The sequence below is a fragment of the Malania oleifera genome, chromosome 13 (genome assembly GCF_029873635.1).
Source record: "Malania oleifera isolate guangnan ecotype guangnan chromosome 13, ASM2987363v1, whole genome shotgun sequence".
NCBI classification, from domain to species: domain Eukaryota; kingdom Viridiplantae; phylum Streptophyta; class Magnoliopsida; order Santalales; family Ximeniaceae; genus Malania; species Malania oleifera.
In genome coordinates this window covers 11,823,973-11,895,870 of record NC_080429.1, presented here as the reverse complement: position 1 = coordinate 11,895,870, position 71,898 = coordinate 11,823,973, and the positions used below count along the sequence as shown (strand labels likewise).

General features: G+C 38.4%; 4 protein-coding genes across 10 annotated transcripts; 2 read left to right on the top strand and 2 right to left on the bottom strand.

Annotated features, from left to right (window-relative positions):
* Window positions 1-17,067: 17,067 nt before the first annotated feature.
* Window positions 17,068-23,038, top strand: LOC131146703 (uncharacterized). 2 transcript variants are annotated; one of them, XM_058096456.1, is made up of 10 exons: window positions 17,068-17,415; window positions 17,748-17,948; window positions 18,154-18,354; window positions 18,433-18,555; window positions 18,942-18,979; window positions 19,071-19,140; window positions 19,214-21,367; window positions 21,648-21,800; window positions 22,256-22,383; window positions 22,578-23,038. In XM_058096456.1, the coding sequence occupies exons 2-10, from the start codon at window positions 17,874-17,876 to the stop codon at window positions 22,813-22,815; spliced, it is 3,180 nt and encodes a 1,059-aa protein (XP_057952439.1). In that variant the 5' UTR covers window positions 17,068-17,415; window positions 17,748-17,873; the 3' UTR covers window positions 22,816-23,038. The 2 variants fall into 2 exon arrangements, with proteins under 2 accessions (XP_057952439.1, XP_057952440.1); XM_058096457.1 differs by having other exon boundaries at window positions 17,083-17,415; window positions 21,654-21,800.
* A 194-nt stretch (window positions 23,039-23,232) lies between these two features.
* LOC131146701 (protein SHORTAGE IN CHIASMATA 1) lies at window positions 23,233-52,840 on the bottom strand. Of its 6 annotated transcripts, none has more exons than XR_009134437.1 (10): window positions 52,347-52,783; window positions 50,277-50,345; window positions 50,108-50,185; window positions 49,930-50,001; window positions 46,972-48,971; window positions 42,348-42,555; window positions 40,617-41,135; window positions 24,238-26,103; window positions 24,001-24,153; window positions 23,233-23,923 (listed from the first exon to the last, which is right to left on the bottom strand). XR_009134437.1 is itself a non-coding variant. In XM_058096451.1 (10 exons), exons 1-9 carry the CDS (start codon window positions 52,695-52,697, stop codon window positions 24,052-24,054), a joined length of 5,265 nt encoding a protein of 1,754 aa, XP_057952434.1. In that variant the 5' UTR covers window positions 52,698-52,840; the 3' UTR covers window positions 23,233-23,923; window positions 24,015-24,051. The 6 variants fall into 6 exon arrangements, 5 of the variants coding, with proteins under 5 accessions (XP_057952434.1, XP_057952436.1, XP_057952435.1 ...); XM_058096451.1 differs by having other exon boundaries at window positions 24,015-24,153; window positions 52,347-52,840; XM_058096453.1 differs by having other exon boundaries at window positions 24,015-24,153; window positions 50,277-50,336; window positions 52,347-52,840.
* Window positions 52,841-58,080: 5,240 nt separating this feature from the next.
* Window positions 58,081-62,554, bottom strand: LOC131145689 (uncharacterized). The gene is made up of 2 exons (XM_058094887.1): window positions 62,063-62,554; window positions 58,081-58,410 (listed from the first exon to the last, which is right to left on the bottom strand). Exons 1-2 carry the CDS (start codon window positions 62,552-62,554, stop codon window positions 58,081-58,083), a joined length of 822 nt encoding a protein of 273 aa, XP_057950870.1.
* Window positions 62,555-63,718: 1,164 nt separating this feature from the next.
* LOC131146700 (low-temperature-induced 65 kDa protein) lies at window positions 63,719-66,483 on the top strand. Its single transcript, XM_058096450.1, has 5 exons — window positions 63,719-63,894; window positions 64,017-64,214; window positions 64,350-64,640; window positions 65,426-66,118; window positions 66,219-66,483. The coding sequence occupies exons 1-5, from the start codon at window positions 63,825-63,827 to the stop codon at window positions 66,311-66,313; spliced, it is 1,347 nt and encodes a 448-aa protein (XP_057952433.1). The 5' UTR covers window positions 63,719-63,824; the 3' UTR covers window positions 66,314-66,483.
* The last annotated feature ends 5,415 nt before the right edge of the window (window positions 66,484-71,898 follow it).

Sequence of the window (71,898 nt, the reverse complement as noted above, 5' to 3'; positions counted from 1 at the left end):
TTACTGTGTGTGCTGTGTGTGTGTGTGCAGTGTGTGTGTTGTGTGTGTGTGTGTAGTGTGTGTGTGCTCTGTGTGTGTGTTGCTGTGTGTGTGTGTTGTGTGTGTGCGTTTCTGTGTGTGTGCAGTGTGTGTGTGTGCTGTGTGTGTGCAGTGTGTGTGCGTTTCTGTGTGTGTGTGCTGTGTGTGTGTGTGCAGTGTGTGTGCTGTGTGTGTGTGTGCAGTGTGATACTGGTTGGAGCAAGGGCGGCTACTTGCTGCGGTTTTGCCGGATTGCTGGAGTGCCACCGCGGAAGATGGTTGGAGCTTCAATTGCTACAAGGGCTTGCCGGTGAGGTCGTGGTAGGCTGGATGTTTGGGTGGCTCTGTTTCGTGCCGGCGTGATAGTGGTTGCAGCTGTGAGCAGGTGAAGGCTGGGGGTAGCCGGAGATGGCAGCATGGTTCAAGGCCGTGCTGGTGTGGCGTTACAGCGACGACGGCGAGTGGGGAGCTACAGAGGGTCTCCGGGGATTCTTCGGGTGGCTGGTCGTGGGAGGTTGAGGGAGAGGATGGTGAGGTTGGTGCGGGGTCTGGAAGGTGGCCGGAAGGAGGAGAGAACGGCTAGAGAAGAAGAAGATGTTTTTTTTTTTTTTTGGTGTGTTCGGTGTGTCCCCCATTGGCTGTGTGAATAAGAGCCTATAAATAGGCTCTCCCACTTAAAACCCTAATACCAACATTTCATAATAATAATAATAATAATAATGAACTAAATATAATAATAATAATAATAATAATAATAATAATATTTGAGAATAAATAATAATAATAATAATAAAATAATAATAGAAACAATAATAATAGTAAAATAATATCTAAAAGTAATATTAATAATAGAGAAAATAATAATAATAATAGATAGATAAATAAGAATAAAAATAATAATAGTAATACTAATAATGGTAAAGTAATAATAATAATAATAATAATAATAATAATAATAAAGTAAGATAATAAAAATAATAATAATAATAGTAAAACTAATAATAAAGATAATAGAAATAATAATAATAATAATAATAATAATAATAATAATAATAATAATAATGATACTAAAAATAATAACGATAACAAAATAATAATAATGATAATAATAATAATAATAATAATAATAATAATAATAACAAAAATAAATAATAATAATAGTAATAATGATAATAAAAATGCTAAAAATAATGATAACAAAATAATAATAATAATAATAATAATAATAATAATAATAATAGTAATAACAAAAATAAATAATAATAATAATAATAATAATAATAATAATAATGAAAATAATAAGAGGGGACCCTTTGTTCTATTTGGTTAGGACAAAAATAGGGTGTCTACAGCTGCCCCTCTTTGTAAGTTTCGTTGCTTCAATGGAACAGTAGGAACTCTCCTACGTTTTTTGTAGCAACAAGCCTGCAAAGATAAAAGACACCTATTTTAGCCAAACCATTCAACTCCCAATAGCTTTTCAGGTTAATCAAGAATTGTTTATTTCTACCAACCAGGGATGATCACTCAAGTGTAAGATTCTGAGTATTCAGGTGTAGAATCCTGAGTCTTTCAAAAATGGTTACTACATTGGAGAATGATCAATCGGGTGTAAGATCCCGATTATTCAGGTGTAGGGTTACTTCGCTGGAGATGATCAATCAGGTGTATGATCCTGATCTATAGTTTATGGAGGGTGACTCGCACTGGGTATAGGAACCCGTGCTATAGTATGAGCGCCGAAAGATGTGCATCAAGTGTAGGATCTCAAGGGCTGCCCAGATGTAGGATTCTGAGAGTTTGATGGTTGCTTGAGTATAGGATCTCGAAGACTTCTCAGATGTAGGATTCTGAGAGTCTGTTGATTGTTCGAGTGTAAGATCTCGAGGACTTCTCAGATGTAGGATTCTGAGAGTCTCCTGATTGCTCGAGTGTAGGATCTCGAGGACTTTCTCAAATGTAGGATTCTGAGAGTTTTTTGATTGCTCGAGTGTAGGATCTCGAGGGCTTCTCAGATGTAGGATTCCGAGAGTATAATGATTGCTCAAGTGTAGGATCTCGAGGCCTTCTTAGATGTAGGATTCTAAGAGTTTGTTGATTGCTCGAGTGTAGGATCTCGAGGGCTTCTCAGATGTAGGATTCTGAGAGTCTGTTGATTGCTCGAGTGTAGGATCTCGAGGACTTCTCAGATGTAGGATTCTGAGAGTTTGATGATCGCTCGAGTGTAGGATCTCGAGGACTTCTCAGATGTAGGATTCCGAGAGTTTTCTAGTTGCTCGAGTGTAGGATCTCGAGGACTTCTCAGATGTAGGATTCGGAGAGTCTGTGGACTGCTCGAGTGTAGGATCTCGAGAACTTCTCAGATGTAGGATTCTGAGAGTTTTCTGATTGCTCGAGTGTAGGATCTCGAGGACTTCTCAGATGTTGGATTCTGAGAGTTTGCTAATTGCTCGAGTGTAGGATCTCGAGGACTTCTCAGATGTAGGATTCTGAGAGTTTTCTGATTGCTCGAGTGTAAGATCTCGAGGACTTCTTAGATATAGGATTCTGAGAGTTTGCTAATTGTTCGAGTGTAGGATCTCGAGGACTTCTCAGATGTAGGATTATGAGAGTTTTCTGATTGCTCAAGTGTAGGGTCTCGAGGACTTCTCAGATGTAGGATTCTGAGAGTTTGCTAATTGCTCGAGTGTAGGATCTCGAGGACTTCTTAGATGTAGGATTCTAAGAGTCTGATGACTATTCGATGGGAATTTCGGACCGATGGTTAATGATGACTCGGCTGTAGAATCCCGACTCGCAAGATAAATTTTCGAATTGATGATGAATACTTGGGTGTAGGATACCAAGAGCCAGATGAATTGTCAATTTGATGATGAATGCTCAGGTATAGGATCCCGAGAGCAAGATGAATTTTGAATTGATGATGAATGCTCGGGTATAGGATCCCGAGAGCTAGATGAATTTTTGAATTGATGATGAATACTCGGGTATAGGATCCCAAGAGCAAGATGAATTTTGAATTGATGATGATTGCTCGGGTATAGGATCCCGAGAGCCAGATGAATTTTTGAATTGATGATGAATACTCGGGTATAAGATCCGGAGATCTTTTGGAAGGTCAGTATTTTGGAAAATGGTTACTCTGCTGAGGGTGACCAATCGAGTGCGAGACCATGAGATTTTTCTAGAAAATGTCCTCAAGTGTAGGGTTCAGAATTATTTCACCGGGGATTATCGATCAGGAACAAAATCTTGAGTTTCTTTGGCTGTCTTTAGATTACCCTCTTTAAGACCCAACAACCAATGCATCAATTGCTTCCTTAGGTCAACTGCCACAGTTTCAAAGTATGTCAATCTATGCATGGGAGCTAGCTGCCCCAGTTTTAAAATATGTCTAGACAAGAATGGCTTAGTTAAGGATGCAAAAGAATTATTCAGAAGTTTATTCAACCAGGAAAGTATGAATGAATGGTGCTCTATTGCTATATGTATGCATGTTGCATGATATAATATGTACGCACTTTTTCTGTGTAATGCATGAAATGCATGATGATGCATGAACTTTCTTTTTCCAATGTGCCTATAATCAACCGATCAATCTCTAATCTTAACTATGTTGCCTCTGACCTGGTTCCCTCGAAACTTGCCTCAGCTGAATGGATTCATAACTGATCTTGGCCCAATTTTCTTAATGGAGGTGGTCAACTCGGCTCAAATGAAATTTCATCACAGAATCTACCCAGTTGAATGGATTTATAACTGCTCTTGGCCCTGTTTTCCTATTCATCCAATCTGATAAGAAGGTGCATGAATAAGTCCCACTGAAACTGAAACTTGCCCCAGATGAGTTTATCTGCCACTAATCTTGGCCTGGTTGTTAGATTCTTCTTGAATAAGCAGATCTCTAAAGCTCGACATGACATTTGCCCCAGTTAAATTGACTGATTCTCTGTGCATCGTATTTCCTCGATGGGGGCCTCCTCTATAAGAAGCACACTAGTGGTTCCGAAACTCTTTGACTATCCATCCCCTTTTTTTTTTTTTTGGAAATGAGGAATGATTATGCAATTATGACATCAACTTGTGAAACCAAAAGGTCACCTACCCAAAAATAGATGTTTTACCATGTTCCAATGCTATTACAAGAAAAATTCATACCAATATTCAAAAGTCATATGATATTGATGTTAATTTACGAAACTGAATAGCTGATCTTTTCTTCGACTGTCCCAGCTTTATCGATGGCCACCTCTTCTTCTTTTGTTTCATCCTGCTGTGAAACCATTAAAAACTTCTCATTTTTAAACGTTGCCTTTAGTTTAGTCAAGTTCAACTCATGTTTTGATCTCAAGATGGTCTTTAAGACTCAGGACGAAATGTAGGCTGAGGGATACAGGTTTTTAGAATAAAATGGAAACTAAGACTCAAAAATACCACCCCAAATAATGTTTTACGCCCCCAGTTTGAGTTGAGACGTTTTGCAAGATGTTGACCGAACTTGTTATTTAAACAAGCTGCCTACGTACCTTTTCAGGATCAGGTGATTACGTAGTTCAGACTCGTCATTAAGTCTGACAAATCATTAGAGACAACAATGTATACCAATCTGGTCAGGACTTCATTTGAACCGTAATGTAGGCTGGGGGGTTATAGGTTAAAGAAGAAAAAGGTTAAATAAGGCTCAAAATTGTCAATTTCATCAAGGGTAATTTGGTCGAAGATCACATATGTAATATGTCCTTATTTCTTTCTTTCCTTTTTTCTTCTTCTTTCTCTTCCCTACATATTCTTTTTTTACTGCACTTTTGCTCTTCCTTTTGTGAAGGACTTTTTTAGCATTTTATTTGGACATCCTTTGGGACTGATTTCTTTTAAACTGCCCCAGTGTGGGGTGTGATCCTTTGACGGGTTAATCAATAAATGAATTTTTCAAGCTCAAAAGGGCTTGCAAGAGATTTCTTCTTTGAATTTCTTTTGGGTAGCAGAAAAATAGCCTGCCATCATTTCGATAGCCCATTGTTGTCTCATATGACTCGCCAAATGCTAGGAAACCCAACCCCGGTTAAATTTTTGGTGAACTGGCTTTTAAGAAAAGACTAGTTTAACATTCAGGCTCAACTTGGTTAACAATTGTTAAATCAATATTTGGTTCTTTTTAGGGATAACTGATCGGCCAAAGATGGCCATCTATCATTTGATCAAAACATGAATAGTGAATTGACTTGAAATTCTTGACACAGCACATATATTTTACTGAATTCCTTCGAGATTCTTTATTTCTTCACAACATCTGTCTTCATAGGGTGAGGAAAATTGTTTTATCTTCTTCTGATTCCACCTCTCGTGTTTGGTTTTCAAAATTAACATCACTTTCTAGCTTATGAATATTGGTATTATTATTTTCCTTATCTCTACACGAAACATCAGCAAACAAATTTTTGGTCAACTTGAACTCAGGACACAAGTGATATGAGAAAATGCATAACTCAACTTATTGATGAAAGGGAAATTGTCTGAGATAATAGTGTCGACAGACTGCCGGGAATTAAAATGATATCATCACATGAAACAAACTGGATAATCAAAAACTTGCCCTTTGTGTACTTTTTCTCCCTTTGGGCTCCTTACGAGAACTCCAGGATCCATAACTTGACATATTCTTTTGCCTGACCTCGGCTCACAGTCTTTCGTACAACATATTAACCATTTCCTTCCCCGTGATTGGGTAGGGGATCACTATGGACTCCTGGCTGCTTATCATTGAAGACCAACCAACTGGCATCCCTCAACGACTGTACCTTGTATTTAAATGTCCAACAACGGTCAACGATGTGACCCGGCGAATTGGAGTGATACGCGCACTTAGCATCCGGGTCATACCATTGTGGTAAGGGGTGTCGTACGGCTACTCTAGGGATTGTTAAAATGAGTCTTCTTTCGAGCAATTGTGGGAGCAATTCCGAATAGGACATGGGAATTGGTTGCACCCTATTAGGACCATATCTCTGTGTTTGAACATTTTTCTGTGTAAGCGTAGGCCCATAGGGAACAGACTGAGACCCTGTGCCTGTATGCGCTATCTAGTTAACAATATTTCTTCTAAACCCTTGGTTATGACCTCTTTGGTATTGTCGCCCTTGAATCATATGAGTTTCATCATCCTTCTTCCTATTTGCCCATTTCTTGTCTGAACTAGTTTCTTCGCCACTACTTCTGGCTTTTCCGACTTTGATGGCTGTTTCTATTCTCTCTCCTGTAGAAACAATGTCCATGAAGTCATGGGGGGTTGCCCCTAAGAGATGCCCAAAGTAGGGATCTTTCAATGTATTCACGAATAGGGAGATAGCCTCCCTATCTTCCACCGGAGGGCTCACTTGGATGGACATGTCCCTCCATCTATATGCATATTCTCTGAATGTTTCATTAGGTTTCATTTGCATACTTTGCAGGGTCATACGATCAGGTGCGATCTCTATCACATGGCGGTACTGAACTATAAATGAATTTGCCAAATCTTTCCAAGTACGGATTCGAGCTCGATCCTGCTGAATGTACCATCTAATAGCTGCTCCAGTCAAACTATCTTGAAAGCAATGCATCATCAACCTCTCATCATCGGTGTGTGCATCCATTTTCTGGCAATAAAGGCGCAAGTGAGTTCGAGGACAATGAGTTCCATCAAATTTTTCAAAATCTGGTATTTTGAATTTTGGTGGCAGGGTGACCTTTGGCACGAGGCACAGGTCATTGGGATCTACAGAGTCAAATGTATTGAATCCCTCAATAGCTTTCAGGTGTTCCTCTAGTATGTCGTAACGACGTTCAGTTTCAGATATGTTCATCCTCATATCAAGAGTTGCTAACGGGGAAGTCCCTGCCATTGAAAATCCCTGTGTTGGCACAGTTGGGATGAATGGAGGTATATTTGGCATTGGATCCTCCATGACGCCCGGCGGTGGAGCTGATGTTTGTCCATGATTTAGGGTGAACCCTGGAAGATGAGTAGGGTCTATATCTGTTTCAGAATCATTTTGTACCGCTTTTCCTTTGTTCATCAACAATTCCATAATTTTACTCATTTTTTCAATCAATTCTTCCTGTCCTTGTTCTATGCCCAGGACTCTACCTTCCAATTGTTCACTCATTTCTTTTGCCCTTCTCCTGGTATTGTATTGATGCGTGACAGTCTCAATGTTGCTTGCTCAAACGAATTCTGTGGCTAGGCACTGCAAACCAAAACTTTCCCTTTTTAGAACTGAATGCATGATTATGTAAGGCATGAATGTGTGAGTATCTAATACATGACCATGAGATGTAATAAATGTTTGTGCATGGATGTAACTAGTGCAATTACACATACAAATAGAGATATGAATATGCATGTGACCTATCGTGCATGATTATGTGTGAAATTACGCATGAATGCATGGATGCAATGAATGTTTGTGCATGAATGTACCTAGTGCAATTATACATACAAATAGAGATATGACCATGCATGTGACCTATCGTGCATGATTATGTGTGAAATTATGCATGAATGCATGGATGCAATGAATTTTTGTGCATGAATGTAACTAATGTACTTATATATACAAACAAAGATATGAGCGTGCATGCAACCTATCGTGCATGACTATGTATGCAATGAAGTGCATGAATACTATGTAACCTAAATGACTACTTTGTCAATATTTTAGAAAAATTCCATTAATGAGAAATTTCAAGATTAACATGACCACTGATGGACCACAATTTCAATTCAAATCTTTCCTTAACCATTCCTTTCTTAATTAACCGTCCATGTACCTGAGGTTCTATGAAAGGTCAGATTATGTTCTGAGGTTGGGGTCGACCCAGGCTAGTCAACCCGTTGGATTCATTCAATGTGGACTTGTGGACTTTAATGTGCACTTGGGCCTCAAGTATTTTAAAATATGGGCTTTGAGCTACTTTATGATGGGTTAAGGCCCTAGTTGAAAAGGAATTGGGCTTGAATTATTTGAAAATGTCGGCCCGAATTTTTAGATAATAGGGCCGAAGCCCATTTTTGAAATTTGGGTTTGACCCCTTTAGAAAATAAGGCATGGGCCAAGTTTTTGCTTAGAAAAAGGTCGGGCCCAAGTTTGTTTTTAAAGAATTGGGCCCAAGTTATTTGAAAAGGGTTGGGCCGACCCATATTTTAAAATGCTTAGGCTAAGTGCTTCATTTTTTAAAAGGATGGGCCATGGTCTCATTATTGAGCTTTTTCAGAATACTGGCAAAGTAGTATGTAAGTCTAAAATGGATGCAGAATGCATGGTATAATACAAGGTATCTCACAACATATATACAATAGACAGTATGGGGATAAGAATGTCCCAACCCAGGGTAGGTATGTATATACAGGGTTTGTCATGGCACTATTCTAGTTAAGGAAAACTATATACAAGTATGTGTGGGTAGGCTCTAAGCCTATTGACAAAAGGTCCCCAGTTTGAAATTTCATCCTCCCCCATTGGGGTTCGGATAAAATCCGTACTGAGTGGAGTGGTTCGCGGGTCCCATCAAGCTCTGCCACGAAGGGACTGACGCTATTACACTCCTATCTAATCCTAGTAAGGAAAGCTCGGGTATAGAACGTGAAAGTGTGTGAATTTAAATTTAACCTAATCCCGCTATCCCCACATTTCTTCACATGCTATAAACAATATGGAAATAAGATATCTACCATTAATATATATATATATATATATATATATTCAAAAGATAAGGAAACACAATATATGCAATTAATATGTTTATTCACTAAAAATTTGGAAACAAAAGAATAAGGAAACAAAGTATTTACGATTAGTATACAAAATATCGGTAATTAATATACTTATTCAAAATATCTACAATTAATATGCTTATTCAGAATATTTGAAAATAAAATATCTACAATTAGTATTCAAAAAATTAGGAAACAAGATATTTTCAATTAATTAAGGTTATTTACAAATTATGGAAGTAAAATATCTACAATTCATCAAAGTTACTTACAAATTACAATATTCACAAAATAAGGAGTAATTAAAAGATTTATTAAATTAGAACATGGGATAATTTCTAATTAATTAATGGCTCAACTCTCTAAGTCCCCAGCGGAGTCGCCAAGCTGTCGGGACGTCCCGGGAGCGCGTGTGCCCCGAGCGGCGAAACTATCATAACTATGTCAATAACTCCTCGTGGCAAGGGTTGTGCGATAAATAAGCACTGATCAAGCCCTATTCGTGCAAGCATTGTCACGCATCATAACATACTACAGTATGATTTGGCCATCACCACCCTGATCCTTTTTGACCAGTGACACTTCTTAACAAGCCTACTACTAGGTACCCACACTGAAAAATAACTGCGTATAGTTGCAGTGTACCTCTATTTTGGCAACGGTACCAAGCCTACATAATATAAGCTTTTTAAGGCTTCATATCCTATTGAGACAAGCTACGGTCCCAATATCATATATATATATATATATATATATATATATATATATATATATATATATATACATATATATAAAATTTACATTAAAACATAATAAACTGTGCAATTCCAGTATTTTCACAATCTCATTCATGCATTCATACTGTAGTAAAAACCGGCTCGTAACCTCTCGATTTTACTGTTTTCCCATACTTGGTACGATATCTACCCAACACCTGTTTTCTGTAATTTATGATAACTACTTGGAACCTTAATCCCCATAGTTCATATACATGCATCTCAAATCAGTATAGAATCAATTCATATCATACGTCACACTTATTTGGTCAAATATACATTTCATATAAACTGGTTCGTAAAATATCATTTCTGCTGCTATTAAGAGTTTCAAGCATCTCCTACTTTAGTTTTAGTACAAAAAAAGTGTTTAAGAAATTTGGAGATCATATGTCAAAAACCTCATTTTTGCCAAAAACGTAAAATCATGAAAACCGTAAGAATCGACATTTATACCCGATAAAACTTTGCAAATAAGTAGTCAATAAGTACATATAAACATAAGCTACATATCCTATGGTTTTTTTTTTTTTTTTCCTAAAAATATTGATGCAAACAAATCCCTTTACCTTAATCCCGAAAACTGAAACACGAACGCATCGATCCAAAACAATGACACGGGATCCCCGAAACCTAATAATCGAAGAACAATAATTCACTATAATCTCAACTACTACATAACTAGCAAGCCAAAAATGAAATCAGATCCTTACCTCGATTTTAGGGAAAAACTCGAATATCCTCAAATCGAAAATTTGATTCGCTATAACTGTAGAGATTCTCCTCCTAACCCACGTAGTGATGTCAGATTGTTGAATCTGACAACAGACGACACATAATCTTAGAGAGAGAGAGAGAGAGTTGGTTCGTGTCCTAGAGAGAGAGAGGATTGAGTTTTCTTACCATGAAACAATGAATAGATATTTATAATTTAGTTGACCCAGCCATACTTGTTGACGAGTCGGAGTTCTCGTCGATGAGCCAAAGAAGGTCGCTCGTGGCCGAGAAGGTGACCTCATCGAGGAGCCATCCCTCGGTATCTTCTCATCGACAAGCCTATGCGTCTTGTCGCCGAGCAACAGAAGAGACTTTGTTGACAAGAAAAGGGGCCTTGTCAACAAGTTCTGCTGTTTTATCCTTTTTTATTTCCTTCCTCTTTTCTTTATTTATTTTCCAGATTCAGGTCCCTACATCCTTCTCCTAAGTTGTGTACTTCTACTCCGCTTCACTAAGCTTATGTTCTAGTACACAACAAAATGTCCCTTTTGTAACAAGACTCCTCCAAGGGTATAATCTGATGCATTTGTTTATACCTTGAAGGGTTTCATGATGTCCGAAAGAGCAAGTACTGGATCTCTCATAATGGCATCCTTCAAGTCATTAAAGGCTCCCTAGCACTTCTCTATCCAATTCCGCCCTTGATCCTTCTTTAATAGTTTTGTGAAAGGGGCAGTTCTCCTCGAGTACCCCTTTATGAACTTTCTGTAATAATTGGCAAGACCAAAAAAGGAACGCAGCTCATTCATTGTCGTTATGATCTTCCATTCTGGAATCACTCTCACCTTCTCCATATCCATCCTGATATAACCTTGCTCCATCACATAACCAAGGAATTTGATACTTTGCTGAGCAAAAGAGCACTTCTTTTTATTCACGTACAAACTGTTCTCCTTCAGCCTATCGAACACCTTCTATAGATGCTCTTATGTTCTTCCAGAGTAGAACTATAGACAACAATATTATCCTGGTACACCACGACAAACTTTTCAAAGTACTCACAAATACTTGGTTCTTCAAGGTACAAAATGTCATAGGCGCATTCATCAACCCTAATGGCATCACCAAGAATTTGTATACCCCATACTATGTTACACAAGGTACCTTCGGCTCATCCCCCTCAGAAATTATCACTTGATCGTAGTGATTACATGCCAAAGTTGCGTAATTAGGTATTTAAAATCATGAATTAAATATTGTAATTTGACTTAAATGCCTAATTATATCCAATATTTCAATATTGAGCTCAATTTATAATATTTGAATTTTTTATCCTATACTTGCCTTAAATTTATGAGTTTTTGTATTTAATTATTGTAAGGTATTTTTGAAATTAAAGAAGTGAAGTAGGCCATGCAAAATGATGCAAATGGAGGTGTTAAGTGCATAACGAAGCTAATTGGGCGATTATGGATAGTTTCAACATCGTTTTGTAATCTAAGAATAACTCTCTCATCCGAGCTCCGATTGAGATAATTCAAGATGCTATGGAATGTCAAGAAAAAACTCTACAACTTTCATGTTTTGAGTTTTTAGAGATACTTGTTGCATCAAGGTCGAAATCGGGCTTGAAGTTGCTCCACCTCCTATGGCAGCCAGGCCATGAAGCAAAAGGGGAGTCTTGGGCCACCAAAAGTTAGGCCTATGCGCCTAACTCAAGCACCACACCGGCTAGGGAAAAAAGGAGAGAGGAGAATAGGGTTTTTTTATTGGGGGAAGAGGGCAGCCGCACAGGGGAGTTGGAGCAGCAGCTGGGTCTCTCTCTCTCTCTCTCCCTTCCTCTGTTTATTTATTTATTTTTTTTCATTACTTTATTGCTACTTTAATATTTTGTTTGAGTTCATCTTTTTTTAAGCTTTTGTTTAAGTTTAGTTTATTTTATTTTGAGCTCTCGTTGGATTTGTTTTTTATTCAAGTTAACGATTGGATTGGAAATTTCATGGTTGAATATTTATTAAATGAATGTTTCTTTTATGCTTTATTTTAAGGTTATTTGAATATCTTGTTAGATTAGTGAAATTGGATTGAGTTATTTTTTTTTATTTAAGATATTGCTAGACTTTTTTTAAAGTTATTTTTATTGTGTTGGGTTTATTTTAGTATTGAATGGTTTTTGTTAGATGAACGAAATTCTTATTTTTGGTTCATTGTTTAAATATTTAAAGCTTTGGTTGTTTTTGTCGTTTACTTGCCATTGTTTATTTATCGTTATCCTTTTCTTGTCATTTACTTTATGCATGTTAGGTTCGTAGTTTATGTTTTCCATTGTTTCAATTTAGTTACAAACTCTCAAAAATCCAGGAATTTGAATCTGAACTATGTTCAGTAAATGTTTTATCTTCTCCTTTTTTTTTTTAACGTGAGTTTGAAATTAAGCTACATTCCCTAAGGAAACGATCTAGCATTTTGGGCTAATTATTACACGAAAGAACTCCTATACTTAGGATAGCTTTTGCGCTACTCATTTTAGAGTGAGCCAAGTAGCCCAACCTCAAGTTGAGTTTAGTGAACTACTTGGCATGACTCAAATGATCAAATAAATCAACAATCAACGGAATAGGATACTTGTTCCGCACTATCACCTTGTTGTGCTTGCGATAGTCTACACACATCGGTATGCTCCCATCATGTATCCTTTGAAACAACACCGGTGCTTCAAACGGTGCTTTGGAAGGGCGAATATATCCCACTTCCAACAAATCATCAAATTGTTTTCTCAACTTTACTAGCTCTGGAGGCGTCATCCAATATGGCCCCTTAGCAAGTGGTTTCACTCCTAGAAACAATTCGATCTCATGCTTCACACCCCATTGTGGAGGCAAGTTGTGAGGCAACTTATTTGGCATCATCTCCTTGTACTCATCCAACATAGCTTGGATGGTCATAGGCACCAACTCTTAGCATACTACTTCCTCTACCACCATTATGGCTAGATATGTTGCTTACCCCTTCTTAATCCCTTCTTGAGTTTCATGGTTGAAAGGCACTTCTCATCGTCTCCTTTCTTTGCAACGGCTTGCACCATGCAAAGATAATCTCCCATCAAACATAGGGAACCAACAAAAGGCACTGGTTCTGCCTTAGTCTCCCTCTGGAATTCCATTCCCCAAATGACTTGGAAGTCATCCAATGGAACCGCTGTGAAATTCTCATGACTTACTATCCAAGCTTCATAGTCACTTGTTTGGCTACTCTTAGAGTAGGCTAGGCTACAAAATCACCACTTTCATGTGTCTTGAATCCTTCTCCAAGGATAAGTTGAGTCGTCTTGCTTCTCCTTATGAAACAAAATTATTGGTAGCCTCGGTATCCACCATAGCACAAGTACTCTTCTCATTGATCCTCAAGTCCACAAACATCAATCCTTTCCCTTGTGTAACTTTTGGTGCTTTCACATGCTTTTCCAATGCATTCACCAGCCGCATTGCACCCATCCTCGGGGTATGCTCCTCTTCCTCATCACTTTCCTATGTCTACTCCGCGGTGAAAGTTTGTAAGGCATTGAATGATGCCTTATGAGGGCACTTAACAACTCTATGAGGGACTCGACACAAGTAGCATGAAATTCTAACCTTTCTAGTGGGTGTGTTGAACCCTCGAGACGATGGAGCTTCTTTTGAAGTTGATGTCTTATAGTCAGCTCACCCACTTTTGGATTTGCCCTTCTTAAAAGACTTTCCGTTGTTTCCACATGCGCCACTCTCTTTGGACAAAGCAATATTATCACCAGCATAGTTAGTCAAGTGTTCCACGACAGCTTGTGTGGTAGACAAGTATTGAACTCTTTGCCTATGAAGTTATGTCATTGCCCATAGTTTCAACCCCTCAAGAAAATATAATAGCTTGTCCTTTTCCATCATATCCCTAATATCCAACATCAAAGGAGAAAATTGTTTGACATATTCCCTGATTGATCTAGTATGCTTGAGATCTCTCAACTTCCTCTTAACATTGTACTCAACATTCTCAAGAAAAAATTGGTCCATGAGCTTTCTCTTCAGGTCTACCTAAAAATCCATTACACAACTTCCATTCTTTATTTCATTGTACTTAGTACGCCGCCACAATTTGGCATCACTAGCCAAGTACATAATCGCAGTATCCACTTTCACCTATTTTGAGTCCATCCTCAAAGCGTGAAAGTATTGCTTCATATCAAATAAGAAATTATCCAACTCGTTGGCATCATGAGCACCCACATGTCTTGGGTTTTGGTACATTAGCCTTGCTAAACCCCAAAGTGTAGAGATTCCCATAGCAAGAACCATCACATTCGTCTTTGGAGTCAGATAAGCTATCTGAGCTTGCAAGGTATCGACAGTGTGGTGAAAGTCCTCTAACATTTCCACCATTGAACTTTGTTGATGCTTTTGTGATCCCTTCAATTCATCAACACGTTCCGTCAGTCGAGGCATCTTTATGGCCACATTGTTGGCTGCCATTTCAACCTGTGCTTCTAGCACATCAATTCTTTGGGCATTAGTCGACATGGTCATTTATCCGCGTTTTACCAATCCCATAACGAAGGCAACTGAATTCATGTAACAACTAACCAAACTCTGATACCAGGTGTGACGAGCCAAATATTACACACCTTTGTGAAAGGACCGTGCGGCACTAGTTAAAGCCCTCTTATTTAACCAACCTACCTAACGTTTACCACAATTCACCAACAAAATAATTTCGTTGTCATTCAAGCATATATAAGTGGAAGCAATAAGCAACTTATGAAAGTAATGACACTTAAGTAGTAGACATTGAAGTCATGTAATTCATTATCAACATCTCCATTAATAATGTGTGTCTAGCGAGGGAGGCAAGTAAGCTAAACAAATTGACAATAGCTAGTGAGTTTTATAAATTGATGAACACTCACCCTCCCCTAAAGAAATTTCTATGCTATTCTCACTCTAACACTAGGAAACATCAATATAATCGAGAAGTCATACTCCCCTTTTTACCCAAGGGAAAAGCTATCTCTAAAAAATAACCCTACACTAGTATTTACATGATAGAAACTCATCTCAAATGCACAAGACAAGCAGTCACAGACAAGTACAATGTCCTGAATAAGCTCAATTTATGACGGCAATCACCACCACAATGATTTGATGTGCATATCCATATCAAGCAAACTCAATTCGCCATCTTGTTAATAGAAAATTCTAAGAAAAAAAAACACTCAAAATCAAATAGTCCAAACAATCTATTTTACAAATTATTGAACTCAATTTCTTCACCCCCAATTTAGTGTATCAAATTTTCACATTATTTAGAATATAAAGAAGTTATGAAGCATCAACTTTCTTTTTATATTTGTAGAGATTAATTTCATGATTCAAGTTCACTAACTTTTAATGTTAGAGATAGCACACATGCTATTGAATCTACATTCGGGGCTCTTCACTACATTTTCTTTCTTAGAGCCCAGTTTTTTTTTTTTTGTGTGAGAGAATTCTTGGTAGGCCAATGTTTCTAGTTTAATTAAGATTTTTACCAAGGACAGTACGGTAATTAATAATTTGGTCAACTAGAGAGAGAAACCAAGCTGAATGAATTATGAATGTAGAAATTAGAATGTATCTATTTTCAAAAAGTCAAGACTTAGCTTTTGTAAGGCTGGAGCCTACTCAAAAGGCTCCACCCTCTCCATGTGCCATGCCTATTGTCTGCGTCCCCATGTGTTTCCACGCAGTTATAGAGCAACTTGGGGGGCGGGGTTGATTGACCATCGTTCACCATTTCGCCATCAAGCCATCAATCCTGCACTTGCCGGGATGATGATACATCATTACTTTTTGCTTGCTTTGTAGGGACAGCTTTGTAGAACTCAAAATGTCGTCTTCTTCTTACAGTTTGAGGCTTGAAAAAAAATAACAGTCGCTTCTTGGAATTGTACTCAAAATTAAGTGTGCAAATTCTAAGCTTTCGATTGGAATGCGGCCAATCCAAATACTTTTTATCATTGTTGATTTAGATTCATAAGAGCAGACATTTATGGCTGATTGTTCCTTAATTACTGATTGGTTATGGATTTGATCCCAAGAAAATACTTTTTTTTTTATTACATAGAAACTTCAGCCACCAATGAACCCTTGGGACCCCCTGGTGCGGCACCAAACCTGCGGATCAGCGTCTTCCGCCCCAAGTCTCGTTGATCAAAATAAAATTCAGAATACGAACATGACTTATGTGCATCAGTTGTTCCATTGTAAGAATCAATGGTTCAATCCCATATGACTTGTTAATCTCTAAATAAATTAATAAAAATATGTTTTTTATCACTGCCAACTAGTATCATATACCTTAAAATGCATACTATCATGAATTAAAAATAAAAAAATTAATTAGACCAATTTGTGACAGTTTCTAATAAAAAAAACATGTAACTAATTTATGTGTTAACTACACATTGAATTAATGCCTTTCCTTTTACAAAAAGAGCTACAAAAGTGTATCATAACTATGTGTCATTATAATAAATATATTATTCATTGAATCATAAATTTTTTTTTGTTGGATCTTATAGTTTTGTTTTCTTTTTTGAATTCAAAGACTAGAATTCAAGAGCATAGAAGCCCCCATGTTATGGTTTTCTAAGTATAGATGAGAATAAGTTTTCATTCCTAATAATATTTTATATAAATATATATATAATTAAATATATATTTTTTCCTTTTTCTCAAACAAAATTCAAACAGAATCTAAGAATGTAGTCTTAAAACTTTGTTTGGCTGTCAAGACTTTAGAGAAACGGTAAAAAGTTCTGGGTTTAAAACTCATCATGAATTGGCAGCGAGGATTCCAAAACCCCCACCTAAGTAAGTACAACCATTCAGCTTAGTAGACGGCAACACGGATCTCATAGGAAGCAAAGTAAACCATCTAACAAAAAATTCAACTTGGGCACTTGATTTTTCCTGCGGTGTCACAGCAAACTAGCGCAGGGCAAAGGGAAAATCTGAAAGAGTTGACCTCTTCTATTGGTTGAAATGGTATGGCGGTGCCATTTAGAGCCACACATCACCTGCCTGCCGCAGGCAACTAGGATATAAGACAAGGGTGACTCAGAGCTCTTCCTCCCAGCATATGGTTTGTACTAAACTGCTCCACTGAAGCTTCTTAAGTTGTGTTTGGCTGTCTGGATTTCAGACCCTGATTTGGATTTGTGTGGATAGGGACAAAACCTTATATAATTTTACATTTCATCCAATTCTAATCTATATAAATCCAAATCAAGAATCAAAATCCAAGCTCCCAAACATGGGTTATCATATTTTGTACCACATTTTTTTTTTATTTCTTCAGTTTTGACTTGAGAGTGTCTTCAGATCTCATTCAGAACTCTGAGCAGCATTTGAGTGTTCCATACGTATAGCTACGATGGAATCTTAACAATGAAAGCCTTTTTTTGTTTCTTTCAGATAATTTTTGTACCAAGCAGTAGATGAGAAGCTGACCTATGTTGGTTTCTGACTAGCACAGCGTTATCGAAAACTCAAAACTGAGTTTCTGGCATTGTTCACAGAGATCACTGATTTGGGCAGACGATGTTCAAGCCAGTGAGATGGAGAAGCGAAAAGAAGATCAAAGTTGTATTCAAATTGCAGTTTCAGGCAACTCAGGTACCTATCTGAGGCAAGCTAACATTGTTTGTTAAATTCAACAATTAGTTTAGTCTCAGGATGGCTTGATAAAGAATTGCAGGTCTGAAAAAATTCACCCTAGAAATACAAGATAAATTGTAGAAAATGTTCGCAGAGTAGTTAAGTAATTGGAGATGCAGAGTGATATGATTTCACCTGGTTTGGTATCTTGCGTTGTCTTTAGGTGCCAGAGTCGGGCAGAACCACTTTGATGATGTCTTTAGTTCCAGAGGATGTTGGAAAGCCGACGGTGAGATTACAGAAAGCTGCAGTCCAGAATGGAACCTGTTCATGGGAGAATCCTGTCTATGAAACAGTGAAACTCATCAAGGAGCTGAAAACAGGAAGAATTCAGAAGAAAATCTACCATTTCATCATTTCAACTGTACGGGATAACAACATTTTTGGATTTTTCTTGAGTGGGTTACTGTTGGGTGTGTTCTAATCTCTTGGACTATCACAGGGATCATCAAAATCAGGTTTTCTGGGAGAAGTCTCGGTTAATTTTGCTGATTATGCTGAGGCAACCAAGTGTTTTACTCTGTCACTGCCCCTTGAGAATTCAAGATCCAGTGCAATTTTGCATGTTAGCTCTCTCTCTCTCTCTCTCTCTCTCTCTCCACACACACACCACACATCTTCAACTTGCTGCCAAAGCTTGACTTGATCACCCACACTGCTGTTTTGTACAAGCCATATCAAATTTCAAACCCAAGCTTTAATTGACAGGAATCAAGCTATAAGCTTGCAAGCAAGTTTTTGAAAATAAGCTTCATTTGGTTGCGCTTGGTTGATTCATTTCAACCAAGCTCGGGCCAAGCCCTGGCAGTCCAAGAGCAGTTTGTCTTATTTATAGCCCTGTTCTCAATTTCAAAAGTTCCCAGTTGTAGGTCTGAATTTTTTATTTATTTTTTAAATACTGATTAAACTTAAAATTAGAAATAATCTTACATGAAGTTATCAATGAGACAGGTGACTATTCAGAGAATGCAGGGAGCTTTTGATGAAAGGTGATGATGAATGTCAACATCCAGATTGAGTTGCTCAATTTTTTTGCATTTGCTAATTGATCATACCTCTTTCTTTACATAAACTTTGCAGAGAGGTTGAGGAAAATCGAGCTGTGACCATCAATTCCAACAATATGAACAAAAAATATAATTCCACTGAGGTAAGTTTTCATCCTTTAAGCTCCAAGCACTATAACTGCAAGATTGTCACATTGAAATTGAGCTGTTTCACAGGATGGGCACTCAGACAGAGCATCCCCAAATCCTGAACAAAATTGCAGCTTCACAGCATCTAATGGTTTTATTGCTGCAGTAACATCAACCTCAGATACCATTTCTAAACAAAATAGCCCACAAAAATTTGAATTGAAGAAAACTACTCTCATACAAAGCTCCATGCCTCAAAATGGAATGGTCAATGCCATAACAACAGAGGATTATGCACATCAACGATCAAACACGGATTGGTCTGTCGATTTAGATTCAGATGGAAGTTTAGTTGACTCAGCAAACAGCTTTGAAGAATCAAGAGAAAATTTGCAAGAGGTTTCAGAACGTTCAATCCAAAAGCTTAAAAATGAAATTTCTATTTTGTCAAGGCAGGCAGAGATAACAGATCTGGAATTACAATCACTTCGGAAGCAAATTGTAAGGGAGAGTAAAAGGGGGCAGGATCTATCGAGGCAAATGAGCAAGCTTAAGCAGGAGAGAGATGAACTTAAAACAGAATGCAAGCAGCTACAATCCTTGCAAAAAAGCACTGATGAGACAGAAGTTTTGAACAAGTTACCTGAAAGCAAGAACTCGCGAGCCCTGTTGGATGAGATTAGTCAAGACCTCAATCATGAAAAAGAATTAAATGCCAATCTTCGGTTGCAACTCCAAAGGACAGAAGACTCGAAATATGAATTGATTCTTGCAGTAAGAGGGCTCGATGAAATCCTGGAGCAAAGAAATAGGGAAGTAGCTCAACTACTAAGCAAAATAGAAACCAGTAAGAATGCTGAAAAGGCTGTGGAAAGAATTCCTATACAGAAATTGAATGATGATGACCAAGACACACAAGAACAGGTTGAGGAGGATAGCAATGCTAAGGAAAAAGACCTGTTAAAGCAGAAGATCACAGAGTTGTACAGTGAATTAGAGGTCAGCAGGAGAGATAGGGAAGAGTTACAGATGCACACAAAACAACTTGCACTGGACCATGAGATTTTGAAGCAGGAAAACCATAATTTTTGTGCAAAGTTGGAGCAAAACGAGCTACAACAGATAAAAATGCAAAATTATTTCTCAAATTCTGTGACTATAATAAAACAGTTTGAAAGCCGGGTAGAAATATTAGAGACCGAACACATGAAGAAGACACGGGAATTATTGGAATCTCTGGATAAGATTAACAAACTTGAAAACCAGGTTAAGAGCTTGGAGGAAGAATTGAAAAGGCAAGCACAGGGATTTGAAGATGACCTAGAAGCCATGGCACATGCCAAAATTGAGCAGGAACAGAGGGCAGTCCAGGCAGAGGAAGCCTTGAGAAAGACAAGGTGGAATAATGCTAATGCAACTGAACAGCTACAAGAGGAATTGAGAAGGATATCTGTGGAAATGGAGTCAAAGTTTGATGAGAATGAAAAGCTAACCAAGAAAGCAGTGGAAGAAACTAATGAGCTGCGTCTGCAAAAAACAAATCTTGAAGAAATGCTACAGAAAGTAAACAAAGAGCTTGAGTTAAATAAAGACCGGTATGAGGTGAAAGTGCAAGAGCTTTCTGCCCAACTAGATATGAAGACAAAACATATAGAGCAGATGTCATTGGAACTTGATGACAAATCCAGGCAACTTCAATATGCAAAAAGGATTGAGGAAGAAAAGCAGGGGGCTTTCTTATCAGAGATCCAAACCCTCAGAGACAAGATAGACATGCTCACAGAGGAGAAGTATGACTTAATTAAACAAGCAGAACAGAATGAAAAACTGGGATGTGAAGTGGAACAAATGAAGACACTGGTTGCGGAAACTGAGATGCTATTACAAGGATGGAACAAAGAAACGGTGTTAGGGAGAAAATTTGCTACAGTAAAGCAGGAAGCTGAAAAAACACAAGAGGAATTGAATACTATAAAGTGTATGAAGGATGAAAACAAGATAATATCTGGGATTCTACGGTCTGAAGTAGAAAACCTTATAGCTCAGTATAATGAGTTGAAACATAACATTTACGAAGAAAAGTTGGAGAAGGAAAACCTCAGGAAACAAGTGGTTAAGCTAAAGAGTGAGCTACAGAAGAAGGAAGACACGATCATTAGTGTAGAGAAGAATAAAAAAGCTCCCCAACCTCCTGACTCAAAGGAGGCTTTTAGTTTGATGACAAACCTATGGTCACACGAGGTAATTGTGCGACTCCAACTATTGCATCAGAAATTAAGTAGACCACTTGCCCCACATACGAGAAAGATTAGGAATAGGTTGCACGTCTCACTTTATGACAACAAAATAGGCATATGTTAGGATCATAAAAAGGCATAGAAAATCCTTTTCTCCTCTTTGAAAATATTTCATGGTTGAACACACCTTACATGCATTTAGACAACTTATTCAGCTTTGCTGCAAACATTTTTGTGCTTGTTCATCATGGACATGATACAAACACTATTACAATGTCATGCAGGAGCAGGTTAAACTGAAGAAAGCTGCTCTCGAAAACTCTGCCAATTCATTTCTGGCGAAGGAAAAGGATCTCAGCAACAAGCTCGAAGAACTGGATAGCAGAGTTGAACAAGTCCACCATAGTAAAAGACTATATGAGCATCAATTCCAAAAGGTAAATAACTGTTTTTATCATAAACATACAGAAGGTAGCATTAATTTTCTAAGCAAGACCAGTGGCCGTTAAACAGGATAAAGACCAGCTCATCAAGCCTTTTTTATGGCAACTTGGACCAGACACAGGTGTGACAACATAGTTCAATAATTACTAATGCATTTATCAAGGAGGGATCCTCTCAACCTTCTTGATGCAATATTCATAAAATATATAAAAACCAACATCCCTTCCAAAAGTGTTTCTATACACTGGTTTGAGGAATTTCCCAACCATCAAATTTTACTCAGTGTTGTACCAGTTTTTTTTTATTAGATGTCTAAAGAAAGCCACAAATTTGAGCTTCTAAAAGACAGCCTTGATCTTTGATGATTCTATCTTCTAGAATTTACTTTCCATACAAACCAACCATGTATAAATGATGTCTCATGCAAAAGTTAATTTTTGAGGTACAGGAGGCTGGACAAGCTGGATATGTTTCTGCCAATGCTTGTAAGCCTGGAGGAAACATAAGAGAGAACTTACAGCATTTCGAGAGTAACATTACCATGGGCAATGGAGTTGGCTTCGCACCAGCCCAAAGGTACAAGTACTATTCTGCATAAACTTCAAGCTTCATTTTTCTATCTCATAAGTTTTGGCCGCTTTTGAAGATGATTAGCATTTATATATTAAAAAAAATTGTGTAGTTAAGGATTTAGACACATTTCTCATTGCTGTACTCTCTCTCTCTCTCTCTCTCTCTCTCTCTCTCTCTCTCTCTCCTGGTTTTCACAGTGAAGTAGAAATTTGTTCAAAGAAAGAGATGAAAGTTTCCAGCACTTCCAATACCAGCGACAAGAATAATTTAAGTGAGACCACATTACTAAAGGAAAGAAATAAATTTATGGAAAGCGAGCTGAAAGAAATGCAAGAGAGATATTCAGAAATAAGTCTCAAGTTCGCAGAGGTAGAAGGTGAAAGGCAACAGCTCGTAATGACTCTCCGTAATCTTAAGAATGCTAAGAAGAACTAATTCACTCAAACACTGGATCCAGAAAGTAGGAACTACACATACATGAAGCAACTGATTCGAATCAAGGCATGGACATTTATATCAAAATTTGATCAGGAAAGAAAAAAGTAAAAAAAAGCATGTACATCAATAGAACAATCATATTTTGTATGGATTGATGTTCATCTCCCACTTTAGGGATGATATAAAATAAGAGGTCAACCAATTTAGCTGTTGTGCTCAAGTTGTAGTAGTATTTTTCTCATGTTTTTCTTCTTCCTAATTTTTCCTTTCTTTTTTTTTCCCCTGCCGCACGTGGTGTGGTGGTGGTTGGGGTTTATTATGGTGGTGCTCAAAAAACAGAAATTTCTGTCACAATATTGCTACTGGCAAATGTCAGAATCCATTGAGCTGACAAAAAATGAAAATTTTAAAACAGCAAGGAATAAAGAGGAATTTTTTTATCTTCTGAAAGTTTTTTACAGAAAGTCTGCAATAGTAGCTCATACTCAAAGTTACACACAGCTTTGTTCCCATCCTCGTTAACTATTGAACTTCAATCACCTTCAGGTTGTGAATGATTATATACAGATCCAAGATCTGAGGACAGAATTCTAGTGGCTCCCTGATGGATTTCTTTTACAATAATAAAGGTGGATATGGTACAAGGATCTGAAGATAAAGCCATGAACTAAAATACCATCCATCTGGTCCTTAACATTTGGCACTGTCTGCAGTGCTTTCATTGGCCAGAATCAAATTCAGTGATCAGTATGGTGAAAGGAGTTCACTTGATCAAAACAGCAAGAGGCAGAGAGAGAGATGCAGTGCATTGCCAAATCAGGATATAAAATTCAAGCTCCATCATGTCATTTTATGGTGTCCAGAAAATGTCCATATGGGCATCATACAAAATGAACATATCACATTAAGCTTTTGCATAAATGCTCAACCTAGGCCAAGTCAATATAATCTTTGTAGCAAATTAGAATGTTTATTACCGAACCTTGGAACAACTCTGGTGTGTGATGAAGGAGCTTACTTGTAATAGTGCAGTTATGTATGTACTTTAAGCAAATCTGCATTGCCCAAAATATGCACCAACACTGCAGGTTTGGGGGCCAATGAGCTGCACACAGTAACCTTAAATTAACAAAGGATCATGCTCCTTCAACACAATTACCATTTACAGAATCAAATACTGACTCTAATTTCATTACCAACATCCATACGTATGGCACCAATAATTCAGCTGCATCATGTTTGATTTCGAAATCTTTTTCTCAGGCCCTGTGCATTTTCATTGCTCCAGACCAACCTAGTTTGGCTTCCACTTCCATTCATTGCAAAAGACAGAGTCTGCAGTTGATTAGGCATAGAAGTTCAATACAACAGAAAATGAATTATATAAAATTAGCAGTCATGATTTAAATTTACAAGCACCTGTCTTGCTCTCTTATCAATGGGAGTCCACATTGGAAGAAGAGTGCCCGTACGGCCCTGATTGTTAGATGAACTTGAAGCTGGTATAGATTGCTTCTGCCTCTTTCGCTCTGTAATTTTCTTGGGTAAGGCGCTTCTGCCCCCTTGATACCTATAATAATCAAGAATAGATGGACTTTTTCTCTTAGCAACATTTGATACTTTTCCAGAATGCCCAAAACGAGGGGTGGATGTGTCACATGGAAGGGACTCCAGACGCAACCTCCTCTTTTCCCTGATTCTGTTGAGGAACTCTATTGTCCAGGGTGATTCTTCTTGTGGTTGACCTGAATGAATGGCATTGGAGAAAGGTGTTCTGCCATAATGGGATTTTTTTTTGTCTCGTCTTAACGACCCAGGGAAATCTCCTGCAGATTTCTGAGTGTAACTATCTTGTATGATTTTTTCCTGGAGCTTTAAAGGCATGTTTTCATTGTTGAAATCTGTATCAACATATCCTCTGATGCCTTCCCTCAGATTATGATTTTGAACTTTTATGGTATCCCACATATCCAAATCAGGGTTGATCTCTGCAGCTGAGGGAAAAGTAGGATGACTGCTTTTATCATCAACATAGCCACTAATACCTTCCCTCAAGTTATGTTTGAGATCTTTTACGGTATCCCATGCACCAGAGTTGAACTCTGTAGTCAAGGGAAAAGTAGGACAACTGCTTTTATCATCAACATATCCTCTAACAACTTCCCTCAAATTATGTTTGCGATCTTTAATGGTATCCCTGATATCTGAATCAGAGTTGATCTCTGCAGCCATGGGAAAAGTGAGACAACTGCTTTTATCATCAACATATCCACTAATACCTTCCATCATATTATGTTTGGGATCGTTTATAGTACTCCAGATATTTGAATCAGAGTTTATCTCAGAGGCCAAGGGAAAAGGGGGATGATTGGTTTTACCAAATGACAATCTTCTTGCAGCTTTAGAACTTCTTGCCACAGGTTGTTTTTCCACCCCAGGAACTAAACTCAAAAGTTTTGCAGAGTTTGCAATAGCAGAAAAGTCATCGTCTAACAAAGACCTCTCACTGAAGTCAATAACTTCACCTGTGAAGTCCTCATGCAGATCCTCAGAATTATTGATTTTAAGGTGGTCCAAATTTTTCATCATTGGCATATCCAATCCCTGATTTTGTCTTAAAAGTTTGTTATTCAGAGAGAAATTGGGCTTCTTGAAAATCTGAGGACTTTTTAATATGGCAGAATCAACTGGTTTGGATGCCTTAGAAGGATTGAGTTTAAATTCATTCAGAGGCGCAAAATGCATTAAGTCATCCCTTGGTATGTCAATTTCAGTAGGACCATCTATATGTTTCCTTTCCTTTCTTTCAGAACCAACTTTGCAGTGGGATTTTTCTGAGTCAGGAGCAGAAGATGCAGAACAACAATCAGTCATTCCAGATTTAGAATCCTCCCGCTCTCCATATCTGCATAGAGCATTTAATAGAGCAACACTTCCATTAGGAACATGATATTTCTGGATTGCCTGGATCCTGTGCTCATGAGGCCATTCAAGAAACTCGAGCATTGTTCCAACAGAGGAAATTATTGTGTGAGCCGTAAGTGCATTAATTGAAGGAAAGTTTGTAAGGAAAGATTCCGCAAGAGTCTCTGATTCGGGCATTTTAGGGAGTCCTCTAGTTAACTTAGTAGCATATCCAATGCAGCTTAACACAATTTCCTCAGTCAAATCAGATGAATGGGAGCAAAACAGCTGCAAATTGATTCCTAGACTAGCTGCAGCGGCATATAGTCCATCTGATGATTCCATTACAGCAGAAAGGAAACTGATTTCTCCTTCGAAAACCTGGAATATAACATGTAAAGAGAAATAGTTCAAAAAAAATTCCTGAATACAAACCAAATAACATAAGACAGCCTGACATGTTTTTCGCAAACTTATAAACCTAAGGATCCCATTTCTTAGACCTTTTCAATTCCATGCACCCATGCTTGTACCAAAATGTCACAACGTCCCAGAGGGGTCAACTCTCAAAATACAGGAGTCGAATCTCCATGTTGCCTCGACCGAATGATGATCTCAAGGTTATATAAAGAGATAATGCATGTGATGAGAAATGAGTCAAAATATAGTCCAAGGGAGTCGCCACTAACCTATTTAACTCTTGTTGAGGTTAGAACACTTATTTAATATGCTACCAATTCATTGTTCTCTAATTCCTAGGTCTAAGAAACCGATAGTCCATAGTCTACGTTACCAGGTCGGATCGAGAGTAAGGTTATGTAAAGGGAAGGAATTAGCACCCCTTCACTCTCATCCACAGGAAGGTACCTGATTAGCTTAGGATCACCTTCAAAATTAACCGATCAAGATTTTAGATTCTTCCTCTTTATTTCAATTACCAGTCCATAATGTTTTGGGCAGCCCTGTGAAAGACAGAAACTACTCTCACCTTGAGATGCCCGGAGGTGTGCGAAGACACAACCTCCAATGATTCCTACGAGGATTAATTGTTTATTAAATTTATTTCAAGTTAGACGTTTCCTTTACCGGACCTTTAAATATTGAGAGGCTTTGCGAAAGGCAAAAGCCACCTGCCTCCGATTTCTCAAGGGCATGCAAAGACATAGCCCCTAAGTTCAGAGGAAGATTTATTATGAAATTTCAATTCAAAAACACATGCAATCGATAAAGCAAGTATTTATTCCAAAGAATGTAAACCACAAGGTCCACAAGGCATACAAGAGAAATATGCACATAAATCGAGGGGTTTAACGGAATCTCTGTCAAGCAAGCCTGAAGGGATTTTGCTAGACTCCTCGCCACTCAGGTGATGACCCAGGATTACATAACCTCAATTCATCATGCTCCTCCTCATGGGGGTGTCCATACACACATAATCATGCAAACACACGCACACATAGAAGAAAAGACAAAACATGCATTCATGTGACAAACAAGGCACATTATAAGCAAACCACACAAGGGAAACTACGCAAAACTAAGCAAAAACTATCCCAAAACTTTTCTAGAATTTTTATCTATTTGTTTAGAAATTTTATGCAATTTTTCAAGATTTTTAAGAAATTTTCTCAATCATTATTTATTTTTGGGATTTTAACATATTTTTTATTTTTTTTTTTAGTCCTTTGAGTAAAAAATGAATCTCAGAATTTTTTATTATTTTTCTAGATTTTTTCCTAGTTTTCCCTGATTTTTTTCTAATTTTTTTTCTATTTTTCCTAACTTTTATAAATTAAAAATGAATTTAAAATGCATTTTTAAAGTTATTATTAATTTTAAAAAAACAGGGTTGTTCATGATGTCAAACAAGTTCAGTCGGTTTGAACCAGGTCAACGGGTCCGCTCGTGTTGACCCGGGTCAAACTAGGTTGACCCGGTTCAAGGAAGAGTAGAGGCAGGAAAACGCAGGGGCTGCCACATGTCAGCCATCGTGGCGACATGTGGCAGCACACAGGTGGCTGTGATTTTCTATATTATTTTTAGAATTTGGATGACACGTGGCCAGGTGACATCAGCGTGACATCACTGCCATGTGGCAGGAGGGGATTTACTAAAATAAAAAGGGTGGATCACTAATGTGATAGCGACCCAGCCGTTCAAAGAAAACACAAAAAGGATAGCCAAGATCATGCCACATTGCCCCCCAAATACCCGGACATGGTGGTGCCACATGTCACCAGCCATATGGTGACACGTATCCCACTTTGAGTTTTTTCAAAAAATTTAATATATATTTTTTTGTTTTTTTTCTCTTTTCCCTTTTCTTCATCCCCCAAATCCCCCTCTCTGAATTTCTCTCTCTCTACCCAATCTCTCTTATCCTCTCACTCTCTGCCACCGGCTACTAGGGCCAGCAGCCACAGCTACTCCTTCGGCGACCTCCGTCATCCACGATAGAGCCAGCATAATCTCTCCCCTCTCTCTCATGTTTTCATTTCTCTGTCTTTCTCCTCTCTCTCTTCTCTCTAACTCTTGGATCTCCCCACTCACCCTCTGTCTCTCTTTCCTCTCATTCTCATTCTCATTCTCCTCTCATCTCTCTAACTTTCCCCTTCATCTCTCTTTTTGCAGGTTTTGAATCAGAACAAAGAGTAGAGAGCCTCGAACTCTCTGCCATTTGACCCCAACCCCAAAGCCAAAATCCGAACCCCAAAGGTGAATCTTCTTCCTCTCTCTCTCTTATTTTGATTTTTATTTCCTATATTTTTTTGGAGATTTTGTTGTGATTTTCTTTGGGATTTTTTTAGGCTTTCTTGGGTTTTATAGGGAACCAAACAGGCTTAGGGGGCTTAGGTTAGGTTGCTAACTAGAGTTAGGTTAGGTTAGGGTGTTGGGCTCGAGTGAATTGGTCTTAGGGTAATTAGGCTTAAGTTTTTTAGATTGGATTGAGGGAAGTTTTGTTTTAGTTGGGTTGGGCTTGGGTTAAGCAGGTTTAGGTGGGTTTGGGCCAGGTTAGGCCCTATTGGGCCTAAAGGGTTTGGGTCGTAGGTTTGTTTGGGCTTAATTCAAGTTTTTAGGTTGGGCTTTAGTTATAGGGTGTCAACCGAACAGCAAACAGCAAAGCAAAAGATTTCTTTCCTTACATCAGCCCACAATTATTTCCTTTTTCAATTCATTATTTTGTACAGTTAGCATATATTTAGCTTACATGTATAGGGCTTGACAGATTATAGTTTACATGTATAGAGCTAGAATCATGCTAGAACTTATTTACTTTACTTTCCATGTATAGCATTCTTGTAAAGTTTATATATAATATACAGAACTCAAGGCCAAACCATTCGGCCATTCACACAATACTTTGACATGGTATCAGAACCAGCCGACTACTAAGTTTCTTTTTTTCCCCTTCGACATTTTTTTTTCTTCTCGGTTTCGGAAGTGTCACTCGTTTCTGTGGCTGTTGTGGTTTTTTTTCTCTTCTGGAACTTTTTTGTTCTCTGTTCTTTCAGTACTTCTGTGGCTAAGTGGCTGTCGGCACAGCAGGTTTTCTAGTTTGCCGTTTATTTAAGTGCAGGCAACAGCTTTCTGTTGCTGTTCCTGGTGCTTCTCTGTCTCGGCACAGCAGGTTTCTGTCCCTGTGATTCTCGGCAAGCAGGAAACAGCTTTCTGTTGCTGTTTCTGGTATTTCTATGTCTCGGCACAGCAGGTTTCTTGGTTCAAGATTTATTTTTTAGTGCAGGAAGGTTGGTCTTGGTTCTCTCTGTTGCTGTTTCTGGTGCTTCTCTGTCCTTGTGATTCTCGGCACAGCAAATTTTCTGGGGGTCTTTTTCTTTCGGCACAGTCTGTTTGTTTTTTTTTTTGGGCTTCTCAATTTTCTCCTTTATTTAGCATAGACTCTGCACCTATGTGCCAAGTTTACGGGCAACAATTATTCTACATGGGTTTTTCAATTTGAACTTTTCCTCCAAGGAAAATATCTTTGGGGTCATATTGATGGCATGGATCGTGCACCCAATCCTGATAAATCCAAGGAGCTAGTGGCTTGTCCTTCATGGGCTGTGCTTGATGCTCGAATTATGTCTTGGCTTCTTGGCTCGGTTGAGCCACATATTGCCCCCAATTTACGACCTTATCGCACCGCTCAATTCATGTGGACTAATTTAAAAATAATGTATCATCAAGATAACAGTGCCCGTCGTTTTCAGTTAGAGCATGCGATTGCCATGTTTCAACATGACAATCGTTCCATCCAAGACTATTATTCGGGGTTTCTGACTCTTTGAAACAAATATTCTGATCTGGTTACTGCGGATGTTCAACGTCTTCATGAGACTAGTCGTCATGATCAGTTTCTCATAAAACTCCGCCCCAAGTATGAATCTGTTTGCTCGTCTCAACTGAATCGCTCTCCTTTTCCTTCTCTTGATGTTTGTTTTGGTGAGTTACTTCGTGAAGAACAACGGCTTAAAACTCAAGTTACTCTGGCACAATCTCATGGTAGTTTAGGGTCTGTCCCTGTGGCTTATGCTGCTCAACAACAAGGACCGCCTGCGCATTCTAACACCTCGAAATGTTTTGCTGCAAAGAATTTGGGCATATCGTTGCTAATTGTTCCAAGAAATTCTGCTCTTATTGCAAGAAGGGTCACATTATCAAATACTGTCGTATTCGCCCGCAGAATCGTCATGCCCAGGCATTACAGACTTCTGTTATTGTACCCCACACGGTGACTTTTGTGGCCCGTGGCTCTTCTTCAAGTGACTCCTCTATTCCTGCACCTCCTACAACAAATTACTACACAACCTAAATGGTGCAACAGATGCTAATTTCGGCATTATCAGCAATGGGGCTCCAAGGTAACAATTCTACTAAACTCTGGTATATGAACTCAGGTACCTCTAATCAACAACAACAAAACCAAGCCTTAGTCCCACTAAGTGGGGTCGGCTATATGAATCCTTTTCCGCCAATTTATGCGATCATGGACCATTTCTTTTGGTAGATTCAAGGATATTAAATTCTTACTCACTATCTCCTCCCAAGTTATTTTAGGTCTACCCCTACCCCTTCTACTGCCCCCCACAGTAATTAAGTCACTCTTCCTCACAGGTGCACTATGTGTGGCCTACGTTGCAGGTGTCCATACCATTTGAGTCGTCCCTCCCTTATCTTATCTTCTATAGGAGCTACACCTAACTTACCACGAATATGTTCATTCCTTAATTTATCTTTCAATGTTATACCACTCATCCATCTAAGCATTCTCATCTCGACAACTTTTACTTTTTGGATATTATGTTTTTTCGTCGCCCATCATTCCGATCCATATAGCATAGCTGGTCTTATAGCTATCTTATAAAACTTCCCTTTCAATTTTAAGGGTATTCTACGATCACATAGCACACTTGAAGCACTTCTCCATTTTACCCAACTTGCTTTAACTCTATGCATTACATCATCTTCAATTTCTCCTTCAGCTTGCATAATAGATCCGAGGTATCGAAATCTACAAGTGCTACTTATTTCTTCATCATCAAGTTTAACATTGTCTCCAATATTCCTCCTATCATTACTAAAATTACATTTCATATATTCTGTTTTATTTCTACTTATCCTAAAGCCTCTAGATTCCAAAACTTCTCTTCATAATTCTAACTCAGTCTCTACTCCATTCCTAATTTTGTCAATTAATATATCATCTGCAAACAACATACACCATGGAACCTCCTTTTGAATACTTTGTCAATTGGTCCATCACTAAAGCAAAAAGATAAGGACTCAAAGCAGATCCTTGATGTACACCTATGGTAATTGGAAATTCTCTAGTTTCTCCATCTATAGTCCTTACATTAGTCATTACTCCATCATACATGTCCTTAATGACATCGGTATACCTACAACATACACCCTTTTTTTCTAAAACCCACCATAGAACTTCCCTAGGTATCCTATCATATGCTTTCTCAAGGTCAATAAATATCATATGCAAGTCCCTCTTCTTTTCCTTAAACTTTTCCATTAATCATCTTAAAAGATAAATAGCTTCTGTGGTAGATCTCCCAGGCATAAAACCAAATTGATTTTCTGAGATCTTCATTTCTAACCTCAATCTTTGTTCAACTACCCTTTCTCATAGTTTCATTGTATGATTCATAAGTTTAATTCCACAATAGTTATTACAATTTTGAATATCTCCTTTATTTTTTTATATAAGTATTAAAGTGTTTTTCCTCCATTCATCTGGCATTTTCTTAGTTTTTACAATTGTATTAAATAAATTAGTTAACCATATAATTCCGTTATCACCCAAGCATTTCCAAACTTCAGTTGGGATGTTATCTGGTCTCATAGCTTTCCCATTTTTCATCTTTTTTAGTGCAAACTTAACTTCATTAACTCTAATTTTGCGAATAAATTTTATATTTTTAGTCTTTTCCTCATTTGACAATTCTAAGTTTAAGTCTTCTATTTGGTTTTCGTTAAACAACTTACTAAAGTAACTTCGTCATCTTTCTTTAATATCTTCGCCCTTAACCAAGACAATATCATCCTCACTTTTTATACATTTTACATTTCCTAAGTTCTTGCTCTTCCTTTCTCTAACTTTAGCAGGTTTAAATATATCTCTTTCCCCTTCTTTTGCACCTAATCTATCATACAAACTATTAAATGATCCATATTTAGCTTCACTAACGGCACTTTTTGCATCTTTTATTGCCTTCTTATATTTTTCAAAGTTATTTCTATTTCTACATTTTTGCCACATTTTATACTAAATTCTTTTTGTCTTTATGATATTTTGTACATCTTTATCCCACCACCAACTCTCTTTGCTATTTGAGAATCTTCCCCTTTATTCACCTAAAATCTCTTTTGCTATCTTTTTAATAGAGCTAACTAATCTATTCCAAAGAGTATTTGTATCTATCCCATCCTCTATGGTTCAATCCCCATCTTTGATCATTTTATCTTTAAATTTAATTATATTTTCTCCTTTTAGGGTCCACCATCTAGCTCTCCTACACTAGTTTATTTTATCCTTTTTCTTCAATTTTTTAATACATATATCTAACACTAAGACTTTATGTTGTGTGGTTAGGCTTTCACCTTGAATAACTTCACAATCCTTGCATAATAAACGATCTACCCTCCTAGTTAATAAAAAAAGTCTATTTGACTTCTATTTTGTCCACTTTTAAAGGTTATTAAGTGTTCTTCTCTCTTCTTAAAGCAAGTATTCATTATACTAAAATCATATGACATAACAAAGTCTAAGATCATCTCCCCAAACTCATTTTTGTCTCCATATCCTCTATGCATCCTCTCATAATTTTTACTATCTCTTCCAACGTGTCCATTCAGATCCCTTCCTATAAATATTTTCTCAGTCCCTAGTATGCCTCTAATCACGTGACGAATAGTCCCACTACCCTATGTCATGTTCGGCCCTACACTGGTCAATCTGCTATTCAGACTGCCAATGACAGTTCTTTGCCAATAGCTGCTGTCGGAGATGCCTCTTCTAAGTTCAATTATGTGTTTCTTGCTCAACTTTCCAAAAATCTTATTTCTGTTAGTCAATTAGTTGATAACAATTGTGCTGTTAATTTTTCTAGTAATGGTTGTGTTGTGCAAGACCAACTAACGGGGGAGCTGATCGCGAAGGGACCTAAAGTGGGGCGCTTGTTTCCACTACTTTTGCCTATTCCAGCATGTTCTCCAGTTCCTGTTATTAAGTCTTTTGCTTGTAATAATGATTCAAATCTTAGTATGGTGTGGCATCATCATTTAGGCCATCCCAATACTTAGATCTTATCTCATGTATTGAACTCTGGTTTACTTGGTAATAAAAAAACGTTCTTCTTTATCTTGAGTGTGCCTATTGAAAACTTAGTAAAAGTAAAACTCTTCCCTTCCCTTTGCATGCTAGTAGAGCTTCTTAGTGCTTTGATCTTATCCATAGTGATGTTTGGGGACCTTCCCTGGTTAGTTCACATAAAAAATTTAAATACTATGTGACTTTCATTGATGAACATAGTAGATTTACTTGGGTCTACTTTCTTCACTCTAAATCTGAGGTTTTTCGTACTTTCACTGAGTTTTTAGCGTATGTTGACAATCAATTTTCTGCGTCTATTAAGACATTATGCACAGATTCTATTGGTGAATATGCGTCTACTGAGTATCAGGCATTTTTGGCTTCTAAAGGTATTATTCATCAACATTCATGTCCCGCTACTCCCCAACACAATGGAGTAGCCGAACGGAAAAATTGTCATCTCCTAGATGTGGTACATACTCTCTTGCTGGAATCCTCTATTCCATCCTTGTTCTGGGCTGAGGCTCTGAAAACTGCTACTTACTTGATTAATTGTTTACCTTCTCAAGTCCTACTCATGGAGTCTCTCTACTTCCGCTTATTTTCTAAAAAACCTAGTTACGACAACCTCCATACCTTTGGTTGTGTATGTTTTGTTCATTTACCTCCTCATGAGCAACATAAATTATCTGCTCAATCTGTTCAATGTGCATTCTTGGGATATAATGTGTGTCAAAAGGGATTTGTTTGCTATGATCCTACATTACATCGTACATGCATTTCTAGGAATGTTATTTTCTTTGAAAATCAACATTTCTTTCTTGTGTCCTCTGTACCCTCCTCTTCTACTGTGATTCTTCCCTCCTTTGAGGTGCAGTTCTCGGATCCTCATCAAGTCAGTTCTCATTTTAAACCAGGTATTGTGTATACGCGACGCTTCCGCCCACAGTCTCTTCTGGTAGCTCATCTGATATCTGACCCTACAACGCTCCAGATTCAGTCAGTTGCAGCACCTCCAAAACCTTTGGTACGTCCCTCTTCTCAAGTGTCTGTACCCCCGGATAGGTATGGGTTTCCCTCTTCAAGTTCTGGAAATTCTATTTCAGCTCTTATGGTTGCATTGTCCAATTTAGATATTCCCACATCCTACTCACACACTGCCAAGCATGATTGTTGGCGACAAGCTATCCAATCACACCTGGGACATTGAGCCTTGTCCTCCCACCATTGTTCCTCTGGGTTGTAAATGGGTTTACTCAATCAAGGTCCAATCTGATGGAAGTCTGGATCGTTACAAAGCTCGCCTTGTTGCACTTGGGAATAATCAAGAATATGGTGTCAATTATGAAGAGACCTTCGCTCCTGTTGCTAATATGACTATTGTTCGTACGATTTTGGTTGTTGCTGCTTGCAGTGATTGACCACTACATCAAATGAATGTCAAGAATGCTTTTCTTCACGAGGATCTTAAAGAGTGTATTTATATGAAGCCACCCCCGGGCTTGTTTCCCTCTCTGACTTCACATGTGTGTAAGCTTCGTCGCTCTCTTTATGGTCTCAAACAAGCTCCAAGGGCCTGGTTTGATAAATTCCGCACCACTTTATTACAATTTCCATTCAAGCAAAGCAAGTATGACACTTCATTGTTTCTTCAGAAATCAGACATAGGTATTGTTGTTCTTGTGGTTTAAGTTGATGATATTGTAATTACTGGTTCCAATTCTGCTTTACTTGCTCAACTCAAGACTCATCTCTCAGAATCCTTTCATATAAAAGATCTTGGGTCTCTCACATATTTTCTTGGTCTTGAGGTGAATCGTAGTCCCTTAGGTATTTCACTCAATCAACATAAGTATGCTAGTGACTTGGTGGCCACAACTAGCCTTCACAAGGGTACTTCTATTGATACTCCGATGGAATTAAATATCAAACTTCGCAAAGAGGAGGGTGACTTACTTGCTGATCCCAGTTTATATCGAAAGTTGATGGGTAGTCTTGTCTATCTCACCATTACTAGACTAGACATTTCTTCTGCTGTACAACAAGTCAACCAGTTTCTTCAGACTCCTCATCATCTTCATTTGGCTGCTGTCTGTAGGATCATACGCTATGTTCAGGGCACTTCTAGCCATGATTTATTCTTCCCTGTAGGCAATTCTACTCGTCTTGCTGCTTATAGTGATGCTGATTGGGCTGGTTGTGTGGATACACGTCGCTCCATCAGTGGTTGGTGTGTGTTCTTAGGTGATGCATTGATTTCTTGGAAGAGTAAGAAGCAAGATAGAGTTTCTAAATCATCGACGGAATCTGAATACTGGGCGATGTCTCTTACTAGTTCCGAAATTATTTGGCTTCGAGGTTTGCTTGCTGAGCTAGATTTTTCTGAGACCGATCCTACACCTCTACATGCCGATAATACGAGTGCTGTCCAGATCATGGCCAATCCTATCTATCATGAGTGCATGAAGCATATTGAAGTCGATTGTCACTCTATCTGTGAAGCATTTGAAGCTCGTGTTATCACTCTTTCACATATTTCCACTGAATTACAAATTGCAGATATCTTCACCAAGGCTCTCACTCGTCATCGATGTTGCTCCCTAAGTAGCAAATTAATGCTTGTTGATCAACCCATATCAATTTGAGGGGGGCTGTCAACGGAACAGCAAACAAAAAAGCAAAAGATTTCTTTCCTTACTTCAGCCCACAATTATTTCCTTATTTGTCAATTCATTATTTTGTACAGTTAGCATACATTTAGTTTACATGTATACTGCTTGACAGATTATAGTTTACATATATAGGGCTAGAATCATGCTAAAACTTATTTACTTTCCATGCATAGCATTCTTGTAAAGTCTATATATAATATACAGAACTCAAGGCCAAACCATTCGGCCATTCACACAATACTTTGACATTGGCTAGTTAGGGAATGGGCTTAACTAGGCTAGTGTGGGCTAGGAAATGGGGTCAAGCCCAGCTGGACCGTAAGGGTTTGGTTAGGTTTGGTTTTGGGTTAGGAGTTGGGTCAGGGTTTGGGCTTAAGTTTATGTGGGCTGGGTAGCTTGGGCTTGCATGGGTAGGTTAGGTTGGGGAACTAGGTTGTGGGGGATTTGGGCTTGCATGGGTAAGTTAGGTCAGGTTAGGCCCAATTTGTCTTGGTCTAGGGAAATGGGCTAGGTCTAAGAGGGGTTTGGGTCTAGGTCTAGGTCAGTTGACCCAGGTCAAAGCTGACCTGGATTTGGGCATTTAGGGCTGTTGACTTGGGCCCCGATCAAGTTGACTCGGGTCCCCAGGTTGGGTCTAGGTTACCAGATCTAGGTCCATTGACCAAGGTCAGGGTAGGCTGACCCGGGTTTTCAGGTTTAGGCTTCTCGAATCCGGATCAAAAAAATCGGGTTTGCTCTAGGGATTTTCTTGAATTTCACAAAAATTTATTTTAAACTCTAATTTGGAGGGGTTTTGAAGGGTTTAGGGGGAGAATTCGAGATTAAACCAGCAATTTAATCAACTCAAAAATTTAAACCCCTCCCTTTTAAAATGCTGCTAAACAGGCCAACAAACCCAACCAAAAGCGAAACAGAGTTAAAGGGGGGAAAACTAACCTTTGGTTCTCCTCCTCCTTCGATGTTGCTTCTCCTTCTTCTTTCTCTGTTTCTTCTTCTTCCCTGCTCTTCTTCTTTCTCTTGCTATTCCTCTTTGCCTCAGCAGAGTTCTCCCACTCTCATCTCTCTATTTCTGACCCGACCAGTCTCTCCCCCCCTTTCCTCTCCCAAATCTTCTTTATTTATAAGCCAAAAGGTAAGGGGGCAAGCTCCAATCATATCTAGATTTCCCTAGGAGTTGGTAAGGGGAAGTATGGGAGAAGCAAGCTGTCACGACCTGCTCATTTTCACATATATATTTTTTTTACATCATACACTCCAACTCAGCAGGTCACCATCCACCTGGACCCGTGGATACCAGGGATATACAGCAGAAGCCTACGCAGCAGGAAGTATATAATCATATACATCTCAGCATAATGTACAATATAACATACCAGAGTACTACAATCACTATCTCTCCGTATATACATCCCAAAAATGGAATCTAGGGACAATTCCCACAAAAACCTAACTGTCCCTACCAAAAACTTACCCTTTGCAGAGGGCAGATAAACAACACTAATTCTGCAGGGCTTTTCCCGCTCTCCTATTCGGGGCTCCTGAAAAGTTAATAAAATTTAGGGGTGAGACACCTCTCAGTAAGGGAAATAAACTAATACTAGTGTGTGGCTACATGAGTATATCGTGTTCTACATATACCATACATAACATATTCAATACTACTTATCAAATCTGGGAAAACATATGTATATCAAAACATGGCAGAACATACTGCATTTTCATAAACATTTCTCATCTCATATCATGATAATAATAATAACATAAAAACCATTCTAATAGGTTAGCTGGCTATTGTCATGTATTACCCTCACATGACTAGATTGTGTGGCCCGAAGGCGGGACCTGACAATGGTTGGCTGACCACTGCCAAGTCAATAGTCTAGTCTGTAGGTTCGATGGGTCTACCCAGACTGATCCGTACACCAGGGGCGATAACAGCACACTTCTTGAACATAACCACATTGACCATCCAATCTCACACCACTCCGTACAACAGCGTTAACACAGATATCATGATCACGAGGACCATGGACACATAGCAACGGTACCGTGCAAGTGCTAGCCTAGACCAAGTCAACCAGGTTCTGATATCATATACATATACTAAAATCGTGATACATAGATATCTCATATCATTCATTTTCACATCAATCATATCATTTCACATATATCCGTGTATCATGAAAATCATCGGCTTGTACGCCGGTATTACACATTTTATCATAGCACGGCCCGTACGCCGGCAAATCACATAACACAACCCGTACGCTGGCAAACCACATAGCACAGCCCGTACGCTCGCAAATCACATAGCACAGCCCATATGCCAGCAAACATATCCACATATATATATATATATATATATATATATATACACATATATAAACATCTCGGCCCGTATGCCGATTTTCCATCATAAAAATCCATATCATCCACATTCCCAGAAAACAACATTTCACAACATTTTTACTCATGCCACACAGTATATTTTCCACATATTCAACATACGATCATTTTTCACAGTATTTTGCAAATATAAAACATACATATATAAACATATACATTTTCCATAAATCAAATGATAACTATATATATATATATATATGCATTTTCCAAAATAGTACTAGCTTAGTTTATCCCCTTACCTGATTCCTGGAAAGCCCCTAATAAAACTGCCCCGCACCCGCAGGGTTCCTAACTCAATACCCTGAAAATAAAAAATCTCAGAATTAAAGTTCAGTATTCCTAAACATACAATATTTTCCTCAACTGTCAAAAACTCACATAGTGAGTAGAAGTTTTTACCCAAAAGCATTCAAGTTTAACACCTGAGGGGTTCCCTAACCAATACCCTGAAACTGAAAACCCCCGATATTAAATTTCAGTATTTTCATGCGCACAACATTTCTTATAACTAGCACAAAACCAAATATGACTTAAAAAGTCTTACCTCAACTTTGAGATGATTTCCAACTAGCTTTCTCCGACGATCCGCTCCAACAGATTTGAAGAGAACTCTGCCAGGATCGTCGTGGTAGCTTCGGATTATCGATCCGACGACTGGTGGGGCCGGAAAAGAAGAGAGAAGGGAGAAAGAGTCGTAGAGAGAGACAGAGAGAGGAGAGAGAGAGATTTCTTAAAAATGAAATAATTCCCGAATTTTTGTATATATAAAACAGGGGATTTCGTCGACAAGCCCGTTCTTCGTCGACGAAATTTAGGCTGCCTCAGAACCCCTCTCGGTATTTTCTCGTCGACGAAGCCCTGCTGACCCCTTTTCCTTTAGTCCTTCCAAAGTTCAATGTCGTCGACGGCCTCCTTCTGTTTCCGGTTTCCATATCCCTTTTCTTTTATTATTTAACTACCATTTTATTCGGGTCGTTACACAAGCTCTCACTATGGGCTTGGAATTCTAAAAGTAAGCCCAGTTGGGCCCTTACTAACATAGACCTCTGTTTCTGTATGTGCAGGTGCTCAGGAGGCTGACCCGCGGGCTTCGAGAATGTTGAGGCTATATTTTTTTCATTTTTTTTTTTATTATATGGTAAAATAGAAATGCAAATAAAAGCTTGTACAAATTCTAGTACATGGACATGCAAACAAAAATGGTGAAGCTGAGCGAATGGAAATGAGAGACCGTGCCTAGGCAAAAGACCTTAGATGGCACTCCATTGCAGTTTTCCACAAAAAAAAAAAAAAGACCACCCTAAAAATGCCTAAAATTGAAATGAAAATAAGGTAAAAAATGCCCAAATTTTTCTATATAACGACTAGGCAAAATAGGGTGTCTACACCAAATTGATTGCAAAAAAATTCCTATGGAAAATTGAGACGACAGAGTTAAATCCAGTCAGTAACATATATGACCACTTCTAAAATGTTTCAGCCAAAGAAAGATGAAATGTGCTAAGAATATCAAAGGAGACAAATGGCAGGGATTCTGCTCGCTGCAGCAAATACTGCAGCTTCAAAGCATCCAAGAAGTTTGTTAGATTACCACTTAACCTAAAAGCTTAAGCTACTAGGTTGGGGGCCAACAATGTATATCAAGCCTTAACACTTTCCCACATGTGCAGCCTAATTGCACATGGACAAACAAACAAACAATGAATGACACCCCTTATTGGGAACACACAAAATTTTTAACCACTACACAGTAAATACGGGCAACAATACTACAACCCAGGACCTTGTTTGCGCCATAGCTTTAACACCATGTTAAGGTACAACTTTACCTAAAAGCTTAAGCTGCTAGGTTGTGGGAAACAATGTATATCAAGCCTTAACAAAGTTCATAGAAAATGCAGGAAATGTCCAGCTATTTCTTTTAAAAGAATGCATACTTCCCTCTAAGAACAGTTGAGACACACAAGTTAAAGCTCAGTAAGTAACGGAATTACCAGAATGCAGCCACTGAAGCAAAAACTCAGTAATGTCAAAATGTTTGTAGATATATTCTCAATGCACAAAGCTAAGCATGAAGAAGCTTCATCTAGGGTCGTTGCTTTCTTTCCAATGTTTCTGCAATCATACCACACCAGGCAAATGGCAGCACTAATTATGATATCTACAGGCAGGTTTGAATCACGCTCCACAACTTGGGCCCCTTCTCTCTCCATTGCAAGAATTCTCTGATATGTGCGTCTCCTGGATATTATCATTTCCTTCTCAAAATTTTGAGTGTTCACAACAATGATTGTGTCCCGGAAAGATGGAGTTCTTGGTTGCACTTGCTTGAAATCCATAGCAAGCAGCATGGAAGGATCCGTAAGCGGTTTACAGCAAGTTTCTAGTTTATCTGCAGACTCTGAAGGCCTCAAATTGCAGTTATCCTCAAAAGGAACAAAATTTAGAAGTTCTTCCAGGTTCTGGCCATTCAAATTCTCCTCCAGGCCAAGATTAGAATGATATTCTCCTTCCTAAAATACTGTTGATGTCAGTAAAACGATTTAAAGCTGTACATCTAGTTTGCAAGTTGTAGCCAAATCAAAATATTAGAATAGAAGTTAGCCTTCATGATAAACAGAAACAACTAATTTTAAGACAACTGTTGCCGTGGAAGAAAACAGAAACATTCGAGGTGGAGCAATATTCATGTAATAACCATGTAATTCTGTTTTATGTGTATTATGCTTTGTTAAAAATAAAAAAAAAACAAAAACCAAAAAATTCAGATCCAAGTGCCATACCAATGAGTTCCCTCAACTTCTCCAGTTAGGAACAAGCGAACAAGCAACACACTGCACATAAACCTCTTTTCAGTAAAACCATCTTTCCATCTGACATCCCTGAAGGAGATCTCCCAATTTTTCTAAAAACAAGCGAAAATTTTTGAATTTCATAAAATATGCACCTAAAATAACTACCCCACCACCTCCAATATGTAGTTAACCTGGGAGGAAGTTTTCCCTAGTCTCCTGCCTCTCCTGTTTCAGATGGTAAATTTATCTTCTTCTTTTTTTTAAAAAGGCGTTTAAGTTATCATTTGAATTTTCAGTTATAAGGGTGTTCTAGTTTGAAATTTTTTCTCTACTTTTGTCTTAAAATGAATATCTTGGCCATGCTAAGGGTATACATTCATTCTTAGTTTTACGCTAAAAGAGATAGTTGAGTCATGCTCTCATGCTACATAGTAATATATTCAATCAAAACAACTTGCACCATAAAATCATTTAAGAATGGACAAGAAGTCAAGGTGTGGAATCTGGAAAAGAAAATACTGTATTAAGATACACCATATGAAAGCAGGAAATTATCTCCCTACATCAACAGGGAAATGCCACAGGAACAGCTGAGGCAAAATATATACCCTGGACAACATATTCTAAATAAATGAATGACATAACTAATTCACTTGAGGCGATTGGAGAGGCGCATGAACCAAACAAAATATTCCGCGCTTAATGAAACATATTGTTCACACCAGGATTGCAATCAAAGCTCAAATAGTGTAGTACTCTATATTTTTATTGTATTTTGTCATTTATCACCAAATTTTTGGAACATAATCGTAAATTGGGGCAGAAAATTATACATACAATATAGACTTGGCCTCAAGTAACTTAGTCATGCTTGATCTCAGAAGAGAGGAAAGATGCTAGTCTTCTCATCATGAAGGAAAGAGATTTTACCATTCCAACTTCGGTATCCTGAAGCATATCAACACCTTCACAAAATGCTTGGGGAATGCTACAGTCTTCCAGTTCCACTTTCACAAAGTGAAGACGAGGCAATTCAATTGACTTTGTGGAAGTTGTCGATATTCTAGACAGTCCAGATGAACCTCCATATTCCAAGATAATGCCGAACTTATCGAATGGAAATGATGCAGAAATGTGCCTTAAAAATAAATGAAATGTTATTTACCGATACAAAACTCCTTGACAGGGACAAAAATTGAAATGGAACACAAGCAGCAATGTATAGTTTCGTACCACTAGTTTTAGTAATGACACCAAAATGAATATGCGAGCCAATATGCGACAAGATTATGAGTTCATTATTCAATGTTCCTAGTTTTGTATATGGATACGAAGAAATATTTTCAAAGAGAGAAAAGAGGAACAGTTTTGTTTTTTGATACACAGAATATATTGAGAGAAAAAAGAGGAAAAGTACATGGAAGTAGGATAAAACATCCTACAGGAGAAAGGAAAAAAGAGAAACAAAACAGAAAGAGATAATAGAGCAAAAGTATCCGGTTTCTCTGCATGTCAATCAAAGAAAACTATATAAAAGAGCTGTTCTTGGACCGTCAAAGCAAGTAAACCACACCATTCTATAAAATACCAGGAGAAACAGCAAAGCCCTTGAAAATTACGCTCCAATCAAATGCACCAAATCATCGCAAAAATTAATAAAAAAAAAGTGCATCTCCAAATAACCTTTTCCTCATTCACATTACCAAAATCCTTGAAGTAATAGAGACACAAAATCTGCAAAGATGGACAAACCCACTGCTCCAGAAAAATTCCAAAACAAATTATTTCAAAACCACAAGATAAAGTACAGTCCAAAATTAAATGAGAACTGCCCTCTATAATTCTCTGTAATCATAGCTATTCCATACATTTCAATTTTCATGAGTAGGGATTTGGTGTTGTGTTGCATTTTATAGATTTTAAAAAGGAAATTGGAGTGAAAATGGGAATAGAATTGTAATAATTGCACACAAAGAGTACCTTTTGATGGGGATCACACTCAGCAACGTTTTCGTGTCTACCATAGGCATAGACATTGTTAGATTACCACTTTACATGAAAGCTTAAGCTGTTAGGTTGTGGGCCAACAATGTATATCAAGCCTTAACACTCCCCCACAAGCGCAGTACAATAGTATGTGGAGAGAGAAACTAATGATAAACACACCCATTACAGGTAGTAAGACAATTATTAACAAACAAACAATAAACAGACCTAATAAGGCTAGAACCCTAGAGCTCCGAGAAACCATAGCTCTGAATTCTGATATCAGTTAGATTATCACTTTATCTAAAGGATTAAGGTTGCAGATCTATAATGTATATCGAGCCTCAACAGACATAATATAGGGTCTTTAAGAGATCTAAGGTTTTATGATCTATATATTTTACAGTTATGTACTGTCTAATTTTTAAGGATGTCATATTTTGTTTCATTGACTAGGATTTGATATTAATTCCTAGAGATTGTTTACTTATTATTAGGGGAAAGCCTGAATAAAGTCTTACTGCATAACCATGAAGAAAAATTGGAATATTAAGCATTCAGCCCTCATAGGTTTTTGTCTTCATTTTTTATCCCTCTTTTAGTTTCGTATTCTTCTCTCTTAAATTTCTGCATCCTTCTCTTGTGCCTATCAATCCCACATCAATTTTGTCTCAGAGCCTCATATCAATCCTCCCTTGCTGCCCTCACAAACCACCATCCACCACTGCCATCAGACAATCACCAGTCCAGTCTCACCAAGCACATCTGAAACCTCTTGTTTATCAAGTTCATCACACCTGCAGCCACCACCCACAGCACCCAACCCCTAAAATACCTCAACATTTTTTCCCTTTTGTTTGATTATCACTGCCGCCAAGGAACCCCAATACTTTATCAATCTCACATATAAACACACTGAAAGCCAGATCCATCATGTTCATGACAGAGAACACATTAGAGTGAGACCGCCTTCCAATTTCCTTTCCTCATCTGAGAAAACCAATATGCTTCATCAATAGCTTAACAGCTGATATACGATAGTACTAGTGATGCAGGACATATACGACATATGATCCAGCTTAACAGCGCATACAGCAGATACATGACATCACTAGATAGCTTAACAGCAGATATGCCCACACCGCTGATATGCTGAAGCGAGTATCTTCCCTAAGATTGCTACAAAAAAGCACACTATAAGCTAGTTGTTCATTGTAAGCATCTTGAATTAAATGAGGATGACTATGTGATGGTATTTATCTGTCCTAAACGTTACCCAAAGCATTCTTTTAAGAAGTTCATGCCCATGCCTTTGGTTCTTTTCACATTCTTCGTCATTTGGGCCTGAACTATCATCCAATATATGCATGTATTATTTTCAATGTTAAGGACTTTAACCCCTTGCCAAGGCATCTTTAAGCATGCAGATATATCACCTTATGGAGCGATTTCTCCATCAATTCCAGTTCCAGTGCTTCCTTCCTCTTTTACAATCGTGTCAAGAGCATTCTAGAAGATGAGCATGTTGCATCTACACAACAAGGGTATAGACGCAACCTCGTGAAGTGGACCCGCCTACTCCTGACTCCGTATAGGTTACCGCATATGAATTGCATTGCTTAGGTCCAGATCTATTGGAGCAATACACCCCTCTTTTTTCACTAGTCGTAAGTTTTTCTCACCACAGGGAAATTGATGGGGATCACACTCAGAGAGATCTGCATGTCTACCAGAGGAATAGACATAATATAGGGTCTTTATGATTATCTAAGGATTTTATAATTTAATTAATTTACAAATAAGTGTTGATCTAATCTTTAGTGAGTAAGGATTTAATATCCTTGAATCTATCAAAAGAAATGGTCCATGATTGCATAAATTGGCGGAAAAGGATTCATATAGCAGACCCCACTTAGTGGGACAAAGGCTTGGTTTTGTTGTTGTTGTTGTTGTTGTTATATCAATTCCTACAGTTTGCTTACTTATATAGTGTTAAAGCTTGATATACATTGTTGGCCCACAATCTAAGAGCTTAAGCTTTTAGAAAAAGTGGTAATCTAACATGGTATGAGAGCTGGTTACCAAGAGGTCCTAGGTTCTAGTCTTGTTGCCTATGTTTATTGTGTGTGTTTAAAAAAATATTATCATGTTCTCTATCATGGGTGTAATGTATTGTATGTTTATCTCTCCACGTTCTATCGGGCTGCACGTGCGGAGGAGTGTTAAAGCTTGATATACATTGTTGGCCCACAACCTAAGAGCTTAAGCTTTTAGGTAAAGTGATAATATAACATATAGGACTAGGAGAAAGCCTACACAAAGGCTTGATGACTAACCATGAAGAACATATTGAAATAATTGAGGTTTGTCTTCATTTTTAACCTCCTCTAACATTCTTGGAAAAAAATAATTAGAAACTAGATAAGCTTCTATCACATACTACACATGTTAACAAGCATAATGGATACTCTTTTTACACTCAAAGTTACCCCTAAATGTTCTAAAATATAAGCTTTCTATGAGATAATGAGTAATCAAATGTTTCTCTACATCAACATCAATAGAAGATCAATCAGTGCTGTATAAGCTTAACATCGATGAGAAATTCACTTTTTTTACAGATAAAAAAAAAAAAAACAGAAGAGAGAGAGAGAGAAGGAAAATTGGAGGATTGAGATGGAATTTGCCTGACCTGTTTTAGTTTATAACATGATCTGTGACTAATAATTATCTCATGGAATTATATTAAGAGCAAAAACACAGCTCAAGAACAACTGGGAAATATATAGATGCAGCATCTTGAAGTTTAGTATAGATCAATTGGCAAACTGAAATTATCAATAGTAAAATCTACAAGAGTCGCAATCCTACCACATTATAATCATATTAATCTGCTATGGAAGAATCTCAAAGATATGGTCAGCAAAGATTGCATGCTTGTGTACATGAATGCATCACACATAGCTGAATGTTATGTAACATACAATATTTGATGCACATTCAACAACTGCCTATGGCTCTGTCTAGCTATGCTTTCTCTTCCATTGCAAATGGAAAATTGGAATGAGGCAGTTTATGAATTTAATGTTCTCACACAAGGATGACGAACTCCTAACGAGTTTAAAATCTACATCCATTAATGGGCACAGCAGCAGGATCTAAATGATAACCAGGAAAAACAAAACTCTGCAACATTCAAGCAAAATAATAAGACAGATACCATAAATCATGGAAATTGTTCATTTTAGGATTGATTTTAAATTTTTAACAATAAGAGGTGATGGTAATCCAAACAACTAAACTTGTTCAGAGTAGGACATCGATCAGAATGACAGGCTCTTTACTGAATACTAAGCAACATCATAATAAATATGCACAACTGGAACATCTCAATGCTCACTTGTCACCTGTCTATACTGACTTTAAGACTAGACAAACATAAATATTAAATGAATTGAAATTATTGGCTCTGTATCCTCATTCCTCAAGTAATATTTAAATGAAAATTATTAATAAGTTGCATTAGACAAGTAAACACAATTCATATTTTGTCAGACAAGTAACATACTTGTGGGATACTAAAAGGCAGTCTGAATTTGACAAGGTGTCCAAGGCAGTATTTGTGAACCCATTAAAGTCACATAAATCTAGCTGATTACGAAAATGTGGCAGCTCCTTATATGACATTTCCATGGAAGACAACAACCTCTTCAATGGGCACCAGAAAAATTGGTCAGTCACGATCAATACTTTCAAGCTACTCTGGGAAATATTTGACAGTAAAATCCCCTGAATAACAGATAGTGAAGGATGTGAGCTAGTTATGTCTCTGTCAGCCTTCCAGTATGCATCTTCGGTGAGCGAATGGAGTAAGCTTAATCTATTTTTCAAACACTTCAGTGTTTGACATAACTTGTCTACATATAGATGTGTTGGATGGATGCCATAAAAACACAAGTACCATGCCATCTGTTTAATCGCACACAAAGTCACAAATGCCAGGATGTTGTTCTCTCTATTAGCCAAAAGATTTTGTTCTGAAGTTGTCTTTTTAATGCAGTCCATCAGCTTTCTTTTTGGAAGGCGTAGCAGTTTATAACAATCTGCAGCTGTAGATGAATAATGCATCCTCTTCAGCTCCATGTCATTCTCCACAGTGGCTAGATAGATCTTTTGGAAGTTATTGATAAGAGCCACAATATTTTCTGACAGGTTTACCTGATGTAACTCAATATCCCACTCCTGTAATTGAACTGCATTGGAAAAGCCTGGTGCAGCTGGCTCATCACTGGATGAACCTGCTGGAAACATTGCCTTAGTCTTAAATGCCTTGACGGGAAGTTTACTATTTTCACCAGCAGTCCCTTTACGAGGATCTAAGAAAAAATCAAGATCATTGAACTGTGAAATAGACCCAAATAACAATGAAGCCTTCTCAGCATCAATATTAGATAATGGTTGTCCATTTCCTGGTTTTGGACATTTATTGCCCAAAGACTTATTTGAAGCAACTTGAGTAGAATGCTCTCTAGACACAGACATGCTGTCAGAAATTATGTCTAGTGACACCTTGTTTTCTTCTATAATTAGACCATTTAAAGATTCACTAGAAAAAAGAAAATCAAACAACAACATTCCATCATCAACTGGTTTCTGAATAAAGTCATTTCCATATGTATCTATATCCTCCAAAATACTCCGACACATTGAAAATTTATCACATTTGCATGTATCCCCCTCCCAGAGATGCCAATCTAGATATATCGCATCAGATGCCGATAGGGGCTGTGGCTTTAATTCAGCAAGTATTTCCACAACGATGGCATACAGTGACCTTATCTTTCCATGATCAGATAGAATTGGAACTGGCATTGATTTAAATGTGTCATCTACAAGGGCCAGTTCATGACTAACAATCAAATCATTGAAATTCCTGAAATTCATACCCTCCCTGAACATTTGGTTGCATATTTCGGGTTCAATAGCACTTTGCAAGTCGATGAAAACATCAAAAAATTGGGATGAATCCACATCTAGGAACTGAAATTCCTCAAAAAGAACTGGGATCACTGACAAAAGAGATTCACAATTAGATATCTCTGGATTGCGCACCGAGTTTCCTTCATTATATGAGGTTTCCAGAATGCTTAGAACATCCATTTCCACAAACAAGTTCGGGGAAGCCAGCTCAGATTCAAGGAGCTTCTTTGTTAGACAGTGATCTGAAGAATACTCTAACATATCAACAATGTTTGAAGTACCCAAAATCTCACTAGCATCAACCACTGGGACATCATTTTGATTCCATTGTTGGGGTTCAATACTTTCAAAGCGCAAAAGAAATTCATCCTCCACAGATGGGCCAGTCAAAACTCTCAAACTTATATCATCCACTTCTAGAAGAGGAAATGAGCCATGGTAAGGATTTTGGTCCTGGAAAGAACCAGCACCTTCCAATAAATAACCCTTGTGTTCTGTATGGTACTTTGGAATAATGTCTTGTACTGAATAAACGAATTCATGAATCTCACAAGGATATGGTACAGCAAGCACCGTTTTAGGCATATCCTGGGAGGAACACCCTAGTTAAACCTCAGAATTGATACAATTAATGATTTTATGGATCACTAAAACATGAGCAATGAAAAAAATTGATAAATGACGATTTTTCGACGCCGCATGGCTATACCCTCTCCATAATTATGCTAAATAGCAAAAATACTTGGTAAATAGTTTCTTGTAACCTACCAATCAAAGAACTTAACAATCCTATACTTGAAACTCGAGTAAAGAATTTATAAGAAGGAAGTATGACTTCAAGATAAAACTTCAACACATTCTTTTGGTCTAACAATGTCTGCTACTTCATGGAAAGGATACAAAATTCCCTCAATAACTCTTATTCAAGCAAATCCTTCGGTATATAGCCAACGAGTTTCATTTTGCTCTATATTTTGAAGAGTGTAAATAAAAAAGCAGCACAAGAATGATAAATAGTTTCTACACTCAATGATAAAATCTACTTTCTGCATGCATGCACATCTGCACAGAACCGGTGTGTGTGGGCATGCGCACAATGGAAAATGAAAATGGTTAGTCAAAAGCACCTCAATATCATTGAAAAAGCTACTAGAAGTTGGAACACTTCAAGGACTCAAGTTCTAAAGGTCCTATACATCATCAGAGCATGCGTGCATGTGTGGACACAAGGGAACCTAGAAAAATGGAACAACTCTATCCACCTTATCAAAAATAATTTGAAGCTGAACTACCACAATCTTGCAATTTGAAAATGACTTTGGTTAGAAGTAAACAGTGATTTGACACCAAGGGGCTCCCTTTCACTAAGAAAATTTCAATCATCTTTCGGCAATATTAAGAAATCTCTCAACTCTTAAGAAGAATACTGCAGAAATCTGCATTCCCATTTCATTACTTCCAAAATATCTCCTAAGGAGGTTAATTGAATCTCATTTTATAAATCATATAATTTTTGAAATGAAAGAAATCTTCATATATTCCTTACCATATTACTGTCTGTCTCAGAAAATTCAAAAGGAATTTGGATCTCCTCTTTACCAGAGAAGCAAGAATTTTCCTGCAAAAAGACCAACAAGATAACTCACACAAGAACAAACTTTTGCAAGCAGGCGTAGAACTAGACCTCACTTACACCCTCATATTTAAAATGACCTAGGTATTACCAAGAATAGGTCAAGCTCTGGTGTTTCAAATTGGAGTATCCTAAAATCCCTATTGCAAACATTGGCCTCATTTTGCTCCTGCAATCGCATAAAATAAACTGAAAAGAATTAGAGGATACACAACCAATTAAAGCAAAAGTTAACAAATATTTTAAAGTACTCAACAAACCTCTAGAGTTTCAGAACCAAAAGTCATATGACTCCTAACTTCCATCTCTTCATAAAGGACCTGAGCATCCTTAATGAAAGCCAGATACAGAAAAATAAATTCTCGTGAGCAATAAGCAATAGGCATAGTTCCCAGGGTTTCTTTTAACACAATTGCACTCGTTGAAGTAGCACTTCAAAGTCATATCCAAAAGTCAAATTCTTATTACCTAATCTTACCAGTCAAAAAGTTTTGTGTCATAAAATTCATTGCTGGACCTCAGAATAACCTTAAATTTTCAAGAATAAAACTTCTTATTTGTGATTTGCTATCAGTATCATGTTCATGTAATAATTAAACTTATACAACAGCAAATTCAAGTCAACATTCTATGAAACTTACTGGTAAAATCAGAAATTAACACTTATGGAATGAAATTTTTAACAATTTTATTCTTATTTTAAAATTTTACAGCATACCAAACTATGTTATAAACAAACCCCAAATGGAATACAACAAATAAATCAAATAAACAAGAAAAATGAAAAATGACACAAAACAAGTACCCAGATTATGTGGTTTGGCTTTGAAGCCTACTCCATTGGCAGGGAGGGGAGAGTTTCACCATGAATCAAAAAAAAAGAGGTACAAATAGAGATCAAGATCACTCAAATGCTCAAACCCTAGCCCCAAATATGCCAAAACTCAATGGGAAAATAGTAACGCCCTTCAAACCTTACAAACATGAGTGTGCAATGGGGCAAATACTGTTAGATTACCACTTTACCTTACCTAAAAGTTTAAGCTATTAGGTTGCGGGCCAACAATGCATATCAAGCCTTAACACTCTCCCGCACGCGCAGCCCAACAGCACATGAAGAGACAAACAAACAGTAAGTACACTCATATTGGGGACACAATTTATTTATTTATTTTTAACAAGCTTACATTAAAGGCAGGCAACAAGACTAGAACCCAAGATCACCTGATAACCAACTCTGATACCATATTAGATTACCAACTTACCTAAAAGCTTAGTTATTAGGTTGTGGGCCAATAATGTATATCAAACCTTAACAAATACAAAATGGATTGTCAAGTCGGGTCAAATCCATACTGCAACAGGTGGAGCTCATGAAAGGGCCCATATAGGTGGGCCTGATAATAAAAATTCAAGATATACTCAACCAAATTTCTATTTTAAACGAGACAAAATTCCAACAAGAAAGTAGAAACAACTACTTCACCATTATATGCGCATTTCAATTTTAAACTACATTACAAATCTCAGCAGCTTTAAACTAGATTTCTTTGCCATAATTTATCAGCTATTTAGCAAATTAACAGCACAGTTTTCCAAAATTTCTTAAAAATCAATCAACAACAAAATAAAAACAGTCAATCAACCATCTTAATTTGAACTCTTTATGTGGCTTATGAAAATAAAATCTGAATACCATGTCCACAAAAATTTAGGGTCAATAAATTATCTTTTACTAAGCAGAAGCAAGACAGAACTGCATTTTGGTTTAAAGCACAGTTCCACCTCAGGGAGATCAAATACAACACATCAGGATCAGCTGTAATTTATCATTACTCTTAAGTTTGAAGGCCTAATTATCCAAAACATCAAGGAAAAAAATACATCATTCAGGAATAACACAAAATAATAATAATAATAATAATAATAATAATAATAATAATTTGAAGCAAACATGATTAAACACATTCATTTTCACTTTTGAAGTTTCAATCTACCATTTTCAGAACCAACGCTTTTCCTCTCCAAATAATATTTTTAGATTCCTAGACTGAATGATCGGGAATGAAGTTCAAATTTTAAGACCTTCGTAAGGACCAGAACTGTTCTCTGATCCTCAATTGAAGCTAACTTACAAATTTTGTACTATAATTGACGAAATTCAGCTGTAGTCGGTCAAAACTACACTCAATCCCGCTACTATTAGTTAGTATCATGTAAGTATTCCTCCTGGTCAGAAGTTATTAAATTCAACGCAACTTCTTCTTTCTGGAACAAAAGAAATACTTCGAAAATACTAACGAAACAATTGCTTAAGCACGCAATTTCACCTCTGAAATCCGAACCTCAACGATTTCGGAACTGGAACTCCTCCGCTCGTTGAGAGAATATTCTCTCTGAGTCTCAGACCGAGAAATCTCAAAATCTCCAGTTTGAAGGGGAACATTCTGAGGAAGAGCGTCGGATAAGAACCTAGAGAGGGCACCGTGGATCGGCAAGCTCTCGATATCGAGGGAGAAGCTTGGAACAGAGTCGAAGCAGGAGAGAAGCGCTTCGGAGGCGGAGAGAGGCGAAGGGGAAGGGAGTTGAGGGAGCGGAAGGCGGAGGAAGGGAAGCGGGGATCCTAGGGTTTGGAGCGAAGAAGGGGTAAAGTAGTCGATGACCAGGAAGCGAGTTCGCATGGCATGCCCGGAGGAGAGAGAGAGAGTCAGGACTCAGGGCGGACCGTTTTAGAATTGAAATTTGGCGCTAGAACAGGGTTTATATATTGCACGGACGGCTGGTAACGAGGCAGACTTGGTGTTCAAACATTTCAACCGACGATGTTTCGTTCCAACTCATTCATTATCATTTTAGAGAGACGAAACCAAAAATCAAAAATTAAAATTAAAAATTGAAAATCAACCATCAGTTTAATTTATATTCATAAAATTAATATAAATTAAAGTTTTAATTAAAAATATTCATTTTCTTGTTTAAGTCAAATATTATTATAAAAATATAATTAAAATAATATAATTATAAATAATACATATTAAAAATTTACTATAATAAAAATCAAATTTATTATAATTATTTTACTTAATTGTTTTACTTTTAAAATTTACTTTACAATAAAAATTTTATTAAAAATGACAATTGAAAGTAATAAAAGTATTTTGTAATTAACTTTATTATTATTTTTAAAATTTTACTTATATTTCCCTTTTAATTATATTTAAATTCATATGATTATTTAATTTAAATATGTATAAAATGAATAATTTAATCCGAAAAATTATTTCTAGATATTAAAATTTGTTATCAAAACAAATGAAAATCATAAATTTTGGTTTTCAGTTTTTTAACAAACAGCTAAAAATTGATAATAGAAATAGAAAACTGACAACATAATAGATTTAAAGTTCATAAAAATTAAATAAATCTTTTTTTTTATTACATAGAAACTCCAACCACCAACAAGTCTTTCGGACCTCCTGGTACGACACCAAACCTACAGATCAGCGTCCTCCCCCTAGGTCTCGTTAATCAGGTAAAATTCAGAATGCGGACATGATTTCCGTGCATCAGTTGGACGTTTGGCCAACCCGACTCCCGGGACACATCTCCATTATCATCCACGGTCTCCACTGGTTCACAGGATAAATTCTCACCACCCACAGGTACCGTTGGTTCCGTGCATGTATCTACCTAGAATTGAACTCTCGATACTCCTTCTTATGTGTTGAATTGGATTATGCTCAACCCAACAAACTGCAAGTTAACTTATTTCAAATATCACCCAAATTATTATTAACTTTTTTCAAAAAATAAAATAAAGTGAAATGGGTTGTTTAATAGATTAGAAAATGTTTGAAACTTAGATTTTAAAATTTTAATTTGAATTTGTATAGTTTGAAAGAAGCTTTATAATTTTGTATTATATTTTACCAAAATTCACACTAATAAAAATCTAACGCCTATATAATCAATCTTTCAATATAATAAAAATATTTAAAATAATAAATTTTATATATGTTGCGGGGTAAAAAAAAAATAGTTGGGATGCTCCTTCGACTCTCGTTGACCTGAAAGAAGAAAAGAACAAAGGCTTGGAGGACCCGGGGTGTACTCCGGGGGATCACTCCGATGCCTAAGTAAGAGGAAGGCTTTTAGGAAGGCTAAATGCAACAGTAGAATAGTATTAAGTTCATTCCCTTTGCCTGTACTCCCAATCCCTTCTTATAGAGGCTTGAGTTGACCGCTAGTTAGCTCGGATTTATTGCGTGAGGGCGCAAATCGCTCTCCGGCCATAAGTGCGTGCGCCTATTACTCGGTTTTTAAGGGCGTCAACGTGAATCTCTCCTCCTCTTTATTAGGTCGGAGCTAATCACTCGTCAGAAAGTCAGACCTGGAGAAAGTATAAGATAGGCGTTGACCTGCCCTTATTAGCGTGATTTATTATGGGCATAGCAGTTGTCCCCCCCTGAGTTTCAAATTTCTGGATAGAATTTTGAATAATTATTTGTGTCTGCATCTTTCCATTTAGAAGTTTTAACACTTCCTCTTGTTCCCGTCTTTTTTTTTTTTTAGGAAGAATAATTAAGCAGCTCGTGTCGACTATTGGCGCCGAGCTGAATTGTCCGACCTGCTCAGGCCGAGCTCCTTTGTCCGAGCTCTTTTAAGAAGGACTCGTGCTGAGCTGTGTTTGTCCGAGCTGTTTTGTGCAGAGCTGTTTTGTCCGAGCTATTCGGGCCGAGCTCTTTTGTCCGAGCTCTTTGAAGCAGGACTCGTGCCGAGCTATTTCTGCCGAGCTATTCGGGCCGAGCTCTTCGAGGAAGGATTCGTGCCGAGCTGTTCCTGTCGAGCTGTTTGGTCCGGGCTCTGTTTGTCCAAGTTCTTCGAAGAAGGATTCGTGCCGAGCTGTTCCTGCCGAGCTGTTCGGGCCTGGTTCTGTTTGTCCGAGCTCTTCGAAGAAGGATTCGTGCCGAGCTGTTTCTGCCGAGCTGTTTGGGCCGAGCTCTTTTGTTCGAGCTCTTTGAAAAAGAGACTCGGGCAGAACTGTCTGAGAATGGCGAGCTCTTTGAAGAGAGACTCGGGCCGAGCTCTTCATGCCGAGCTCTTCGTAGAGTGACTCGTGCCGAGCTCTTTGAAGAGAGACTCAGGCCGAGCTATCTGAGAATGGCAAGCTCTTTGAAGAGAGACTCGGGCCGAGGTGTTTTTTCTGAGCTTTTTGAATAATCAGGTCGAGCTAACCAACCTACTCGGCTGTGTGGCACTACAACTAATGCTCGTTGCTTGGGCTTTCCGCGTGATGAGTCGTGCTCATCTGTTGGATTGTTTTGGCCTTACGAGTTGTGCTCGTCAGTTCGGGCCATCCTCCTGACGAGTCGTACTCCTCTGTTGGTTGGTCTGGCCTCACGAGTCGTGCTCGTCATTTTGGGCCGTCCGCGTGATGAGTCGTGCTCATCTGTTGGGTTGCTCTGGCCTCACGAGTCGTGCTCGTCATTTTGGGCCGTCCGCGTGATGAGTCGTGCTCATCTGTTAGGCTGCTCTGGCCTCACGAGTCGTGCTCGTCATTTTGGGCCTTCCACCCGATGAGTCGTGCTCATCTGTTGGGTCGTCCTTCGCGTCTATCTCACTTTCCCGAGGCATCGTTGCACGCTTCTGTCCTGCGAGAGATACAAAAAAGCATGTTTTAAATGCGTTCTACCTCGGAAAGTGGGTTGGAGAAAAGCATTATTGATGGCCATCCGTCCAACGTTGTGTCCGAGGCAACTTGGTGTTTCCGAGGTGGCGTTTGTCCTCGGGAAGCCTCATCTGTGTACTTGTCAGAGATTTTCTGTGTCCTTTGCCTCCCTCGAGACGCAATTCTTCTCGTAAATGAAAATTATTGAGATTCTTGCCACACGGATTCGTGCCCTCCTCTCTATATAAAGGCCAGTGGACTCGTTCATTCCACACTCATCTTCATTCCAAGAGAACTGCTTCCTTCTCTACTCTCCTCCATTCCACAAGTCTCTTATTTGGTGCTAGGTATGCTTTTCCTCTCTATAGCATTTTTGTCTTGTTGTTCTTCATATTCTTCATTGTTCTTGCGCTAGTTTTGTATGTTTGATCTTATCTTGTAAGATTGCCTAGTTGTTTGTGTGAAATTTTACTGTCTTGATCTGTCTTGGCCTCCTTTCTTCTTGATCTTTACCGTTGCTTGCTTGTTTGACACTTAGGTTTAAGTAGTGTTTCCTTCAGGCTTTTTTCTTTTTTCTATGGAGACCTCCTCACAGCCATTAAGAGTACCTACAACAGTTCGGAGCGCTCGTTGTGAGCTCACCTCTTCCGACCTGCAAAATGTTCGTTATTTTTTTGCCATACCATCCAATGTCACTGTTAGGTTACCAACTGCTTCCGAATCAGCCCTTGACCAAAAATCCGAGGAGCTCTGCCTGTATACCGATTATCTAGATTTGGGTCTTAGGCTCCCTTTTCCCTCCTTTGTTTCTAACGTATTGCGTTTTTATCGCATAGCACCATCTCAACTTGTTCCGAACTCTTATCTTTCGCTCACCTGTTTTGCTGTGCTTCTGCTCCGCTTGGGCCATCAGCCTACCGTCCCCCTCTTCAGAAGTTGTTTCCAAATGCGATCTCACTCTGCGGAGAAAGAGCTATATTATTTCAACTCTCTACCAGGTTATAAACTCTTCTCACCAGGCAGTTCTTCCATCCATAACTGGAAGACCCGTTACTTCTTTGCGTCGAGAGAGCTGGATTACACAGGCTCCTTTGTCTGGTCTTCTCCTCTTGATGGTAACGTGGTTATCTTTTTCTACCCTCTTTTGCAGGGCTTACACGTAGGTGATCCGTCTAACTCATCTTTTCTCCTTTCACCCCTTTTTCCTTTGTAGTTCGAGTGCGCCATCTCCTCCCCAGACTTTCCCCCGAAGAGCAGGCCATCCTTAAAGAACTTCGTGCCCTCGGTGAACAGTGGATTATTCCTCACGAGGAGCTGCTCCAGGAGCGTGTCCTCGTGCAGTGGGGGATCAGCCCCGTTTCCTCAAGTCATTCTCCCCCCTTATTATGTATATGTGTGTATGTTGGTTGTTGTCTTTACTGTTGGTGTTCTTACTCCTTGTCTCTTTTATCCTTGCAGACATGGACTTCAACAGGTATGAATCTCTCATTGGAGAGGCTAGAAAGCAAAGGGTTAGCAGGAGCAGGAAGAAGAGAATCGAGGTCGAAGGAGAATCCTCTCACGGGGATGCACCCGCAGTAGGGGATTCCGGCGCCCTTACTGATGAGGTCCATGCTGCTCCTCCTACGAACTCTCAAGCTCAAGTTGAAGCCATCTTCCACGAGCCGACCCATTCTGCCTCTGCTCTCCGTCGGGCTGTGCATGCTGAGGATTTTGTGCAGGCCCAGTGTACCCTTCCTGACGCCCTCTCAGCGAAAATCCGCCATACTTCGTACCAGGTGCCTATTCAAAGTGAGCTTTATACTTTTCGACTTATGCATAGCCTTGCTAACTTCCTTACTTGGTATTTTCTGCATCTGGCGACAATGGCTCTAGCCTAGGAGGAGAAGGTCGCGGAGATGTACCGCCAGACCCTCGATGCCCGGGAAAAATATGTCCTTGCTCAGAACGAACTGCATGAGGCCGAGGCCCGCGAGCGGGCTCTGCAGGCAGAGATCGATCACCTTCGTAGGGAGGAACTTCCTTCCAGAGAGGCTGCTGCTGCTGCTTCTGCTTCTCGAACTGCGGTGAAGAAGTACAAAGAGTCGAACCAATTCGTTATCGACACCTTTAGAGCTTATCGAATTGGTTTCAGAAGGTGTCGGGATCAAGTAAGGACTAAACATCCTGAGATTCCTCTTGATGGTGTAAGCTCTCATGGTTATGGCGACGAGAGTCCCGAGTCTGCAGAGGACCTAGAGGAGGATGAAGAATGGGAGGAGGTGGAAGTTGGAGAGGGGAGTAAAGCAAACTAGCATGTAGGAACCGAACATGTATTTTGAATTTTTCAACCTTTATTGTTGTAATGCAACTTTTTGTAAAAGACTCTTTTATTACAGTGCTACAAAAAGCGGTTCTTAAGAATAATATTTCTTCAACATTTCGGAATTCCACGTGTTCTTGATTTCTTTCCCCCCTACTTCTTCCAACTTGTAGGTCCCGGGTTTTATCTCAGTGGTGACCTTGTATGGGCCCTCCCAGTTAGGTTTTAGCTTGTGCGACCCTGGCTCGGACGGGTTGTTTCGCCTCTTCCTCAGGACTAAGTCTCCTGGCTGAAAATTCCGTACTTTCACGCGGTGGTTGTAGTACTTTGCTACCCTCTGCTGGTACGCGGCAACTTTTACACTCGCCTGATCCTGTCTCTCTTCCAATAGGTCTATTTCTGATCTGAGCTCCTCGCTATTGGTCTGCTCGTTAAAGTATTGCCTTCGCCAAGAGGGTATCCCCACCTCTGCTGGGATGACTGCTTATGCGCCGAAGACAAGCATGAAGGGGGTTTCCCCTGTTGCTGCTCTCTTGGTGGTGTGGTACGCCCACATAAGGGAAGGGAGTTCCTCTGTCCATCTACCTTGCATGGATTCGAGTCGCGTCCTCAGTCCGTGCAGAATCGTCCGATTTATGTTCTCTACACCGGTTCGATACTCTCCCCCATGTAATTTGTTGCATTTTGGACAAGGGGTGCCTTGTGCATTGTTTGGGTTTCTTGCTGTTTGCCCTCGCCCCACATTGCTGCTGCTACTGTTGTTGTTGTTGTTGTTGCTCCTTTTCCAAGGTCCTTGATTTCTACCAGGGTGAGACCCTTGTGGCATGGGCCTCTTCCTTTGCTTGGATATCTCCGCACTCCTTTGTAGACTTTCTTCTGCCTTCATTGCTTTGTTCACCAATTGGGAGAAGTCTTCGAGCTCGAATACTGTTACCATCTCATAAATCCTTGAGTTCAATCCTTCTTCAAATTTTCGAGCTTGCTTTGATTCGTCAGGAACCAAATAAGATGCAAAATGAGATAATTCAATGAACTTTGCTGCATATTGTTGTACATTCATATTTCCTTGTTTCAATTCCAAAAATTCCCTGGCCTTGGCATCTCTGGTGGTTTTGGGGAAAAATCGTTCAAAGAAGACTTCCTTAAAACGCTCCCACGTGAGGACGGTTGGATTTGGTCCTTCCTCCAAGAGTAACTTTTTCGAGTTCCACCAACGTTTGGCTTCACCAATCATTTTATAGGCTGCATATAGCACCTTCTGTTCGTTCGTACAATGAAGGACTCGTAGTATTTCTTCCATTGCTTGCATCCAATCTTCTGCAGCAATTGGATTGGCTTTTCCCTCAATAGTCGGAGGGTGCATTCGATTGAACTGTTCAACCGTACAACCTTCACGGGTTGGTGGATCATTCCGATCCTTGGAGTTCCGCAGAAGTTCCTTCATGACTTGTGCCACGTCACGCAACACTGTAGTAGCATTGATGTCTTCTCCATTGCGAGTACTCGTATTATTCTCGTTTCCTTCAACACTTACGTTGTTGTTCCTTGGGTCCATTCTGAGGGAAAGGACTAGAGTTATTTTAAAATCATAACCTCATTTTAAAAATTTTATCAAATTTATAGGCAAAAGAAAAACATCCTAATTTACCCGTTCTTACCCACATCATGGTTATGCCTATGCTCTGGTAAAATTATTTCTTAAAGTCTACAAAACCTATAACCTATGCTCTGATACCAAATGTAACACCCCGACCCCGGGGGGGGGCCTGGGATATTAACTTTTTACTACTGATTTACAGCGGAAGTAAAAATAAACTCAACTTTTATTAAACCAGAGCGCTAATTATCCATATTACAATTATTTATTTCAAAAGAAGGAAAATTACACAAACATAAATATCTGAAACCATACTAATATTTCTAATCAATCTTTATTTTTCTAATCCCCACCCGCATGCTTGCTAAGCCTGATTCCCGACATGTCATTCAGAGTTATCTGAAATAAAATATGATTGAGGTGAGACGATGCTCAGTAAGTAAATAAGATTATTATTGGTGTGTGGCCAAAATGAGTTTTTAAAGAATTTCGTAAAACAATAATGAATACTATAACTTCAAGACTGCTTTTAGAATAAACATAAATTTAAAAATTTCTGCATAAAACTTTTGTCATCAATTTCAACAGTAAATTTTTAAATCATATACTATAACTGCTAAATTAAACTTTTAACTTTAAAACTGTAAAAATATTTAATGATGAACATACATATACTTTTCCTTATACGTTTTCCTTAGATCGTCATATAAGCACCAAAATGATCATTTTCATGTAAACTTACACTTTTCCTTCAAATCATCAGTAACTTTGTACACGTAATTAAATATGTATAAACATATATTGTAAAAACCCACCCTTAGGCCTGTTTGCCGTAAGTCATGTTTACCCCCATGACTGGGTTGTGTGGTCCGAAGACTGAACTTAACTGGCTAGCCGACCAAACTAAATCAACGTACGTAAACTTTAAGTGAGATTTTCCTTATTAAGTCCTGATCCGGAACCAGGTGTGCACTCAGGAGAAATCCACTAACATAAATAACCACTCTGTAAACAGTGTGGGTGCACTCTGATCCGTATAAACTTTAAGTTGCGGTACCGAGCATCTGTAACTTTGAACTTTCGTTGCCATAAGGGGTTTTAAAATCATCTTATTATAATTTATGCAATTTAAAATAATATCGTGAAAATCTCATTTTTACTCATATTTTCATAAAAATGCAACTTAGAAATAAACTCATGCCACACAATTTTTGTGTTAAAAATATATATAATTTTATTTTTGAATAGAAATAAATGCTGAAAATTTACCCGAGGGGATTGGAACATTTCTTAACCCACAAATAGATGCAAGTATATTAAAGATAGAACTGGTATAATTAAATATGCGTAAAAATAAACTTATGGAAATTTTGTGGAACTAAGTAACATAATTAAAATTTACGTACAAAATAAACTCGGGTATGAATTTAAAAAAAAAAAAAAAACTAACATAATCAAAATTTACTTACCTTCTTCTTTTACCGTGTGCTACGAACACAATAACTATCTTTAAGATATGAGATCGGAAAGAGTGGGTGAGTGAGAACTTACTCAAAATTCTCTCTCCACCACAAATTCTTTCACTCACTAATCCTTCTCTTCCTTAGAAAATTGTTGTGAAAAATGAAGGTTGAGAGCTCCCTATTTATAGGAAAATTTTGGGGAAGAAATAGAATTTATAAAAGTGTGAGGAGATGGGTGAAATTATAATTTTTTAAAATTAAAGAATGGGCAAGGGATGGGCAAGGTATGGGTTGAGTATGGGATGGGGATGGAGGCCATGTGGGAGTGCTTGCCACCATTCCCATTAAATAAATTTTTAATTAACTACTTACCTAATTAATTAATCAATTAGTTAATTAATTATTTTATTATTTTATTATTTTTCTTAATCATTATTGTCATTATTATTATCATTGTTATTACTTATAAACTATTTTAAGTATTTATTTATTTTATTATTTATTTTTGAACAAGAATTAAATTTAAATTTTGAAAACTCATGTGGGCCCCACATGGTCTTGTGGGCCCCACACAACTTCGAGACCCGAATGAATCCTACGTAACTCGAATAACTCTTATACGATTTTATGCATCCTACATAACTTTGAGACTCGTGTAAACCTCCATACGGCTTCGGGACTCATGTGGGCCCCACACAGTCTTGTGGGCCCCGCATATGATACTTATATTATTATTATTTTATCATATATTTCTACAAATTATGTCAGTCAAAACATTATTTTATGTACTTATTTACGTATATAAACAGTGTCTACCTTGTTTATCCTATGAAATTCCATTTTGACCAGACCGACCTCCAGGGAGCGACTGAGCCGCAATGGTCTCTGAGCACTCGCTTAGACAAGGTCTTTCTTAGGCATCAAACATGGAATCAAGGATCCTAACAGAGAAACACTTTCTTTTTTAATACTAACTATTATTATTATTATTCATTTTTTTTTTCTTGGGTTATTACATGGAGGGCCGTTGTCAGGGCGGCCAAGGCTACCCCCATGTCTAAGTTGCGGATTTCTAGGGTCGCTGTGTTGAACCGGTGCATGAAGTTCTTTAAAGTCTCCCGGTCCCCTTGCACCATATTCATTAGATGACCTGTTGTTTTGGCAACTCTCCGGCTACTAAGGAAGTGGCTGATGAACATTTGCTCCATCCCTTGGAAGGAACCAACAGATCCTGGTCGAAGAGTTCGATACCAGTCTCTGGCGGTACTCTTAAGGGTGGTAGCAAACGCTCGGCACATGATGGCGTCAGGAGCCCCTTGCAGCTGCATTAACATTTTGAAATTTTCCAGGTGATCAATGGGGTTAGACAAACCTTCGTATCTCTCAAAGGTGAGCATCTTGAATCTACTAGGCAATGGAGCTTCCATGATCCCTTTGCTGAACGGAGACTCCGCGGACTTTAGGGATGTTTCACCATAGTAGGGCCTGGTTCTGCCTTCTTTCATCATCTTCTCTATGTAATCTATCTTCTTTATTCTTTCCTCGAGCTCGGTGGATCTTTGTTGGTTGACATCCACGCTATTTGTATCTTCTACCTTCTTATTGGGGTGAGTTTTCTCTTCTTTCTCCATTAGTTCGTCAGCTTGTTTGTCTGCGCTGGGTTTCTCTTGCGGTCGGGGAAGGACGTGCCCTTCTTGACTCTTCTGTTGTAAGAGTTGGTTGAGCATGTCCTTCATTTCCTTCTGGAAGGCAAGGAACTCCTCCCTACTGACACCAGATGAGTCGGAGGTCCATTGGATGGATTGGGATGGTTCTTTGGTATCAGGGAAGGAGGTAGAATTGCGCGAGGTCGGCATTGCTTGAATGTTTGAAAGTCAAGAGCAAGATAATATCGCCTCCTAAAAGTAACTTCCCACAGATGGCGCCAACTGTTGCGGGGTAAAAAAAAAATAGTTGGGATGCTCCTTCGACTCTCGTTGACCTGAAAGAAGAAAAGAACAAAGGCTTGGAGGACCCGGGATGTACTCCGGGGGATCACTCCGATGCCTAAGTAAGAGGAAGGCTTTTAGGAAGGCTAAATGCAACAGTAGAATAGTATTAAGTTCCTTCCCTTTGCCTGTACTCCCAATCCTTTCTTATAGGGGCTTGAGTTGACCGCTAGTTAGCTCGGATTTATTACGTGGGGGCGCGAATCGCTCTCCGGCCATAAGTGCGTGCCTATTACTCGGTTTTTAAGGGCGTCAACGTGAATCTCTCCTCCTCTTTATTAGGTCGGAGCTAATCACTCGTCAGAAAGTCAGACCTGAAGAAAGTATGAGATAGGCGTTGACCAGCCCTTATTAGCGTGATTTATTATGGGCATATCAATATATAAGAATATATACAATTTGATGAGATTTATTATTTAAAGTACTTTTTACTGAGTCGAAAGACTTTGATGGATCCTCCCAATACCGGAATTTAGACGAAGTATTTTCTCACCATGCTGACTATTTTCCTCTTTTCTAGTGATTGTTTATTTAAGTTGCTACAAATCAGATGAGCAATGCTCCTGTCAACAACACAGATACGTGTCCCTTAAAAAATACGTGTCCCTCTGTTCGGATGCCACCGGCATGCAAATGTGGCAACACTACATCACCCACTTATATCTCCCTTTCCTCCATTTAAACAAGAAACTGCTCCTCTCTGCTCTTCGTCATTACCAAGTCCAAGGACGAAGAAAACACACGCTAGTTACTAAAATTTTTCGCTGCTCGATCTAATACTTAAATCTCCATGGCTTCCGATGTTACCCGCGCTGATCGCAGCCATGAGGGAGATCCCCATAACCTGGTCTTACGTTCTGGTGAGTATACATTCATCACATGCTGGTTTCAGGAGTTCCAATTTATATTGTACTACGATTCGGCTTGGACTCGCTTCTTTGTTTTCTGTTCATGTACGAGTACTAAGTACTGTGTGTTTCAGCGAGAGAAGGGGAAGGTGATGAGCACCAACATGGCCATGAGAAAAAATCGTTGATGAAGAAGGTGAAGGACAAGGCCAAAAGGATAAAAGGCACAATAAAAGGCCACGGCCATGACCAGCAGGATGGAAATGATCACGATCTCGACTATGACGAGGATGAAGCGGAAGCCCAAGACCCAGAAATTCACGGTGCTCCAAGTATATACACATGTTCCTCAATTTACATACATTTAGTTTAGTACTTGGTTGTATTCGTAGCATAATTTATATTCTTGTTCTTATAATTTCTGGGTTTGAAAGCATATATGTGTATTGATGTGAATTTCTGGGCAGTATATGGGTCGACCGTGGTTAGGAGCAGGGTAGCTGGGCAAGAGGAGAAAACAGGGCAGCCCTTGGGAAGATCACGGAAGATGGAGGACGACGCCACCGGCGGGCAAGGGACTGAAGCCAAAGAGAGTGGTGGTGGGAAGTCTCCGGTGCGGCAAGAGGAAATTGTGGGGAAACCAAGGGGTTGTTTGGAGTCGATGGAGTTGGAGGAGGATCCTCATGCGCCGAAGCAGAGACCCCAAGATGTTCCTCCTTCAAATTATCAGTCTAAAGTCCCGGATCCCACCGGCGCAGGTTAGAAATGCAATTGATGTCTAAGTTGACTAAAATATTTTCAAGTTTGGAGCCTGTTTTGGAGTTGTATAAATTTGGATAAAATAAAATATAAATTGTGCTAAATTTTGATCCAATTTTGCACCAATTTAAATTGGAGACTAAAGTTTACATTTTAAAAGTGATTTTGGTCAAATTTTTAAAAACATCTAAATGATCACTTATAAGTTCGGAACTATTAATTATTTTTAACTTGTAATATGAGAGTGCTAACGAGTAATGCAGTATGACGTAATTAATAGGTTGTAAAGTTTACGTGTAAGGGTTACTTTTTGCGGGTTTTTTTTTTTCTACATGGGGGATTTATATTATTAAATTTTAATTGTTTTTCACTTAATATGAGTGTGCTAACACAGTATGATGTAATTAATGGGTTGTAAGTTATTTTTTGCGAGTCTTCTTTTATTTTTATTTTTATTTTTTTTTTAATATCACCGGGTGTCACAACCATGAACAACGTCCGTCCGTCACACCGACTAATCCCACGCTCCGTGATGCCTACCCCACACCACTTTTTATTTTTTCACATGGGAAGTGTCAACTCTAGCTTCAAAATAAGTTTGAAAAAAGAGAGATTCTTGTAACCAATCGTATTCGTGGAACTTAAGGCTTTCCTTTGTTGTTATTGTTTGTATTAAATATTTTTTGTAAATCCGCAGTTCCACACTAATTGCCTGAAGAACATTCTTCCGTCTTGCATTTTATGATTCTGGTCGCTATAGTGTTATGACTTAAGACCTCTTCAGGTGGTGAAGAAGCAGGAATAACCCCCATTATCAGTTCCTTCGGAAAAATGAAAGTGTCTGACGAACCAGGGGCAAAGCCAGAACAGCAAGCACACACTGGCAGCCATGACCAGCTCTCTCCAGAACCTCTTTTCAAACAGAGCACACCCGCCCCTGAACAACCCCAACCAGCCGACGAAGTCGCCGACTCAGCCGAGCCCGAAGATCAGCAACAAGAGGACAAACCGAAGCAGCAGACAGATCAACAGAGGAGCTACACCGAGAAAATCTCGTCCGCTACATCTGCCATTGCAGACAAAGCAGTATCCGCAAAGAACACCGTAGCTTCGAAGCTCAGATATGGCGCCGCCGAGCCGAGAAAAGGTGCGTCGCCGAAGGGGCAGGACGTGGGAAGATCAGTGAAGGAGTATTGGGCGGAGAATTTGAGGCCCGGGGACGAGGACAGAGCGCTTTCGGACGTCATTTCGGAAGCTCTGCACAAGACCACCAAGGAAGAGCCGGGGGAGGGGGATCCGCCGAAGGCGGTGGGGAAGGTAACGGAGTCGGAGGAGGTGAGGCGGCAGCTGGGCACGGGGAAAGAATCCGGAGGCGGAGAAGGAGCTGATTCCGGCGGCGTGAAGGTGGATGCCGACGCGATCCAGGGAAGCTGGGTAGTGGACAAGCTTAAGGGCGCTGTTACTCCGTGGTTTGGAGGTGTGGAGTCTTCCATATAGTAATTATTAATGTGTCGATTGCCTTTTGATTTGATTTAAGCCAGATCATTGTGATTTGTTTTGTGTGAGAGAATTTGCAGGCGGGGAAAGTGTTCCTGCCGGTGCGAGCGGAGGAGCAGGGCAGGGGAAAACGGCGGAGGAAGGGGAGCGCAGGCTGCAGGAATCGGGAAACTAAGGGAAGCAAGTCGAGTAGGATGTTCGCGCGTTGCTTTTGTTGATGGGGTGTTCTTTTTTTTAAGTTGACTAGGCGTTTGTTGTTGTAAACTTGAGATTATTCCACTTAACTTTAACACATGTTTGTACAAGTAAGTAAAGTATAAGTAAATAGAGAGTATGTTTGTATAAGTAAGTAAAGTACACGTAAATAGAGAGTATGTTTGTATAAGTAAGTAAAGTACACGTAAATAGAGGGTGAATGATTGTATAAAATTATATCAAGTAAATTTTCAAGAAAGTGGGGGTCATAACGAACCGTTTAAGTCTTACTTTTTTAGACAAAATTTTGCTTAAACATGTAATTAACATAATATATTATTACAATTATATCCGACAAAAGCTAACCACTGAATAGATGAAATGAAGAATACCAGAATTTAACGAAGTTCAGTTAATTGTGTTTATATCTTCAGACACTATCAATTAATATTCCTTTATTGTAGAAATATTATAAAATGAAAGAGGAGAGAGAATGTGCCTAAAAGAAAAGTAGGTAAATTTGGAGATGAGATTATAAATGGAAGTAATGGGTTTATATAGATTAGAAAAGAATACTATTACAATAATTCATCACCTACCATTAAAAAACTAGTCCATCAAAGACTTCAATGGTGAGCTTCTAGAAATGAGTCATAATTTAACAAATCTCTACTTTGGTGAAATTTCATCTCTTAACATCTCTCATGGATTCCATAATGTCTTCAAATGCGCTTATAGCGCCAATCTTTCAATTTTCAATAATGTTGATTAAGTTTAAGTAATGTTAAAATTTGACCACAATCACCACTTTTGTCATCATATCAGCAGAATTCTCAGTGGTTCGAATCTTCTAGATTACTACTTCACCTTCTTGCAGAATTTCTCGAATAAAGTGATATCGAACGTCGATGTGCTTTGTCCTTGAATGATTGACTTGGTTCTTTGCTAGATGGACAGCACTTTGGCTATCACAATGCACCTTGATGTGCTTATGTTCAATTCCCAAATCTTTAATCAATCCTTGAAGCCAAATTGCCTCTTTCACAGCCTCTGTGACTGCCATATACTCTACCTCTGTAGTGGACAAAGCAACTGTTGACTATAAGGTAGACCTCCAACTAATCGGAGCTTTTGCAAGAGTAAATACATAGCTAGTAATTGATTGAGGCTTATCCAAATCACCAGCGTAGTCAGAATCATAGTATCCAATAATACTATGATCATTTTGCTTATCCTGCTCAAATATCAGTCCAACATCTACCGTATACAAAATGTATTGTAGAATCCATTTCACAGCTTGCCAATGTTCCTGTGCAGGATCATGCATATACCTGCTCACAACTCCAACAGCTTGTGAAATATCAGGCCTTGTACACACCATGGCGTACATCAAGTTACCAACAACACTTGAATATGGTACTTTTGACATGTATTCTCGTTCTACTTCAGTTTTTGGAGACAAATGCATTCAGCTTGAAATGAGGAGCAAGCGGAGTACTAACAGGTTTTGACTTCTCATTCATACCAAAATGCTTTAGTACTTTCCTCAAATATTGTTTTTGAGTCAAACAAAACCTCCTCAATTTCCTATCTCTACTTATCTCCATACCGAAAATCTTCTTTACTTCGCCTAGATCCTTCATCTCAAACTCCCTATTCAACCGAGCCTTTAGTTTGTCAATTTCTGTCTGACTCTTGGAGGCTATCAATATATCATCAACATAAAGAAAAAGATATATGTAAGATCTATCTTATAGCTTGCAAAAATACACACAGTGATCATATTTGCTTCTTCTATACTTTTGCCCCATCATAAACTTGTCATATCGTTTGTACTACTGCCTTGGGGATTTCTTTAATCCATACAATGATTTTTCAAGTTTGCACACCATATTTTCTTTTCCAGCAACTTTGAAACCTCCTAACTGAGTCATGTAGATTTCCTCTTCCAAGTCTCCATGTAAAAATGCAGTTTTTACATCCAATTGAACTAGTTCCATATCTAATTGTGCTACCAAAGCCAATAAGATTCTAATGGAGGAATGTTTTACTATTGGAGAAAATATCTCATTGTAATCAATTCCCTCTATTTGTGCATAGCCTTTAGCCACCAACCTTACTTTGTAGTGAACACTATTCTTGTCATGAAATCCATCTTTCTTTGTATATACCCTTTTACACCAAATTGCCTTCTTTCCCTTCAGAAGACTAACAAGCTTCCATGTTTGATTCTTATGAAGGGACTGCATTTCTTCATTCATGGCTCCCCTCCACTTTTCTTCTTCTAAACTTCGGATTGCTTCATTGTAAGTGACAGGAGTATCGTCGTTTGCAATTGGAGATGCGTAAGCCACCATGTCAACAAAGCGAGCAGACTTTCTAATTTTTCTTTTTGGCTTACTCAATGCAATAGATTCATGTTGCTGTGGAGGTTCTTGGGTTGAAACCTCTTCTTCAGGCGACTCTTCTTCTATCATAGGAGAGTCTTCATTTTCTAGGAAAACAATTCTTCTATCAAACTCCACCTGTTTTGGAGCATCATCTTTTTGCTCAACACTTTCTGTTGTCACCTTTTTTTAAAAAGGAGATTCATTAAAGGTAACATCCCTGCTGAAGATTATTTTCTTTGTTTCTGGACACCAAAGACGATATCTCTTTACTCTATAAGTGATTCCCATAAAGATTGCTTTCTTAGCCCTTGGATCCAGCTTTGATTCCTTGACATGATAGTAGGTAGTGGAACCGAATACATGTAAGGAATCATAATCTGTAGCTGACTTTCCAAACCACTTCTCCAATGGTGTTTTACCAAAAATAGCAGTAGATGGTAGGCAGTTGATGAGGTGGCAGGCATATGTTACAACCTCAGCCCAAAATTCTCTACCCAACTCAGCATTGGACAACATACACCGAACCTTCTCCAACAATGTTCGATTCATACGTTTTGCCACTCCATTCTGTTGTGGTGTACTTCTTACTGTGAAGTGTCGTATAATACCTTCTTCTTCGCAGACTTTAAGAAATGGATCACTTCTATATTCTCCACCATTATCTGTACGGAGGCGCTTGATCCTTTTGCTTGTTTGAGTTTCCACCATAATTTTCCATTTGAGGAAGACTCCTAACACTTCATCCTTAGTATTCATAGTATACGCCATACTCTTTGAGAAAAATCGTTAACAAAGGTCATATAGTAGTGTTTTCCTCCTAGTGAAGTTGTCTTGGAAGGTCCCCACACATCAGAGTGAGCATAATCCAAAATACCTTTGGTATTATGGATTACAGTATCAAATTTCACCCTTGTTTGCTTCCCTTTAATGCAATGTTCACATAAATCTAGCTTGCAGGTCTTTGCTCCCTTTAATAATCCTTGATTTGTATGAAGTCTCAAGGATTTTTCACCTGCATGCCCCAAGCGAATATGCCATAACCTAGTTGCTTCTATTTCTATATCATCAGTAGAAACTGTTGCTGCCGTCCCAATAACTGTACGACTTTGATAGTGATACAAGTTATTGTTCTTCCGAATTCCCTTGATTACCATAAGTGCACCAGAGATGATCTTCATGACCCCATTTTCTACTGTTACTTTGAACCCCTTTGATTCTAGGGTTCCCACAGAAATAAGATTCTTCATCAAACTTGGTACATATCTAACGTCTGTCAATATTTTGATTGATCCATCTTGATTCCTCAAGTGGACTGAACCAATCCCATGTGTGGTAAGAGGGATATCATTTGTTGCGTAGACGACTCCACCTTCTAGTTATTTAAAATCCAAGAACCAATCCTGATTAGGACACATATGATTGCTACACCCAGAATCTAGTAGCCATATACTCAAAGAACTAGTTGACGGCGTAACAGCAAGTGATCTGAGCTTCCATCTTTGTACTCAGCCACATTTGAGACGGTCTTTCCTTTATCAGGTTTGCATTTATTCTTTAGCTTCGGACAGTCTTTCTTCCAGTGCCTTTTTTCCTGACAAAAGGCACATTCATCTTTATTTGGTCTGGACCTTGACTTGAATCTCTCTTTCTTTCTTCTATTTTGGCTTTGTGAATGGCCTTGAACTACTAGAGCCTCGCCACTTGTGCTTTCAAGCTTGTCCTTCTTCCTCAATTCATAGTTGTACAAAGCAGCACAAACCTTGCCAAGAGACACTTTATCCTTTCCATGGAGTAGAGTAGTTTCAAGAAACTCATACTCCTCAGGAAGAGACCCCAACAACATCAAATCTAGGTCTTCATCTTTAAAAGTCTTATCTAGATTAACTAGAGCAGTAACCAACCTATTAAAGTTTGTGATATGATCATTCATAGTGGTACCCGGGACATAAGTGAAGCGAAATAGTCTCTTCTTCATATGGAGTTTGTTCTGAGAGCTTTTCTTCAAAAACTTTTCCTCTAGTGCCTTCCACAACTTATTTGCAGAAGTTTTCTTACAGAATGCATACTTCTACTCTCTTGAAAGACACAATCAAATTGTACCATATGCCAATCGATTGATGGTTCCCCATTCTTTCTTCTCAATATCTTCTGGTTTCTCTTCTTCAATGGCAATGTCTAGACCTTACTGAAAGAGAGCGTCTAGAACCTCACTTTGCCACATACCAAAATGGTTGGTGCCGTAAAAAATCTTCACTACAAATATAGCATTTGTCACAGTGGTTCTTGTCAGAATAGACGAGTTTGATGTGGATGTTTTTGCACTATCTACCATTTCTGCCATAAATGCTATTCAATAGCTGCCAATGCCGAATGCAAATAGCCCAAGGAAAACTTTTCTGATGTGGAAGATCAGACTAAGCTGCAACCACAGAGCATACTAAGAATAACCTTGGCTTTGATACCATTTGTTGTGAAACTTGGGATTATTCCACCTGACTTTACCACAGTTTATTATTGCACAGGTAAATAGAGAGTGAATGATTGTGTAAAATTACACTAGGTAAATTCCCAGGGAAGTGGGGGATCACAACAGACCTCTTAAGTCCCACTTTCCTAAACAGAATTTTTCTTAGATATGTAATTAGCACAATATATTACTACAACTATACCCGACAAAAGTTAACTACTGAATAGATGAAAGGAAGAACACCAGAATTTAATGAGGTTCGGCTAATTGTGCCTACGTCCTTGGACACTATCAATCAATATTCCTCTATTGCAGAAATATTACAAAATGAGAGAGAGAAGAGAGAATGTGCCTAAGAGAGAAGCAGACAAATTTGGGGATGAAATTACAAATGGAAGTGATGGGTTTATATAGGTTAGAAAATAACACTATTACAACAACTCATCACCTACCATTGAAAAACTAGCCCACCATTGAAGACTTCAATGGTGAGCTTCTAGAAATGAGTCATAATTCAACATTTGTGATAATGGCGCTGATGTGTAATCGTAAATCATTGAACTTGACTTTCACTTTTTTTTTTGGGGGGGATTTGCCGTTCTTAAAAGAGTTGCTTGTTTTGAATGGTAGTATTTATGGGAAAACAAAAATTTTATGAATTTTTTTCCTTGTTGCAGAGAAATCATCTTTTTGAAGAAATTAACTGTA

Coding starts and splice junctions, on each gene's coding strand:
- LOC131146703 (XM_058096456.1), top strand. CDS start 17,874: ATGTTCAAGCCAGTGAGATGGAGAAGCGAAAAGAAGATCAAAGTTGTA. Junction 18,556..18,941: donor GATCCAGTGCAATTTTGCAT/GTTAGCTCTCTC, acceptor TCAATGAGACAG/GTGACTATTCAGAGAATGCA. Junction 18,980..19,070: donor CAGGGAGCTTTTGATGAAAG/GTGATGATGAAT, acceptor TAAACTTTGCAG/AGAGGTTGAGGAAAATCGAG.
- LOC131146701 (XM_058096451.1), bottom strand. CDS start 52,697: ATGCGAACTCGCTTCCTGGTCATCGACTACTTTACCCCTTCTTCGCTC. Junction 50,002..50,107: donor CAGAGCTTGACCTATTCTTG/GTAATACCTAGG, acceptor GTCTTTTTGCAG/GAAAATTCTTGCTTCTCTGG. Junction 24,154..24,237: donor TTGATAAGAGAGCAAGACAG/GTGCTTGTAAAT, acceptor AATCAACTGCAG/ACTCTGTCTTTTGCAATGAA.
- LOC131145689 (XM_058094887.1), bottom strand. CDS start 62,554: ATGATGAAAGAAGGCAGAACCAGGCCCTACTATGGTGAAACATCCCTA. Junction 58,411..62,062: donor CCCTGACAACGGCCCTCCAT/GTAATAACCCAA, acceptor TTTAACGAGCAG/ACCAATAGCGAGGAGCTCAG.
- LOC131146700 (XM_058096450.1), top strand. CDS start 63,825: ATGGCTTCCGATGTTACCCGCGCTGATCGCAGCCATGAGGGAGATCCC. Junction 64,641..65,425: donor CCCGGATCCCACCGGCGCAG/GTTAGAAATGCA, acceptor AGACCTCTTCAG/GTGGTGAAGAAGCAGGAATA. Junction 66,119..66,218: donor TGTTACTCCGTGGTTTGGAG/GTGTGGAGTCTT, acceptor GAGAATTTGCAG/GCGGGGAAAGTGTTCCTGCC.